Below are 72,089 nucleotides of genomic sequence, written 5' to 3'. Positions count from 1 at the left end.
CCTCCTTTTCCCAAATCAGGATACTCCAAGATTGAAGTTGGTGGGGTCTTCTATTTATTTATTTTTAGGTCAACCTTGAATATCCCATTCCATTGATATACAACTCATAAACTAGTACATTGTTCAAAGTGTATGCACGTTCATGAATACATGTTCGGTTCAACAATAAACTTAGATATAATAGAGCAAGAATAAGGCTCCATTCGATTTAAATTAATTATACAGTGATGGAATGACATACCTACAGTTTTGGGTACAATCTGCCCATATAATCCAATCACGATTCTACCTACAAAGAGAGAAAAAAGAAAGGATTTAGAAATAATAATCATGTCCACAGATATTCAAATACTGAAACAACGAGTGTTGAATTTTGAACAAACCCAAACTCAATCCTCATCAGAATGAAATAATTGAACCACTAAACGCAAGATAGCAAGATAACAACATAGCTGCAAATTAATGAAAGTCATGTCCACAGATACTCAAATACTGAAACAACTAGGGTTGAATTTTGAGATTGATGGGTGGTTTGCAATCTAAATTGAAGTCAAAAAACATTGCAGCTTAAACCCCAAATTAAAAAAATCGTGACCACTTGAAAGAAGATGGAAATTACCGTTGCTGTGAAGCTTCCACTGCCACCATCGGAGTTAGATGTTAGCGTCGAGTAGGGACACCGTCGCCGAATGCATTTATAGCTTGAATAGCACAATAAAGGCCCCAGCAACTGTGATTTCACCGGTGAGAATGTGAGAGGGAGACGCGGGCGATTTTGTTTAGAAGGTGGATGCAGAAACTGTGAATGTTAAACGTAGGAGTGGCATTAATAGTTTAGGGTGAGAATGCGAGAAGGAGATGCGGACGAGTTTGTTTAGAAGGAGGGAAATGCGGACTTATTTGTTTCGAAGGGCAGGCGAGGAGAACAACAATGGTGGCAGCAAGCAAATTGGTGGCGGCGAGCACAATGGTGGCGTCGATCACAATAGTGGCGACAAGCACAATGGTGGCAGCGATGGTTATTCGAAGAAAAAACTGGCATCGGAGAAGAAATGGACGGATTCCATTTGGAAAAGAAAGGGTTTGCAAGCCACGACTAAGGAGAAGATCGAAAGAGTAAAGTATAAGAGAGAGATTGTTATTTTTTTACAAAATAAAATTATTAAAATTAAAATTTAAATGGACCTTTAATGTCGGTTTAAAACCGACATTAAAGCTTGTCATTTTTTTACAAAATAAAATTATTAAGATTAAAATTAAAATGGACCTTTAATGTCGGTTTTCAAAAGGGCGGACCTTTAACGTCGGTTTAAAACCGACATTACAGCTTACTCTTTAATGTCGGTGGAAAACCGACATTAAACATCAGCCTTTTCGAAATCGACATTAAGGTTCATTTATCATTTTTCTCAACCAACATTAAAGTGTATATTTCTTCTAGTGGTATAATAGTTTATATACTAGACTGGCAAGTTTATCACATTAAAGATTTAAACAGAATCGACAGATACAAGTAAAGAAAAGCATGTCCGTCGGCTTCACGCCGTCTTTCGGTCTAAGCTAGCAGGTAGTTCGGGAGGGGGTGTGACATTGACTTTAGAAGTTCCTTCATAAGCAACTTTTAGTATATACCATGCTTCCTTAGCAGACGTACATGTGTTGATTAACTTAAACACATGTGGGTCTACTACATTGAATAGTGCATTTAAGGCTGGACAGTTTCTGACAGCAGCTTCATCAACAACTTTTGACCATTTTAGCTCAGTTTTTTGGGTAACAACTCTATCTTCACTGGTCTCTGTAGGTTGTTGCCATCCGACCATCACAACCCTCCAACAATTTTAGGTCCAATGATTTCAAGAAGGCCATCATCTGAGTCTTCTAGTATCTGTAGTTGGTTCCGTCAAGGAGTGAAGGTTTGTTCGTTGCACATCCTCCACATTGACTCTCCATTTACCGCTACAAAGAATCTTGAACCCACTTTGATACCAATTAAGAAAATGAATGTTTAGTTTTTAGTGTATAAGTTGCTGATGTAGAAGTTATAACAAACGATTCAACTACTGATACTAAATATACATAAGGAAACAACACAATCAACTTTGGTAACCCAGTTCAATGAAACACATCTACGTCTAGGGGGTCTCAAACCCATGAGAAGAGATTCTATTACTTTAGTAAAAATGTAATGATTACAATGTTATGACTTAAGTTGTGACACTCTACAAATCATCTTGTGTCAAACTTGAACTGATACAATACATTAGATAATGACTAAGCATAACATGAGAGCAAATACTACCCCTGAATCTCTGGTTTCGGACTCCAGTTGTATTCTCGAAGTCTGTGAATTTATCTTCTGATTTCAAACTGAGAGTAGCATATTGTTGATCATCATTACAAGCTTCTTACCTCTCTTTGAACTCGTTCGATTTCTTTCGCTGTAAGTGTCCACTTTTTCCGTATATTTCATTTCCTTAAATATAGCTTAATCATATATTTGTTATATCCAAACTGACCATAAACTGACTAATTTCTTTTTCAATAATTGATAACAAAATAAATAAAGGAAGTGGGGCCACATACTATTTTTTTAACAGGATCGTTTAACAAGTATTTCTATTATGTAAAACGTATAGAAGCATCATTTACATTTACTAGCATGATCGGGTAGGTTTAAAAACACAATCATTTACATTCGTTTATAGAACACCATTTAGATGACAATAAAGTCTAGATTGTGGCATGTTCTTAATCAATCGTTTACCGTTATCGTGCAGTTAGAGAAATTCATTTAACTTATAAGATTAAAGTCATGTGTAGACCATGTAAAGAGTTTGGTACTTTTTCGTGTTGTACCTAATTAATTCACATTTATTAGTCTTTATTTAAAATATTTCCCTATTTTCTACTTTTAAAATTTAATAGTTTTAGATTAACTACAAGATCGTTTACGTCTATCGTAGCGATGATATGAATTATAAATAGCACGATTGCTTAAAGCCACGTGGAGACCATGGGAAGAGTTTGCATGTTGTAAATAATCAATTAATTCTCATTTAAGATCCTTTGACATAACTACATGATCGTTTAATTGATCGCTTACCCTTATCGTGTAATTAATTAATGTGATTTCAGTTATAAAATTAAGGCATTAAGGCCAGGTGACAACCATGTGTAGAGTTTAGGGCTTGTGGTTGAAAATGGTCAATACCATTTATTAACATTTAGCATTTATTAGCTATTCACAGAAAAACTCTTCATTTTCGGATCTTTCATATTCTTTAATAAACTCGTGCTCTCAAACCATTAGGTTTAGGGTTTCCAATATTTTCCTCTCAACATTTCTCTTTCTTAAATTGTGCTTTAAGATGTTGCTATCTCAACCAAGAAGAACAAGATCAAAAAGAAGAAGAAAAAAGCATGCAAGATGCAGATGGAAAGGAATGGATGGTAGATTTGATAAAGCAAACTATGATGGTGATTCCGAAAATGTATATAAAAGACCATGGTAGGCTCTTACCTACTTCATCTTGAAACCACCAACTCCAAATTTCCATCTTAATCTAGAAGTTTGTAACCCATCGAAAAAGGTATACAATGATTTTAACCAAGACCACCGTTCTGGATTAACATGACTGTACAATTTTTTTTGTGGCCGGTACAGAAACAGAGGAAGCTTTAGTTGCTAAAGAAGTAAAGATGAAGAATAAGATTGAAAGCAAGAACAAAGAATATGAGTTTCTCCAAAATAAATACGAGTTTCTGAGGCTTCATAATCTTACTCATAATTCCATCAAGGAGTCGAAGGAGATGGAGAGTGAAATTCAACAACCCAAGGAATTGTACACGTTTGAATATTTTTTTTGTATTACACTTGTTAAACAGAAACATGTGGCAACATATTGTAAAACAATCGTTTAAAATAAAGAATATAAACATTCATTAAGAACGTTTGGATTTTATTATCAGATCGTTTACTTGCATAAACATTCATTTATAGAATACCACATAATTGTTTATGATTAACAGACCAATCATTCAAAAGTTATTGAATGGTCGTTTAAATTTAATGATAATATCATTTAGACCTACTCAATTATTGTTTTAACATTAATGCATGATTATAATCGTTTACATGTTGTAAATAATTGTTTACATGTAATCATTTAATTACAGCATCGTTTAATATATGTTAAACGACAAGTGTAAACGATGGTTTGTGGATGAAAAAGATCAATACCCGTGTTGTTTACATGTTATTTTGAAGATCGATTTCATTTTATTAACAAATCATTTACGTGGATAAACCATCATTTATACAACACTACATGGTCGTTTATGTCTAATAACCTAATCATTTATAGTTTATATGTAATGACTAGATCATTTACATGTACCCAAAAATCGTTTGACATAACTACACGATCGTTTAACATGTATTACCATGAAGTAAAACATAGAAAGAGTTAGAGTGAAGTAGGGACCATGTGTAGAGTCTAGGGTTTATGGGTGAAAAAGCTAAATACGCGTGTTGTAAATAATCAATTCACATTTATTAAGCTGTCAGCAAGTACAACGGAAAAATAAAAAAACTTTTCCATTTTCGTTCCATCATCTTCCTTTGGAACACTATCTGTAAAAAGAAGAGTTCATTTACATGTTGTTTGAAGATCATTTGGATTTTATTACCGAAATGATTTACTTACATAAAAAACGATCGTTTATGAGTTACACCCTAATGGTTTATAGTTCATATGCAATGACAAGATCGTTTAGACGTACCTAAACATCGTTTGACTTGACTACATGATTGTTTAACATATATTATTACTTAATCGTTTTGATTTACTAGCACGATCGTGTAGATTTAACAACACGATCATTTACATTTAACTCAGATATCGTTTGGATTACGGTTAAGTCTAGATTATTATATGAGGTTAAATGATCATTTACCCTTATCATGTAGTTAGTGAAAGTGATTTTAGTTATAAGATTTAAGGAATTAAGGCCACGTGGCGTATATGTGTAGAATTGAAAATTTCTGGGTGAAAAAGGTGAATACATATTTATTAACCTGTCAACAAGTATAACGCAAAAAAAATCTCTTCCTTTTTCGTCTCTTCATCTTCATTTAAAACCCCTTTTTACAAAGCATTATATTTTAGGGTTTCCAAACTTTTCCTCAAACTTTTCCTCACAAACTTTTTCTTTCAAACTTTTCATCGTTCCCACAAAATGAAGTTCAAAATGTTGAGATTCAAGGTGCTGCTATTTAGATAAAGAACGACAACGTCCAAAAGAAAAAGAAAAAGAAAAAGAGAAAACGTGCAAATTGCTTCAGAAAATCTCCATAAAAGACTATGGTATGATCTTATTAACTTCCCTCGTGAGAGAATTTGCTTCTCCTTTATCTTCAGTTGTCTAGAAACCGTGATGGTCATTCCAAAGATATTTTTATGAAAAATATAGCAAGCTCTTACATGTCAAGTAAGCTGACTCTGGAGCTTCCATACAAAGCAAATAACACTTACATGTAAAGCACGTGTAGTTTTACATGTTCCGTAACATTGACGTCCTCTTTTTCACCCAAACTGTGATAGTGATTCCGAAATTGTCTTGAAAAGACTATGGTAAACTCTTATATATTTCCTACATTCTGAAACTTCTAAATCCTGCCAAGAGAAATGGAAAGTTAGCTTCACAATAGATCTCGGCTTTGATCTGCAAGACTCATTTTAAAATTGGTAAACAAGAGCTCCATGAACTCCAGTGTTTTAAAACAAATTGGTTGGACCATTTTTGCATGGTCAAGATTCATTGCAAAATCGGTAGACAAGAGCTACAAAACTCTGGTGTTCTTTAATCAAATGGTTGTATGATTTTTGGATGGTGGAAATTCTAAACACATTTTGAATGAATATTTACATTTTATGAATGTCTATTTTACATGTTCTCTAACATTTACATACAATGGAAAGTTGGTTCGAGGAAGGCAAATAACATTTACATGTAATAACGTTTACAATCAATGTATAAGAACTTTTTAGAACTTCTCTGGTTTATACTTCTTAAACTTTTACATTTCATCATTTTAGATTAACTGTGACATCATTTAAATTGTATAATATCATCGCTAAGATGTTGTAAAACGGTCGTTTAATATAATTGACGTTATCGATTAGATATTATCAAACGATTGTTAGAAATAATTAACATTATCGTTTCAATTTTGGAAATGATCATTTAAAATAATTAACTTTATCGTTTTATATCATTAAATGACCATTTAGATTAAATTACCAGATTGTCCACCTGAATGAAGAACGATCGTTTACAATCACGTCATAATCGTTTACTGTTTAGACTTAAGTACACAATCATTTCATATTATATTAAACAATGATTGTAAACGGTAGTTTGGGTGAGAAAGGTCAATATGCGTATTGTAAATAATAAATTTGCATTTATTAACCTTTCTGGGAGTATATCGTAAAGAAAATTTTCTTTTTCCGTCCCATCATATTCCTTCAAAAAACATTCTATAAATAGAAACTTTCGTTTATACAGCACTACATGATCATTTATATCTAACAACCTCATCATTTATAGATTGAAGATCATTTAGGTTTATTATCAAATAGTTTAATCACATAAACGATCGTTTAGATAAACTAGCATGATTGTGTAGGTTTAACAAAACAATCGTTTACATTTAAATCAGATATCGTTTTCGTTACAGTATCCTTTAGATTATTGCATGATTTAAAATGATCGTTTACACTTATCGTGTAATTAATGAATGTGTAGAGTTTAGGGTTTGTGGGTGAAAATGGTCAATACGCGTGTTGTAACTAAAAAATCGCATTTATTAACCTCTCAGCAAGTATAAAGCAAGAAAATGCTTCCTTTTCCTTTATAACCTTCTCACAAACCATTAGATTTATCAACTTTTCGATTCAATCTTTTCCCCTAAAATTTTTCCTCATTCTACTAAAATAAGGGTGTAAATGCTGAGATTCAAGATACTGTTATTTAGATAAAAAAAATGATAGGATCAAGAAGAAAAAGGAAACGACGTGCAAGGTGCTTAAGAAAATACCTGTAAAAGATTGTGGTATGCTCTTAAATACTTCCTAGATTCTGAAGACTCTTCTGACCCGAGTTGGAAGAGTATGAGGTTCAAAAGGGAAGATGACGTTGGTGTTTGGTGCACCATTCTGACAAAGTTTTCCACAAGCTTGGTGAAGTGTATAACCCATGTAAGCTGTAGAAGCATTACCGGACATCGATTGTAACGACCCAACTCTTTATACTAAGCTGAGATCATTACTACTCAAAAGAAAAATAAAAAATTTTAAATTAAATTGAAAGGTAAAACAAATGTTCATGGTCAAAACTTCAAATACTCATTTAAAATCATGCATAAATAAATCAATAGAAATAAATCTCAAAATAACAAATTCCTAGTTCGGGCCCTATCTAGTTTTAAAGAGTAAAATAAATAAAAGTGCATAAATACTGAAATCAAAATATAATAACATTAGGCAGAAGCAAAGGTGGTCCCCTATGGCATGCCACGGTCACTTCTTGTCATTTGCCAGCTTTCCTCTGCTCTTACCTCTACCTCTACCTGAAAAATTAAACATAAGAGAGTGAGTATAAAAATATACTCAGTAAGGGACCTACTACTAGTTCCGCTAGGTGGCTGTTAACTTCCTATTAGAGTCCTGTAAAGTGGTACCCCTAACTGGTACATTCCAGAATACGTGCAATCTGTGATCCCGTAGGAACATCTCTAGTCTTAGGTGAACCCAAAGGAACACCTAGAACAAACTGGTCTTTAGTGAATCTTGAAAGAAACACTAAGATAATCGGGCTGTGAGTGACCCCGTCGAGCCACTCGTAAACATATGATCTCATATTGGACTAGTGATCCCGTCAAACTACACAATCATAAAGAGGTGGTGATTTCGAAGAACATCCATATGGGTAGGACTCTAATAAAAAAAAACTAACAGTACATCCTATCCATACCATGTAGCATAACATAACATCATAAGCATGGCATGAATATTAATCATAGCAGTTTTAATCATGAGATTAATAATTAATGCATAAACATCAACATCATCACACATGATTATCATCGCACTACAATGTCATAACTAATAGTCAACATAAACATAAACCATGTCCTGATTATCAGTCATCATTACATAAACTCATTATGCATCTTAGCTACATCAACGCAATACAAAAAATTACATACAAGCTCTTACTTCAATTTGAAGGTCTAGTAGGAGAATCTCTTACCTAGAGATTAACTTAATCCAATGAAATAAAATCCTAACAGCTAGGTCAAGTTTCCCAAGAAAGATCCTAAATATTAAGGCTAAAATACTAAGAAAATAAATTTACTGGTGGCTTAAAGACCCAAAAGTTCAATTATTTCAACTTACCCAAAGTTGAGGTTGAATCCGACTTATCCTTGGTTGGAAAACAAATCCACAGCTCAAACTTTCAGATAAAATCTAACTAAATAATTCAAAAATTAAATTATTTAGGGTCCAAAATTACTCTTTGTTAGGCATTAAACCAAACCCAAATAAAACTTATCAAAAATAGGTGAAAAAGGAGCAAAAATTAAGCTTGGCAGCTCAAATGGGTTGGAAGAAAAGGATCGTGTAGTGACCCGACTCCTTATACTAAGCCGAAGTCATTACTAATTTAAAAGATAAGTAAAATTTCTTAAATATAAAAATAGAAAATAAAACAAAACCTCAAATACTCATTAAAAATCATAAACAAATGTACGTAAAGATAAAATTAAATAAAATCCTAACTCGGGCCCTATCTAGTTTTAAGAAAAAATAAATAAAATAAAATAGAGTAAAAAAAATGCAACTGATCAATGTCATAAGGCAGAAGCAAACAGATCCCTATGGCTCGCCATGGTCACTGATTGTCATTTGCCAGCTTCCCTCTGCCCTTACCTCTACCTCTGCCTGAAAAATAAAACAAAAAATGGTGAGTATAAAAATATACTCAGTAAGGGACACATTACTAGTCCCACTAGGTGCCTATTAACTTCCTATTAGAATCCTGTAAAGTGGTACCCCTAAACTGGCACGTTCTCGAACAAGTTCAATCTGTGATCCCGTAGGAACATATTTGACCTTCGGTGAATCCAAAGGAACACCTAGGACAACTGGTATTTAGTGTGCCCGAAGGAAACACTAAAACAATCGGGCTGTGAATGACCTCATCGAGTCACTCATAATCATGTCTATGTCTGTGTCATATTGGACTGGTGATCCCGTCGGACTACACAGTCATAAAAGGTAGTGATCCGAAGGACACCCATGTGGGTACGACTCTAATAGCTAAACCTATAGCTAACAGCACAACCTAACCATAACATGTAACATAACATACATTATCATAAGCATGGCATAAGTATCGATCATGTCATTTTAATCAAATGTTGTCATCAAATACATAACAAATTCGTCATCAATCACTCAGCGTCATGACAGTCATTAAGTCATGCATCTTAGCTAACATTAACGCATAACCATAAAATACATGTGGTCTCTTAAATTCATTTTGAGGGTATAGTAGTAGAATCTCTTACCTTGAGATTAGCTCAAACCAAAATTATCCAAACAGTCACGGTCAAGCTTCCCAATAATCAAGTCCTAAACACAAGTGAACCCAATAACTATAAATTAATAAATTAATTAACAGTCACCGAGGGACCAAATTCCAATTATTTCCACTTACCAAAGTTGAAGATGAACCCAAATTTATCCTTGGTTTAAAGAAAACCCACAACTCAAGCTTCCGGATAAAGTCTAACTAAATCATCCAAAATTAATTCAATTAGGGTCCAAAAATTTATCTTTGATGGGTATGCCAAAAACCCAATCAAACTTACCAAGGCTTACCAAACATGGGTCAAATAGGGTTAAAAAGAAGTTTGGCAGCTCAAACGGCTCGGCAGGAGGGGAGAAACTGGCTAACGGCTCGGCTAAGGTGAGCGTGTAGCTCAGGAGTAGGGGTGGCTTGGTTGTGCGCGCGAGTGGGGGCTTACGCACGCGTGGCTCGACGACTGGAGGAGTTTGGGCTTCCATGGAACGTACAGCGTAGCTCGGGTTTGGGTTCGCAGCAACGAATCAGATAGAGGAGAGAGGCTTGGGTTGGGTAGGTCGAGCGATACAAAGAACGGCGGGCAGCTCCTCTTCTACAAGGATGTGGCTGCTCCAACGACATGCGCGATTCGGGCACATACGGACGGACGACAGCCGACGTGGCCGAAACAGCTAACTTGTGCTGGCTTCGAATGACCGGTGAGGGAGTGCGACGGGCACTTGGTCGACGATTTTCTCGATGGATGGCTTCAAGCGACAGGGCACGACCAAAAATAGGTGGCGGCGACGGGTTGATGGAAGAAAAATTTTAGGGTTTGTTTGAAGAAAATGATGAATGGTGATGTTCCCCAGGCTTTATTAATAATAATAAACTATTATTATTTTTTCCTTTTTTTCTTTTTCTTATTTTCCTAATTAAACCAACCAAATCTTCTCTCACTTCATTTAAAACTCATCAAATCTCCTTTTAAAACAAATATTCTCCCTCTCTCCAATATATTTTCCAAAAATAAATATTTCTCCTTACAAAAATATATCATCATTCCAACTCCAAAATCAACTAATTATATAATCATTTATATAAGTAATCAAATTTCTTCTAATTAACAAATCACTTAACACAACCAAGTAAATCATAAATTAAAACAGATAGATATTTTCCAATTATCTAATAAATTCAATCTTTATAAATCAAATAATTCAACCAATGAACCAAATAACACTCAAAAGTTAAAATTTAACTTAAGATAATTACAATTAAATTACCTTAAATTTGGTGCATTAAAAATCGACTCGACTAAGCCAGGAAAAATGGCTCGGCTAGGAGGCTCGCACGGTAAAGAGGGTTACAGCGAGTGGCTGCTCGGTGCAAGGATGTGGCTTACAGCTGGAGTTGCGTGCAGCTTGGGTTGGCTCAAGAAGGGATGGCTCGGGCGACAACTTAGCTGCGAACGACTTACTAGTTGACTTTGACGATGACGATCGCTGACGGTTCGTCGATGGTTGCTGCTCGACAAGACATCGCGACGAAAGGCGACTAGCTGTCAAACGGAGACGGAGACGGACGACTGACACGGTGGCTACAACGAAAAAGATGCAGCGGCCGATTGATGGTTTCGGTGGCTGTTGAACAGGAAAAAATGGCAGCGACGGCGGATTTGCTTGGTAGGGTTTCCTTGATGTGTGATTAGGGTTTCTTGAGGAAGATGATGAATAGTAACATCTCACGCTTTCCAAAGGGCTATTTAATGAAATAATAATAATGTAATTATTATTACTTTTCTTTTATCTTTTCCTTATTTTATTCCAAATAAAACAACTCCTTCTCTCTCTTCATTTAAACCCATCAAATATACTTTTTAGACTCAAAACTCCCTCCCTCTCCAATTCAATCTCCTTTATTTCTCCCAAAATAAATATCCTTGCATAATTATATTATCTACATAATATAATTATTTCAACTTCAAATTTAATTAATTACATAATCATATATAATTAATCAAATTTCTCCCAAATACAAATCTCTTTAAACAAATAACTTTAATCAAAAATTTCAAATTTAAACGATTAGATATTTTCAAAAATACCTAATAAATTCCAATCTCCACAAATCAAATATTTCAACAATTAAATCAATTAACACCCAAATTAATTCCAATACTAATCAAAAATTAAACTTAAGATAATTAAGGATAAGTTACCTAAATTTGGGACGTTACAATCGACGAAGACCTTCTTTTTGAAGCCTTTTAAATTTCTTGAGAAGGAAAACAATGTCACAATGATTGTACGATTTTTGGATGGTCAAAATTATAAAAACATTATGTGCATGAACATTTACATTTTACGAATGTTTATTTTACTTGTTATGTATCGTATACATACAATAATTGATTACGGGCAATAATCACTTCCTTTACACTTATTGTTGACAGAGACACGCTGACACATGAATGAAAGTGATTTACGATGTTAAAAGTTTAGGGTTTGTGAAAAGGTCAAATACGCATGTTTGTGGGTGAAAAGGCCACGTGGCAACTATGCGAAAAGTTTAGGGTTTGTGTGTGAAAAGGGTAAATACATGTGTTGTACGATTACGTAACTGCACGATCGTTTAACATCGATTACCATCATGTAAAGCGTATAACAGGATTGTTTACCATTATTAGCACAATCGTGTAGGTATTTCAACACGACCATTTATATTTAAATCAGATATCACGTAGATTTCAGTATCGTGTACATTATTGCATAATCTCCTCGTGTAATTAATGAAGAGATTAGTGCCACATGGCGAGCATCTTTGAGTTAAGGCTTTGTGGGTGATAATGGTCAATAAGCGTGTTGAAAACAATCAATTCGCATTTATTATCACAAAAAAAAACCCTTCCTTTTTCGTCCTTTCATCTTCCTTTAAAATTCTTCTCATATACCATTATATTTAGGGTTTCTGAACTTTTCGTCCCAAACATTTTTCTATCAAACTTTTCTTCATTCTGAGAAAAAAAATGTCTAAATGCTGCAATTCAAGATGCTGCTATTAGGACAAAGAATGATAAAATCAAGAAGAAAAAGGAAAAGATGTGCAAGGTACTTCCGAAAATGTCTACAAAAGACTATGGTATGCTCTTATCAACTTTCCTAGATTCCGAAGCATCATCCCACCCAAGTTGAAAGTGGACAGACTTCAAAAAGGAAGATATCGGCGATGTTTAGCTCAAGAAGGGTTAGGATATTCGAATCCTCGTATTCATTCTTCTACAATGCCTTTAGCAGATAATCCTTTATCTTCGGCTGTTAGAGACAATTAAGGTGAAGTCGTCCAACCATTAAGAAGAAGAAGAAGAAGAAGAAGAAGAAGCACCTATAAAAAGAAGAAAAAGAAGCAGTCATTGAGGCAGTGTGGTGTATGCTAGTGTGCCACAAGTGATAGCTTCGAGTAATCTTAGATATGGTGAATCAAATTTGCAAATATTTAATGTGAAAAGACTTGTTAAATGTGAAGACTTGTTAAGTGTAAAGACCTTCTTTTTTAACCCTTTCAATTTCTTGAGAAGGGAATGAAGGCCTAAATGTTTATTGCAATGAATGCAAGCTTATGAAGCTTTGTGAAAAAAATGTATAAGAGTTTTTCAGAATTTCTCCATTGTATACTTGTTTAACTTGTATAACATTATCGCTTACGTGTTGTAAAATGACCGTTTAAAAGAATTAACATTATCGCTTATATGTTTTAAATGATGAATTTACATTATCCCTTGGATGTTATTAAACGAACATTTACATCAAATTACTACATCGTGGCACCTTAATGAACAACAATCATTTACAGAAGGACAAGATCATTTATGGTTGAGGGTCTAATGTTAATCTTTTATACTTGTTTAACTTGTATAACATTATCGCTTACGTGTTGTAAAACGATCGTTTAAAAGAATTAACATTATCGCTTATATGTTTTAAACAATGGCTTAAAGTAATTAACATTATCCCTTGGATGTTATTTACCCAACCTTTACATCTACATCGTGCACCTTAATGAACAACAATCGTTTACGGAACAACAAGACCATTTAGGTTGAGAGTCTAATGTTAATCTTTTACACATATTCAAAGATCGTTTCGACATTTTAAAAAAGCACGCGAATTTACAATCTTGCCCCTTTTGGTAAAAACCAACAATGTACATATCGGCTTATTCATTTTCTGTCACTTCATTTCAAGCGCACTGTTTACTTAGCTTTTCGTCTGAAACATTTCCTATTCCCTTAATCCTTTTCTCTCAAATGTCCATTTTTCTCTTCAACATCAAAAGTTATGTTTCAGTATAACTCTAAATTTTTGTTGATGAACTATGTTATCATTGTCGTACTATAATGTTACATTTCATCTTCTTTATATTTCAAACGTTTCCACTTCTGTCTTGAACACAATCGTTCTGTTGTTAAACTCTTACTCTCAAACGTTTTCGATTCCATTAAACTTTTATTCTCAAGATTGTTAAACATTTCCATTTATCATTACTTGCCGATTAATTATATTACGATTATGTTTCTATTTCGATTAAACGATCTATTACATCAAGTAAACAATACTTTAACCCAGACTAAAGGATCGTGTATATTGGCATGAACAATATTGTACATAGTTTAAACGATGTTTAGCGCTTTACATATTAATTTTAGGATTTAGGATTTAGTGTTTTATAAACGATCGTGTGCATAACGAAAATATATTGGGATCATTTTTTTAGGATGGTTGTACCTGGAGACAAATACTTTCCTGCCACTGTCTTATACTAAGTCCACAAGATTAGCACTCTTAGTAAGGATAAACTGACCAAGGAACAGCTGCAGATGTTCCATAAAACAATTTTTGGTTTATTATTGAATGTCAACATGGTCTTCAACGGCCAGTTGATCCATCATTTCTTGCTGGGGCAGATACCTGAAGAAGTCAACGCAAATAAAATTTGTTTTTCTGTTTTGGGGAAAATGTATGTTTCACCCAAAACAAATTTAACATCATAACCGATTTGTGCCTAACCAAAGTAACATTAGATAAAAATTATGACAATAAACACCTATAAAGCCTCCTATTTGAATCACAAAACAAGAAGATAATAACGTGCTTGGAAGTTGAGGAAGTTTTCAAAAATTTTGACTTTACGAATGATGACGATGCTGTAAAGGTTGCCTTAGCCCTCTTTATTGAAACTATGATGGTGGGGAAGGATTAAAAAAAAAAGCAATTTGATATGGATGTTTTGGGAAGAGTAGATGATGAAGAAGCTTTTAAGAACTTTGGTTGGTCAACTTTCTTCTAAACTCGATTGCTCAACAGTTTGAAAGCAATTCTACAAGGGAAAAAAGAAGCATACGAGTTAAAAAAGGCAAGAAGTTCCAAAGCAGTGGCATACTACAACATCAAAGGCTAAGTACTTGCTTTTCAAGTGATTTTTATTTGTTTATATACTTTAGTTAAATACAAACTAAACATCAAAGATTAACATATTTGTTTGACTGTTTTAGATGTGGGCTTATGAAACACTCTCAACTGCAAGTGAGCACCTGGCCACAAAAAACAGTAAGCGATCAATCCCTAGAATCTTAAGATGGAATTGTACACAAGCTCCATCATACAAAATGTTGCAAAAAAAACATATTCAATAACAAAAAATGTAACTACAAGTTGTCAACGATCCTTTAAAACTATTGCACGATCGTTTACATTTGAAACGTGATCTTGTATCTTTTGATAGACGATCGTTTAGCTTAATGTAAGATCGTTTACATTAGGTACCATATTGTGTATCATATCACTCTCAACGATCATTTACCTTAGATTAAAACTAGCTTAGTTTGATATACAATGTATTAACTATTCTTTAATTATAAAATTGCAAACTATTGTTCAACCTAAACTGAAGCTATCACACAAAGAGAAAGCTTTCAAGGAGAGTCGGATTCAAGGGAATGATAACATGGATATTGAAGACAATGAATCCATGCCAGATATTAACAACAGTGATACCAATACTCCTACAGATACTATGAACAATCAATCATCGGATCAATGATTTTAATAACTTGCGATCAACCTTGTCTCCACTGCTTCAGTCCAATGAAAATGTTAGTGGGCTTAACTCTGTTGTGCAACCATCACCATGAAGAAAAGAAAGACAAACAGTGGTTGACCAGCTTGAAACCAATCCAATAACCAACAATAAATGTTCCAGATCCAATGACAAACCAGACTGAAGTCATTCGAAATCCTACAAAAAACTAAAATTTGACATCAACAAAGTTTGTAAGGATTTATCCACATCAAGTTCCATAGTCTGTAGGATAGATGACGCAATTAGAAAGCAGTCATTGGAGCTGTCTGCAATGAAGCACATGCTCGAGAGATTGGTCTAGGTAAACATTGATTTCAGAAAGTATTTCATTTATCAATTGTTTAAATAAACGATCATTTAACTGCAATATCTGATCGCCTATCACATTTGAATGATCGCTTATTGCATTTACACAATCGTTTAGATAGGATACACGATCGTTTGCTTTTGTATACATGATCACTTAGCAATCGATTTTTTTTATTATTATTATTTATTTATTTAATAGAATTAGAATAAGAATCAAGTGAATAATGATATCAATCACTTGCAAAATGATCTTCATGATGATTTTGATCATGACAATGTGGACAAAAATATGATCAGCACTGAGCAACCATATGCTGAAAAACAACATACTCAAGAACTTGCCGTGGAAACTCAAAAGTTAACATTTCATTCATTATTTACTGCTTTATATTGTTGAAAATTGCTTACATTCTAAATAAATAATAATTGTATTTTTTTCCTTTTTCTTATTCTTTTTTTTCTCATTTTGTTTCGGGAACAAAAAACATCACCTAAAAATCAAGAGGAATCAGATAATGATATTAGCATAGACGGCAGAGATGCAGACTTGCTATTAACTATAAGCAATATATTAGATAATATGAATACTCAAAGTCAAAAAGAAAAAGATCTGCCATAAATTATTACTACTCTTCCACTTATGAGCCAACCACTTCCACTTTGTGAGATACTACCATCAAGTAATCTTAGTACTCTCAAAGATCTTGCATTAGCTCCATTGGAACAAATTTTAAAAATTCACAAAGTGCTACATTCAATTTCAGATGTAAATAAAAAATGTCAACCAGTATGTATATACAACAACTGTGTAGTCCTTTGAATTAACAGTTTGTTTCTTATCTAATATTATGCATTGTAGGAAATCCAAAAAAATGACCAAACAGTTACTTTGGTTGAGATACAAAAAGAAAATGAACCAGTAACTGAGGAACAAAGTTTAATAATTGATAATGTGCAGCCATCTAATTCGACTGAAATAATAGAATCTCAATTGGTATGTATACAGAACAACTGTGTAGTCCTTTGAATTAACATTTTGTTTTTTATCTAATATTATGCATTGTAGGAAAGACAAGAAAATGATGAAGCAGTTACTTCAGTTCAGATACAAAAAGAAAATGAACCAATGACTTAGGAACAAAGTTTAAAAATTGACAACGTGCAGCCATCTACTTTGGCTAAAAAAAATAGAATCTCAAGTGGTATGTATACACAACAACTATGTAGTCCTTTAAATTAAGAGTTTGTTTCTTGTCTAATATTATACATTATAGGAAAGACCTAAACAACAGGTTGAGATTCAAAAAAAATGATGAAACAGTTATTTCGGTTGAAATACAAAAAGAAAATGAACCAGTAATTGAGAAACAAAATTCAACAATTGACTTAGAATCTCTATTGGTATGTATATATAAGAACTCTGTAGTCCTTTGCATCAATTGGAGTATTGGAGTATTGTGTAACGACCCAACTTTTCCGGACTAAGCTGAGGTCACTACCAAATATCAAAACTCGACCATTCAACATAAAATTTAAAACGGACCAGATACGATTCATTAAAACATTATAAACCTTACAAAAGACAGTTTCGGGCCCTATTTTTTAATAATTCAAAAAAATCACAAAATAAAATGTCAAGTCACCAGTCCAAAATCACAGTCAAAATATTCTGACAAAATACATAGCGGAAGCGAAAAGAAAACCAGACGCGTCCATATGGCCTTCACGCATCCTTCCTGCCTCTCGTCGGTCTGCCCCTCGCTGTGCCCCTACCTGAAAAGTTAAAGAAGAAAAAGGGTGAGTATAAACATACCCAGTAAGGGACCCACTACTGGGCCCGTTAGGGGACAACAGTTAACTTCCTATTCGGGGGTACCCTACATATCAGTCTAGTGCTCCCGAAGGATGCACATATCAGTCTAGTGCTCCCGAAGAATGCACATATCAGTCTAGTGCTCCCGAAGGATGCACATATCAGTCTAGTGCCCCCGAAGGATGCACATATCAGTCTAGTGCTCCCGAAGGACGCACATATCAGTCTAGTGCTCCCGAAGGACGCACATATCAGTCTAGTGCTCCCGAAGGACGCACATATCAGTCTAGTGCTCCCGAAGGATGCACATATCAGTCTTGTGCTCCCGAAGGATGCACATATCCGTAAGGCACACTACCCCATAGATGAAGCTAACCGTTACCCCTCAGTCCAAACTAAACTGTCTACATCAATCACATCCCAACGGCATTCATATCACAGTCCCGCCATAGGCTTTATCAGTCAGATAGTATAAGTTTAAACATCTACACCCTCAGTTGCTATATGCATTACCGATTCGCACACCAATAGGGAAAACCCTAGGTCCAATCGACTAACCAACCAAAACCGGACTCACGGTCCATCCCCGTCCAAATTCCATAAACCACATCCAGACCAGTGTCTTACTACATACTGAACCGTAACTTTAGGGTCCATCAACATAAATTCTCAATCCACAAATAGCAGTCACAGTATATTTTCATCAGACAAAATATAGTATCAGTACTTAACAGTCAACTTGCATACAGATATTCAGTACAGTCACTAACGTGTAATCCCCTGTGGATTACTACGGTTTTAGCCTGGACTCGGGGTCCAGTAGTAGGAAAACCCTTACCTGATACTCGGTTATGCCTCTCGATTGAATCCACGCTCAACAGATCAACCTAAACGAAAACACAACGGTTTTAGTTGATGACGTTAGTAGCAGTTGTTTTAAAAAGGTTATCCGTTGACTTACTCAAGGAAAGGAAGCTATCTCCAACCAGGTCTGCCGCGGAACCCGAGAACTTAAGCGTCAACTCTGTACTACCTTCAAGGGAGAAAAGTAGGGCCACATCTTAATCCAACCTTCAAACTCGAATCGGACGAGGTAACATTAGGGAATTCATCAGAACAAACCTTACCGAAGACTCACCGTGACCCGGAGCGGAGGAAGGAAGGCTTAGGTGGCTTGGTGAACAAGGAGTTCGGCTCGGCTCGGCTCGGCTCCACCTCGGCTCGGCTTGGCTTGGCCTCAGCTCGGCTCAACTCGGCTCGCGGCTCGGCTCAGTGCGGCTCGCGGCTCGGCTCACTCAGCTCGCGGCTCGGCTCAGTGCGGCTCGCGGCTCGGCTCGCGGCTCGGCTCAGTGCGGCTCGCGGCTCGGCTCACTCGGCTTACTCGGCTCGCTCGGCTCGCTCGGCTCCAGCACGCGGCTTGCTTGAATCGGATCCGTGGCTCGGGTCTGGTTTCACGACCACCTTGGCTGCGCGCGACGATGGACAACTTCAACACGGCGATGGCGGCGACGGCGCTCCCCTCTGTGTTCTGCCGGCGTCGGAAACAAGAGATGAGAACGGAGAGGCTGCCGGCGGTTGGAAGCGAGTCGGGATTGGATGGAGGCCGCGGCGGAATCCGCTTCGACGTTCGTGGACGGAGGCGGAGATGAAGACGGGAGAGAAAAACGGAGACGGAGAGGAAGAGATGGTGGCGTTGCGGTCGGAAGGAGAAGAGATGAAGAAGAAGGAGAAACGGATGGCTGCGGCGCGGTGGAGAAGAAAAACGAAAAATGGAGAGGGAAAAGGGTAGGCGGCGCGCGGTAGGGTTTTGGTTTAAAAAAAAGAAAATTTTATTTTATATATATATATATATATATATATATAATTCTTAATAAATTTATAATATTAATAATTTAAATTAAATAATAATATATATATTAAATATAAATAATAATGATAATAATAAAGTAATAATAATAATATATTAATAATATTAATATTAAATAAATAATAATTTATTTTATTGTTTTAGAAATAACAATATTTCTATAATATTAATTAATAATAATAATTATTATAATATTAATATTATAACAAATAAAATAGATATTAATAATAATAATATAATTAATATATTATTATTATTATATCAACTTGCACTTTACATAAAACGAGAAAAATTTTACCTAAATTTTTCGGAGCGTTACATATTGGAAGAATATTTGTATCTCCAACGAATTTAAGCTTTTAGGAGTGGTTCAGTTCTTCCCATTGAAAGAATTCTCTCTAGAGTAAAATTTTCTAACCTAGATTTCAAGAAATAATAAGGAATGTTGTATGCTTTTTAGGGGTCATTTTCAAATGGCAAAACAATTTTTCCTTTTGATTTTTAGTAAACAACATTCTTTTGCACATATATAATATTTTATAAAATACCAAAATATCCACATTTACGAACAATAATTATTTTGTCTTTAGTGTAATTAATCTATGTTATGAATTTATGAATCTTTAATTATTTTTCGACATGGTAAACATATTGCAACCCATATCATAACTTCTTCTAATATCACGGGACTCAACTAATTGATTTAACATTTTAACAACTTTATTCAATCTTACTAATTTCAAAATAACCAAATTATTAGTTTTCATTTCAGAGAATCTCCACAATAGATTTTATTTCAAAGTAACTTTAATTGAATTTCAAAATAACAAAATTAATATTTTTCAAAATTGGAGAATCTCAATAATATATTTTATATCAAAATAACATTAATTGGTTGAATCTCAAAATAACCAAACTATTATTTTGAATTTGGGAGACTCTCAACCATTGATTTTATTTCAAAATATCCTTACTTGAATTTCAAAATTACCAAATTATTATTTCTTTTATCAATTTTTTTTCATGCCATTTTTGTTTAAGTGAAAACTCGCCTATTTGTTTCTCAATATTTCTTATTAAATTCAAATTAACTTATTCTAAATATATATATATATATATATATATATAATTAGTTCAGTACCATTGATTCATACAATGGTGGATGTGAATTAAAATTAAAAAACTATTGCATTGATTGTGTTTAGAAAGACTTAAACCAAGACATGTTCATTTGACTGAATAACATTAACTAAATTATAATTTCTATCAATATTGGTTTGACGTCTATAATTGGATGTTCATATGATTGAAGAAATAACATACTAGCTAATATGATTTCGAAAGTCCCACACGTGCATGGTATTTTATACAATACCAAAATACCCACATTCGCGAATTGTAATTATTTCAATATAAGTGTTCTTATCAAAAGTCTCTCTAGTGTAATTAATTTATGATATGCACTTAAGAGTTTGTAATTAATTTCAACATGTTAATAACATATACAACCCTATCATAACCTCTTTCTAATATCTCGGGATTTAACAATTTTGTTAAAGATTTTAACAACTTTATTTATTTTTTTATGGAAAATTTTCATAAACATAACAAACTATTAAAATATTTACGACCCATGTAACAAAGTCCATAAAGTTAGCCATTTTTTAAATATTTCAGGTTTGCTCTCTCGTCTTTCTTCTCCTCTTCACTGCCATTTCTTTATATTGTTTTTCTTTCTTTCCTTTTTTTTTTCCTCCTCTTTTTTACATCATTTAGATTAAGGTAACCAAATCTAAAAGATTGTGTATAAAGAATCTTGAAAAAAATCGTTTAGATTGGAGTAGCTAAATTTAAACGATCGTGTACCAAAAGAATTAAAAAAAAAATCATTTAGCCAAATCTAAAGGACCGTGAACCAAAGAACCTTGAAAAATAAAAGATCATGTAAATAAATCTAAACGATTTTCTTGTGTATCGAAAAAATCTTGAAAAAATCGTTTAGATTGGAGTAGCCAGACCTAAACGATCGTGTACCAAAGAATCTTGAAAAAATAAACGATCATGTAAACAAATCTAAATGATCGTGTACCGAAAGAATCTTGAAAAAAATCATTTAGCCAAATCTAAACAGTTTACCAAATTTTGAAAAAAAATCGTTTAGATTTGAGGTAGCCAAATCTAAACGATCGTGTAGCCAAATCTAAACGACCAAATCTAAACGATTGTGTAACTAAATTAAACGATAGAATCGAAAAAATAAATCGTTTAGATTTGGAGCCAAATCTAAACAATCAAACCTAAATGATTGTAGTACCAAACAATAGCAAAATCTAAACGATCGTGTACCAAATATGTTACGCGTGTTGTTAACAGCATGGTTGATGGGACATTTTTTTTTTATTTTTCATTGTGGGCCTGTGGCCTTTTTTCATTTTGGAAATTATTCTATACAATGTAAATATTTTTTCATTTTGTTATATTTTTTAAAATACCCTTTTTTTACTTCAAAATAACCATATTATTAATTTTTATTGGCTAAATCTCAACTTTTTTTATTTCAAAATAATCTTGAATCTTTCGACCCTTAATAATTTGGAAATTAAAATTAGTTTTCGTATTAGATCTTAATTTATTTTTTAAATTTAAATTTTTAATTTTGAAATTAAAATTACTTTTCATATTGAGATCTTCATTTATTTTTTAAATTTTAATTTTTTCCAACAAAATATGCTAAGATATTGTGTTTTTTAGATAAAATCTCCCAAATTTCATCTACATTTTGTTAATTAAATAATATAAATAATTTTAAACAAAATCAGCTAAAATTTCCTTAAGAGACAAAGAAGATGCAACTTTTGTATCTTTGTTCTTCCGAGTGAAGGTTTTTGTTCTTCCACCCTATGCGTGATTGCGGTTGTAGACTTAAAAAATCAAAAATTGAAGATGGAAAGTGAAGATAGTATTTGCGTGTTTCAAAGGTTTATATTCTTCTTCTTGAAAATGCATGATGAAGTTGAAGTTGAAACTGAAAATTCAAATGTAATGGTAACTTGCAAAAGGGAGGGTGAAGATTGGGTTTACCTGCTTCAAGGTGGAAAGATTAGGGTTTGTCCGCTTGAAGAAGATGAGATCAAAAAAGAAAAATGGAAAATGAAGACGAAGGAAGATGGAGAAATGCAAAATGGAAGATGGAAAATCGAAAAACAAAATTGGAAAATGAAGATCATTGCAATGAGTCTGGAAAAGGGAGATGAAGGGTTCTAATTTTGATTGGACAAATATATAGCTGTAATTATATTTCAACATTTATTAAAGTGTATTTATTTTATTTTAGCTTAAGAAAATAGCTTACACTCTATTTGTATATGGGTATTTTAGGTTTTTTCAAATTCTTAATTATTGTATTTCTTTTTTATTTTTCCATTTTTGAAAAAAAAAAACGGTTTTACTATTTTTCAAAATGACAACTTTAAAATTGATATTCCCCTTATTGACCCATTTATATATTTGTAGAGTTCTCATTTGGGCTTGGTTATGCTTGTTCTGTCCATGGACCTGGCCCCTCTAAGCCGAACCATATAGATTTAGACATTATATGGACCTAGCCCCTCTAAGCCAGACCATATGGATTTAGACATTATTTGGCATTTAAGCTAAATTAAGCATATTTTTTGGATTAATTGAACTTTGGACAAAATAATAATATTTAATTGGATAATTAATTTTATACACGTGATGTCATCAAAATTCGTCAATTTTATATTTTAAATTTTAATTTGGGCAACTTTTAATTAGTTCCAAATTAATTATTTGGAATTTCATCGTTAATTTGAAAAATGACACGAAAATTTGTGATTGATCCAAAATTTATCATTCAACGTGAAGGTTAGGTGCTCTTTTCTTTGGCCAAAATTTAGTATCAACATTTCATAGTTTAAAAAACAATTTTTTAAAAAAAGTGAATTTGTTACCAAAAACTTTCGTTTTTGAAAAACTAAAAATGAAACACACATAAAATGAAATTGTTAGGAAAAGGGCTTGTTTTTATTAAGGGCATATTTGGGGTTAGAAGTGGAGTAGAGTGACATGGGCTATAATAGTCAAATCCTTGTTTAAGGCAATGTTTAGTTTTTTAATAGGGCTTAGAATTAGGATTTAAATTAGCTCACAGCCCTTTGTTTCTTAGAGAGGTGTAAACGGGTTTGGTTGGATCAGGTTGAAAGACATTCTTAACCCAACCCATATTTTTAGGTTGGTTGGATTAGCAACCCAAATAATCTAAATTAATTTTCCAAACCAACCCATATTTTACAGGTTGGGTTGGGTTATCAGGTTTTTTTTTTTTTTAATTTCTAATGTTTGTAAAGAAAAAGGGTGACAATAGCCATCACAAGATGAAAACACACCACAAAATCCCACTCAACAATGGATCTCTAAATCCACAACGACTTTTGTTTACTGGAAAAAAATATATGTACAGAAGCAACAAGTTAGGGTACCAAAGTTAGCAATTAAAGTTTAAGGTACCAACTGTTGGTCGTGAGGGATGGCCATCGGAGGGAGACTGAAATCTGAGAAGGATGGCCATCGGAGACTGAAGTGAAGTGAGATGAAGAGGGAGAGTCAGAGACGGTGCGATGAAGAAGACGACAATGAGATGAAGAGGGAAACCGCGGTAGCACGATGAAGAAGACAACTAGGGGTGTGAAGAGGGAGACGACGCTTGAAGGAGATTGAGTGTGTAAAGAGGGAGATGGCATGCGAAGGAGACTGAGAGTGTGAAGAAGGAGATGGTGCATGAAGTATGAAGAGTTTGAGAAGAGAGAATGACCTAACTTCCTAATATTTTATTAAATAAATAATGAAATACTATATATTATTAATTCGGGTTGAGTTGACCAAAATTTTTCAACACCCAATCCAAAAAAAATCAAAATTTTCAACCCAACCCATATAATATGGGTTGGGTAGTTCGGGTTGTTAGGTTTTTTGGGTTGTACTTACACCCTTAGTTTCTTTCTTAGGTTGGAAAATTCGTCGACCAACTTTCGAATACCACCACCAATGATTATCGCTAGTCAATCTCCGTACACCACCTTCGGTGACTCCATCGACGACCTTTCGACAACTATTGTGAACCAACCTTGGGTCGGCATCGATCAACAATAAAATTTTAATAAAATCATTTTTAGTATATATAACAAATCAAAGAAACTTGTATACACAAACACTTTTTTCAAAAAGTTATAGAACACATTTGTGTTTTTATTTTAAGAAGTTTTTATTAAATGTGTTCATAAATTTTTGAAACTACACTCTCATTCTTCTTGTTCCTTTTTCTTTTTTATGCTTTTTTTTCTCTAAATTATCGTTATCTTTTTAAAATTATCTCTCTTTCCTTCTTTATCTAAAATTAATGTTTCCTTCCTTTTAGAGGATAATGCAAGTATATATATATATATAGTGTTGTATGCATATCAAATAAACTTTCACATACATGTTTCTTTTTGTACAAATATACATATATATAATTAACTATATTTATTAGATTGTATGCGTAGAAAAAGAAATCTCTAATTTAGAATTAATGAACGTTTTTCTTTTCTTTTTTTCTTTTTTGGTTAATTTAATCGGTTCAAAAACCTAGAATAATCTTTTAAAGTTAAAAATTATAATGATAAAAAAAACTTAACGGCCAAATAAAAATAAAAATTCAAAACTTTTATGATTTTTTTTATTCCTTGAATATAATTTTATAAAAAAATAGAATTTTTCAATAATTGAATTTAAGATTGAGATACCAGTTTATTTCATTTTGAAGTTTGTGTATTATGATATAAAAAACCATGATCTTTTTCAAATTAGTAAAATGACAATAAAGTTTATACATTTTATTCCAAAATCTAGTAAAATCTAAATATCATATACATAGAAAATATGATTGATCAAAAGTTTATAACAACATCTGATTAGAAATGTTTATTTAACCTGTGGGATACGAGGTGGGGAATCTCCAAACACATGGGGAATGGAGGAGGGAGTGGGGAAGGGTTTTTCCCATTGACAACACGGGGTTGGGAACAGGGAATACATTCCCCGACCCTGCCCCAAACAAAAATATAATTTTATATATATATATATGTAACTAAATATAAATATACATATTTATTTATTTACTTATTTAACAATATGTTAAAGAGTAAACAAAAAACCTACTTAGATATTCTTCCTTTCCTTCTTTTCTCTATTCCATTTCTTTATTTTTTTTCACCCTAATTCCATTTCTTTATTTTTTTTCACCCTAATTCCATTTCCATGTTGTGAAACTTTTCTTAAAGAGTATATGTACATGTTGTGTCTTGACTTATGATTTGTAAATTTTTCTTAAAAAATATGTTGTGTCTTAAAAATATGATGTAATTGAAGGCTTTGTTAGAATACTTATGGATTGATTTTTTATTTTTTTTTATGGATTTCTAAATGTATCTTCTAACAATTGAATATTTATTTTTATAAATAATGAGAATTTGACATTTTGAATTGGTTTAATCAAAAATGTATATACATTTCAAGTAAATGTAGATTGGAAAATGAGATTAAAATTTTAAAAACAAGGAATATTTCCCCACGGGAAACCCGATCCAGTAGAATCCCGCGGGGAATCCCCACCCATTCTCGTGAGGAAATTGGTGGGAATAGGGAATGGGATAGGGAGGCGGGGACGGGAACGGGGAGTGGCATCCCCAGCCCTACCCTGCCTCGTGCACATCTCTACATCTGATGCAGTAATAAATTAATTTGTATAAATTTGTGAAATCTATAATCTATAATCTATAATCTATAATCTATATATAAAAGCCTCAATGTGGAGAAACTTTTTTCTCTCCATTATATCCTTGGGTTTAATTCTATGTCCAAATTACTTTTTGGTTTTATAGTAAATTCATTTTTAATTTTTTTTGTAATATATATAATTATAAAAGACACACCCTCTCCCACTATTTGTTGAATTAATTATACTTCAGTTTGTGGAATTAAAGAACGTAGGATATGAAGAGTTGGAATGCAAATGATTTTTCATTTATATTTTAGAAATTAGTTACAAATTAAATATCTTACTAATTCTAATTAACAATAGAAATTTGAAGACTTGAAAGTTGAAAAGTTTTTGTAACTTTTTTTTTACTATACAAAAGGCTTCCTTGATTTTTTTTCTACCAATATTGTTATTAAGAAATTTGGATTCATCGGATTGTGTAATTGGACAAGATTGGTATGTCGATCATTTAGTAAAAATATTATAATAGCAATGAGTGATAATGTAGGAAAACAAGTTTTTCTTCTACGAATACCATTAAGTCCACCAAATGACAATGGATATCCATTCAAGTTCAAGAGAAAACAATTTTTCATTCATTTATGCTTTGCAATGACAATTAACAAAGCACAAGAACAAACAATTCCTAACGTTAATATATCTTCCTGAAAAAACGTGTTTTCTAATGGACAACTTTATGTTGCACTATTTAGAGGAATTTCAATGAAGACAACAAAAGTTTGGATCAAGTTCATATGTGATAATAAGTTATCTTCAAATTGTACAAAAAAAAATATTGTTTATAAAGAAATCTTTTTTTGATATATGCAAGTCTTACTACGTTGAAATTTTTATATTTTAATTTAATTATTGTAACTTCTTCCTATGTATATCTAATTCTATTAGATTTTGAATTTCGTACCTTTAAATTTAGCACAACCTAAACATGTAACATATACATGTTTACTATAAAGCTACAAATACATGTCATGCACGTGTCTTTTACTGGTTTGAATTGAGTTTTCTAAAAATGATATTTTATATAATTAGGGCATAAAAATAGATAACGGTCTTTTCAAAAATATAACAAAGTGGCAAAATATTTACATTGTACAAAATAATTTCGAAAACAGGAAAAAACCCACAAGCTCATGTCAACAACCCACGCGAAATATATTTGGTACACAATCGTTGTTTGGTATATGATCATTTAGATTTGGTTACAATTTATTTTTTCAATTCTATCATTTATTTTTATTACACAATCGTTTAATTTGATCATTTACATTTAAACCCAAATCTAAACGATTTTTTTTTCAAATTTTGGTACACTTAGATTTGGCTAAACCATTTTTTTTTAATTCTTTTAGAACACGATTTGTCTAGGCAATGATTTTTTTTTAATTTTTTTTTTAACATTTTCATTTGGCTAGTCCAATTTGTCTACCCTGATTTTTTTCAAAATTCTTTATACACAATCAATAAGAGTTCGTTTAGATTTGATTACTTTGCTATTTTTTGTAACGGTAGTTCAGAACAAAGAACAGAAAAAGAAGAAAGACATGGAAATAAATTGCAGAAAAAAAAAGGAGGAAGACGATGAAAGAATTCGCAACTAGAGAAAGACGGAAGGGCAAATTTAAAATATTTAAAAATTTGATGAAAAGAAATTGGAGAATGAGAAAGACGAGGAAAGAATTTGCAGCGAAGAGGAAGAGGGATGAAAATTTTTGAAATATTTAAAAAATTGCCAACTTATGTAATGAGCATCCGTAGCCTATTTGGTGTTTTGTTACTTAAAGAAATTTATTTCAGCCCAAATCACCACTTAAAATTTTTATTTTCATATTTGTCCTTTCAAGCGCCTATATATCGATTATCGATTATTAAGCTAATAACAATGTTCATAGTGTAAACTCCCCGGTTTACCACTTCCGGAGGTTGAAGACAACCTTCCGGATTCTTCAACGTCCATCGTTGCTTCTCTTTACTTATTTTTCAACAACTACAAGGTTTCCTTTCAACTGGGTTTTTGTTAGTTTTTCATTCTTCTTTTACATATTCTACATGTTCTAGATTGCTTAATCTCATCTTCTCCTTTGGTTTCTAGTGTATTCGACATCCATTGTTTCCGGCCGATTGTTTCATCGGAAATATTTCCGGTCGCTGCCTTCAAGTACGATATGATTCTACTTGATTGAGTTTGCTGCTTATGTATCTTTTTTCTTTTATCTTGTTATTGTTTTTCTTTGAAAATCGTACTGTTTGTGTGTTTTAGTAAACTTCTATGCTCTGTTATTTTGGTCTGATTTGATTGGGGGAAGTAGTTTAGTGTTTAATGTTCTTGGTTTTCTAATCCTTGTTTTCTCTACGTGGGGTAATCCGAATCGATTTCATGGTTTTTTTTATTTTTGGTTGTTTCCTAGTGTTTTCTTGGAGTTGTCAACGATGATTTGGAGGGATGATGAGAGCTTAAACTTTGCTTTTTTTTTTTTTTTTGATTGATGCTGATTAGACTACTTATTGGAGATTTTGAATTTTTCTCATGTTTGGATGTTTGAATCTGAGAGTTTCCTTTCGTTTTTCTTCTTTCTTCTTTAGGGATGTTTTGATTTTTTTGTATTAATTCGTTTTGTTGGTTTTTTTTTTTTTTTCGAAGGGTAATATTATGGACACTGGAGGCAATTCTCTTCCTTCTGGGGCTGATGGGGTGAAGAGAAAAGTGTCGTATTTCTATGACCCAGAGATTGGCAATTACTATTACGGTCAGGGCCATCCAATGAAGCCACACCGTATTAGGATGACCCATGCTCTTCTTGCTCACTATGGATTGCTTCAGCATATGCAGGTCTTTAAACCCACCCTTGCCAAGGACAAGGATCTTTGTCGTTTCCATGCTGATGACTACGTTTCATTCTTGAGAAATATTACGCCTGAGACTCAGCAGGATCAGCTGAGGCAGCTCAAGCGTTTTAATGTTGGTGAAGATTGTCCTGTGTTTGATGGTCTTTACTCATTCTGCCAAACATATGCTGGTGGCTCAGTTGGTGGTGCTGTCAAATTAAACCACAACCAGTGTGACATTGCTGTTAATTGGGCTGGTGGCCTACACCATGCTAAGAAGTGTGAGGCTTCTGGATTTTGCTATGTCAATGATATTGTCTTGGCTATTTTAGAGCTTCTTAAACAGCATGAGGTTTGTTCAAACACGAGTTCAATACATCTTTTCTTTATTTGTATCTCCTATTGACCATTTATGATGTTGACGTTAATGATATATCCTGGGATTTGTGAGTACTTTATCAAGCATCTGCTCCTCCTACTGTGAAATAGTTTTGTAGTGCTTCATTTAATTTATCATATCATTCAAGCACTAGATTGAGTTGGATTCTACAGAATGTGAAGTTCAGATGTAGTTTGCTTATCAATAAATATCATTCAGCATTAGAGCATTAGCCTCTTTTCATTTCATCAATGAATGATGTTCAATTATTTCCTTTCATATCATTCAGCATTAGGAGGGAAGAAAAAATTTTAAAATGAGGTTGTGGAGTGGAGGTTGCAAGGTCAAATGTCAATATGTGTGCCATTGCTTTTGTGAATCCTTCATTTTCTTTTAAATTGATGTGCATAGTTTTCATGTATGAGTATTTATAGCAAGTCTTATGCTCACTGCTGTTGGAAGTTGTAATAGTTGTCCTTCCTCCTTTTTTTTTTTTCTTTTTGCAGCGTGTTTTGTATGTTGATATTGATATCCATCATGGAGATGGTGTAGAAGAGGCTTTTTATACCACTGACAGGGTCATGACAGTTTCGTTCCACAAATTTGGTGATTATTTTCCTGGTACTGGGGATATTCGTGATATCGGCTATGGGAAAGGGAAGTATTATTCCCTCAATGTTCCTTTGGATGATGGAATTGATGATGAAAGTTATCATTCTCTATTTAAACCTATAATGGGGAAGGTTATGGAAATCTTTAAGCCCGGTGCTGTAGTTCTTCAATGTGGTGCTGACTCTTTGTCTGGGGATAGGTTGGGATGTTTCAATCTTTCAATCAAAGGTCATGCTGAATGTGTTAAATATATGAGATCATTCAATGTACCCCTTTTACTGCTTGGTGGCGGAGGCTATACTATCCGAAATGTCGCTCGATGCTGGTGCTATGAGGTAATTTTTTTCTATTATGATTTTTTTAATCTGATGAATATGATTATAAATGTGGCACGAATGGGGTCATTGTGTGAATGTACCCAGTTTCACGAGTAAGTGGAGAACAGATTCGTTCTTGATGGAAACTCCTGTTTGGCCAGTTTAAAAGAATTGCTCTTAGAAACTTTTAAGTTACAAGCAATCACACATATACCACTACTTATGGAGGCACCAAATATAAATTGATGAAGAGTGACAGTATAATTGTCATAAATTGATCAAAAAAGGTTTTAGTTACTATACCAGGTTTTCAGTTAACAATGTCCTATCTTAAGTTTGTAATCAGTTTTAGAATATGGGCATCTACATAAGAATGTTCTAGCTGCTAGCCATTAGGATGTGAATCTGTATTATCTGGAATTTCTTTCAACCAAGTTTATGAAAGAAAGCATGCCAGTCCTTTTAGATCTTTCATCTTTCAACTTAGCTAAGAAATGCTAACTTATCGTTTTACATTTGTCATTCTAAATTTATTTTCAATGCTTATTTCGTCACATGCAAAGCAGACGGGAGTAGCTCTTGGAATGGAAGTCGACAACAAAATGCCACAGCACGAGTACTATGAGTATTTTGGACCTGATTATACTCTACACGTTGCACCTAGTAATATGGAAAACAAAAATTCCCGCAAAATATTGGAAGACATAAGAGCAAATCTTCTTGGTTATCTCTCAAAGCTTCAACATGCTCCCAGTGTTCAATTTCAAGAAAGGCCTCCTGATACTGAATTCCAAGAGGTAGTTTCTGTTTCTGGCGCTACCCATTGATTTTGATATTTTTTTCCCCTGTTTCAGCTTCTTATCGGTGGGGCTTGTTTTATTAGATTTGGGATTTGTTTTTAAGCTCTTTCATTATCTAATCAGTTGTTGAATAAAAATGAATCAGTTCATGTTTTAAGTAAATAAACTAGTCTGCGACTCTGCAGTGGCATGCCTGTCAATTAACACATATTTTCTCGTTTGCTTGTTTCTTCACTTAATTGCTATCCTGTTAGAAAAAGTGGATTCTCAACTTTTGCTTTTAGATACTCCCCCATGGTCTTCTTAATTGTCTTTGTGGTTGAATTTCACGAGGCAATTAGAAACTATCTTCTAATATTATCTAATTGCATATAATACTTAGGCGGACGAGGATGATGATAATGGAGATGAGAGATGGGATGAAGATTCTGCCATGGACATCGATTGTGAGAGGTATTTTGTTTTACCTGTCATATCTTTTGGAAGTGGTTTTTTAATAGTTTAACCTGTCATATCTTTTGGAAGTGATATTTTAATATCCATAATTTATATGTTGTTCTCTTTGCACAGAAAGCAATTGCCGAGCCGGGTGAAAACAGAAAGTTGTGACACTGAAATTAAAATAGTACGACTTTCCTTCGCTTGGACTCTATTATCATTTTTTTTCTTCATTGTGTTGTCAACTCTTTAAAGCTGAACAGAAAGAAATAAAAGTATGATCTGTTGAATGATTTTAATGTTTAGGATATGCATGTTACAGCATGATCATACCACTTTTTTCCTTATAAATTAAGGTTAACTGGCCTAAAGTTGCACATGATAGTAAAAGAATTTCTGAATTTCAGCTAAGAGATCTTGAGTTCAGATTCATTGGTGATCATTAGCTAGAGATCGGAAATCTTTCTGGTTTTCAGTTTGGACATTTTGATCTCTCAAGAGCCACTTCGTTTTGAAGTAGTTGGATAGAGCTAATCGACAGAATTTTAGATGGAAGAGAAACGGCATTATTCCCGGGAGTGGTGGCTTTTTTTCCCTTTTGTCTTTTTTCCAATTGATAGATTATAAAGGTTAATTACACGGAGTACCTTTTTTTTTCTAACAATACTTTTTAAATTATAGGGTTTGAAAATTTCAATTTCAACTCTGTTAAACTTTTAAATCGTTCCGAAAAGAAATTCTTGGTGAGGATTACCATTAAAATTCTGTGATAATGGTCTCAACTTCTATGCAGTTGAAGAGTTGTTAACGGTGTCATTTCATATATGCCCTTCAATTTTTTACGCATCAATTGTCATGTCAATTTATATTGTCATTTTGGTGGAAAAATCCTCAGTTTTTCTTTTGGAACAATTTCACAAAAATTTAGGGACCATATGGTGCCTTCTGACTTCTGTTGCATTTGCCTGGGATATTTGGAGATATCCTCCCAGATTCTAGTCAAAGGCTTCATTTCGACTAATACTTAACTACTTAAAATCTTTGTTGTCTCTTTGTTACCTCTTTGGAGATTAATGAGTTGGGTTGGGGTTATGAACATAATGTTAGAATCGAAGCCGTGAATCTGGGAGGATATTCATTTGCTCTAGGTATCCTAGTTATCAAGAGTAAAATTGTGGGGGTAGGATGTTTGCTATCGTGTCTGGATTATACTTTCTCATTTCATTGAACAAACTAATTTGATCTTCTATTCTGTCAACTTAACCCATGTAGTTCCTAAAACACTAGTCATATATTCATATTTTCTTTTGTCCATTTATCAGGAAGATGTTGCTGAGACCAAAGGTTTCAAAAGAGCAGCAACCGGAACGGTAAAATTTAAGCCTGTGTTTATCCATAGTTTCTTACAACATTTCCTACACGATACACGGAATCAAAATCATACGTTTGACGGTGATTGCTGCTGCAGGTTTTTGATCTTTTCGATCTTGAGAATCAGTCTGACGATTGAACGAGGAACAGTGAACAAGCCTGAGGATCAAATGTATACCTAGCAGCAAATGAACTAGATTCGTGCAGATGCGAATTAGTATTTTTGAGATGTGCCAGAACTTTAGACCTGTCACATGGATGAGCGTTAATGTATAGACTATAGATGATGATGAAGCTGTGGATATCATAGGCATGGGTAAATGCAAAGGATTTGTTGATAAGAAACAAATACATTGAAACTCAATCTTCCTTTCTGTGCAAACTACAAAGAATGCAAAAAGAAGAGAGAAACAGTGTTCGTGAAGTTATTCAAATACAGAAATAGTAATATTAAAACTAATGACAAGTAGATATAAGCTCTTCCTGTCAGTGAATAAGGAAAATTAAAGGCAATAGAAAAAGAAAAGAGAAAAAAATAAAAACAAACCTAAGTTACAAAAGAATCTACACAGGTTGAGTTGGGTTGAATTGATGTTTTCTAGACTGAGTTGGGTTGGATAGACTATCCAAAAGATTCAGACATGTTTCCAATACGACTATTAAAATTTAAGTTGGGGCATTGGATTGTTTCATTTTTTTATTAACTTAAATAATTAAATTTGTTTATTATACATGTTATAACTAAAATCTCTCAAACCCCAGAAGCTAAATATCAAATATTCATTTGTTGTAACAATCTAAAAGAAGAATATAATCTTTTTTATATAAATCTGTAATTCAAGTTGGGTTGGTCAACCTAAAATTCAACCAAATATGACAAAATAGAATAAATTTTAACCAATTCAAACCAAGAAAACAAAATTAACTTAACTCAACTCCTATAATTTGACAAAATAGAATAAATTTTAACCAATTCAAACCAAGAAAACAAAATTAACTTAACTCAACTCCTGTAATTTGAGTTGAATAGTCTAGTTTGTCGGCTGGATACCCAACTATATCTCTAACGTGATGTCAAAATAAAATTTGATTGGCAAAGGAATTTACACACTTCCATACTTTAAGCTAAAATGCTCACACAAAAAATTTTAAGACTCAACCCGTTTATGTAAACATAATACTAGAATTAAGCTCATTCATAAATTTTCAACCCATTATTATAACAAAAAAAAACCCATATTTTTGTAGGTCAGTGCTCTAATACCAAATCTGCCTTCACTTTGAGCATTTGGAGTTAAATTTCATCTTAAAAAATTACAAACACTTTAGTTTGACTAATTTGTTCATGTGTTAGAACGTATCAGACCATTGGATAAATACACTTTTCAGTATAAAATATATGTTAGACACGAGTTGTATACAATCAATGTAAAATCAACACTCGTTCAGCATGTATCAAATACTTGTTAAAGCAAACATTAAGATAAAATAATATGTTTGGAGAGCCAACAACATGAAGCTAATTTTGTAAGCATATCAACGCATAAACCCATTGACTTTTTAGTATTTTTTTGGTTCAAAATTTCATCGTCTTCTCCACATAAAGTCCTTGCTAAACGCTTTAAATTCACGAAGACCGATGCACGCAAAACGCCGATCGCAAGTGTAGTTTCATGTTCTACTATAAACCATAGCAAGTTATGCTTTACCAAAATAAGAACCTGTAAATTTTAATTAAAGATCTAAGGCTTGATTGCATTCAATAGAGAAGAAAATGTTTTTTTTTTAAGATCGTTTTTGTTTACTCTTCTGAAAAAGAAAGAAAACTGTTTGAAATAAATTTTAAAAAATTTTCAAAAATTATTTGTGAATGGTTGTTGCATACTTTTTCAAAATAACTTTAATTAAGCATTTCAAAAGAAGTTAAATCAAAAGGGCGACGATTTTCAACACAATGCTCTTTCTTAAACTTCCTACTTCACTTCATGATCAATAAAACCATTCTTTGATGACAACTTTCAATTTCTTTAGTTTAGAGATGATAACCTAACTAATCCTCCCAAAGGATTTATCTTGTAATAAAGTTTTTTTTTTTTTTTTTTTTTTTGAGGTATTGTATTTGAGATTTCTCATAAAGTAGAAATTACTGTGATAATTATTGAAGTCAGTCATCACATTTTTATTTATTGTGCAGTGTGAAAAATGATAATTCAAACTAGTGGCGGTTCAATTTGGTTTTGAAATTCTTGAAAAGTTTGCACTCATGAGAAAGGGTGTGATGGAAACACTTTTAATAAGTGTTAAAAATAAATCAATTTGAAAAGAATTGAAGAGTAGCTTCTATCAAAAGAGTTTTAAAGGACATTTTTTTTAGAGTAAATCCAAATAGATCCAAAGACTATATATAAAAAATTTTACAAATCAAGATACTAAAAAGTAACTTTTAAGATCATTGGGATACCAAAGTTTTAGTTCAACCTAAATTCTATGTTTCGAGAACTTTTGTAAGTTCTATCAAGTTTAAGGAGTCCTTGGTTGTCAAGACGTTGTTCTTAACTTCTTGTAAACTTTGAAAACATCGCAGGGAGATAAATAATAAAATAAAGAAACTCATAGATTACATTATAAGTTTAATTTCCTAGATTGTACCCAAAAAATATTGCCACCAAGAGCTTTTATATATAAGAGAACCGTTATGAATAACAAAAAATAAAAAATATTACCTTTTATAAAATATGGCAAAAAAAAACTTATAAGTGATGTATGTTTAAACAGTAACTTAAAAAGGCATTTACGAATCCGTAAAGAAAAGTCAGTATAAACGTAATAAAATTTTATTGATAAATTACTCATAATGAACCAAAATTACAAACATATTTGGATTAGGTTTGGTCACGTTTAAATGTATAAATTTATCACATGTACTGTTACTACTGATACGATTTACCACTACAGCTACATAATCCGTCATATTTATTATAACTGTTATTATTACTATTACAACTTGGCCAATAATCGAAACAGGTAAAGATAACAATAACCGTAACAATAAATATAATACATTCATAATTCAAATACTACAACAGTAACATATGTAACACAGTGACAATGATGAAGGCCAGTAGATCCCATGTAAATTCCAAGCATAACATAGTGACAATGACAAAGGCTAGTAGGTCCCATGTAAATTCCAAGTGTAATCAAATTGAGCACCCTCAGATTCCTTTTATTTACAGAGTAAAAGCAAACAACGAAAGAAACTAAATGGGTTCACTTTTCATATTACCGTAGACTTATTACATCTATGAGTGGGTAAAGCAGCCTTATTTGCTAGGAACTGGCCTGGGTATAAGCAGTAGTTCATATCTCTAGTGTTTCTAAATCTCTTTCCAAGAGAACTGGCATTCTCAAAAAAAAAAAAAAAAAAAAAAGAAAGAGAGAACTTTTCTTATCATGAATTATAACGCAAACAAACCATGTAGTTAAAAAAGGAGAAACCAAATGTACAAATAGGGTACTATACCTGACTGTAATCAAGTTGAAACTACAATATTATTGTGACAAACCAATGGACAACAAAAGAAGGCAACACCGGTCCTAACGATATACTTGCACTAAATGAAAATAAATTTGTTCTTACATGTCACAAGGCACTGCGCACAAGAAGATACAGTAACTTGGGCATAAATATCACCGAATTTTTATAGTTTACAGGAAAGCATCCTTTTCAAGCAACTTCAGCACCTCATTCTGGTTGTTTAGCTTGGCAACATCGATGGGAGTCTTTCCATCCATGTTTGTGAGAGTACTGCACAAAGACAAACAGATTAGTGCATTGAATAATAGAAAATGGAACGTTGCTGAACAATAAAGAGTTGGCAAAGCTTACACAGCAGCGCCGTTTTCCAGGAGAAGGGCAACACAGTCCTTTCGACCATAACCAGCTGCATAGTGAAGGGCAGTGTTCTTATTCTTGTCCAAAGCATCCACTTTCGCTCCAGCTTCAAGGAGGACTTGAGCACATTCAACCTTGGGGTGAAAGTTTTTGAGCTGACATTAGTTTTACAAGGCCAACCAAATACTACCCCTGTTTGTCAAGGAATATCCAACAACTAGACATTCTTCAGACACGAACTTGTGTACTACTTTATCTGTCAAGATGAGACTAGACCCTACACCCTAGTTATGCTCACTTAAAGTTTTGAACTAAAGTGCGACAGCAGCTGCCCACAAGATAGCGGTGAGCATGATAGATTGAAAAACCGAGCCAACTGACCAACCCGAAGTCGGTCGGTCGAAAAAAACAAAAGGGGTTGATCGGGGCTAGTTTAGGAAAGTTTCAAATCAAAAAATTCCAAAAAGCTTTTTTAAGTGTTAAACTGACCCGACAAAAACCGATCGACCCTTATTCATTGATGTCGAGGTCGGTATGACACTTTACTAAACCGACTATGCCGGTTCAAGGTCAGTTTTGTCTAAAAACCGACTCCGAACGACCGATGATCACCCCAACCACAAGATATGTTAATAGAAATCTGGTCTAGCAACAGGCATCCTTAACCTTAATTTTGTACACATACAAACATATGATATTTTGTATTAAATCACCCAGCTTATTACTCCTTAAATCTATGAGGTTATACAGCAGCCTAAGTATCCTCTATAGCACACAGCTCATATTCTCATTCTAACTATAGAGAACAAGAAGACGGAAAAGTATTCCAGACACCAAATCTGTGATGCAAACAACCTTTGCATGCATCTCTATGGATGGAAATAATTTAATTTTGCAGCCTTTACCAGAAAGTAGAGATCTCATCCGTAGGATTCCACTTTAGTAATGCATGGAAGAAATGGCCCGTGATTTTTTATATAACTCAACAATTGACCAAAAAGGTGAGATTGTAGCAGACGAGAATAGAGTATGCAGAGTAGGTAAAAGCCAAGATACATCATTTGTTTCATACCTCACCATACCCACTAGCAAAATGCAATGCCGTCCTGCCTTCTGAATCAACTTCATCCTTGTCAGCACCAGATGCAAGCGCCTTTTTTAATCCCTAATTAACCAAGGGGATAAGGATTAGGTTCCTCAAACTACCGAGTACCTTTACATGAGAGTACAAGAATGCGATGGGGATGTGAGCTTTCCCAATCATAAGATGCAGATTAACAATAATTTCTCCTACACATTTTTTTTCAAGATGAATAATGCTTCAGTATCATAAGTGCAATTAGCCGATGCCAGATCATACAACTCAATTTGATAGAAACAAAAATGAACATGAGATGAATAAGCAAACCTAGGATGATCACAACCAGGTCCAGCATACATCCCAATACAATTGAAGATATAGGTATGAAATAAACAAATGGTAACTACAGGACTCCAACTACTATGGAAAGTCACCCCATGTTATTCACCAAAAAAACAGACAATTTGAGTATACGGCATAGCACCATCACATCAATGTCCTCTCATGCACCTCCATGAAAATTATAAAATATACATCACAACCACAAGAATGAGCTATCACGGCCATGGAGCAAGTGAAAGAAACAAAAAAAACCACTGCTTCACACCTCAACATCACCAGTACTAGCAGTATGATGAACAGCAGATTCATCCTCATTCTCCGGTTCTTCAGAATCATCAACCGCAGCATTGTCAGTAGACGTAGCTGCCTCAGCTGGAATTGGAAGGCCCATTGCTTTCCCCAACTTCTGTAAAACTTCTTTATCATTCCAGTACCTAAGGACAAGGAATTTTTAAAAAAAAATTTGACAACATAATTTGGCAAATTGAATGAGATACAGAAAAATCAATGGCTCAGAGTTCATATTTAAATGTTCCCAACTTCATCATAGAAGGTAGACCGCCAGTCTCTATCTCTTCCAATATAGGCTTCAATGAAGGATCCTCTTTAATCTGTGCCATTCTCTCCTCAAGTTGATCACCATCTGGTGGACTAGCAAAACTCTCAAACATGCGAGACATAGATGGATCCTGGGAACAAATTGAGCAGAAGTTTCACCCCAAGTACAAAAGTATACTCTATGAAAATTCAATCAATCAACAAGCAAGAAATTAAATACCTGCATTAATGTGCTACCAAGACGCTCTGCCATAGACATAAAATGAGGATTCTGCATGACTTGTTGCATGGTGGAAAAGTATTGTTGAGGATCAAACTGGATTCCTTCTTGAGCTGGTGGACTCTGAAATTGTTGAAGCTGCTCAGCCATCTGGTTGAACGAAGGATCTTTTGCTATCTGTTCCGCTAATGCTTTGATGCTAGGATCCTGAGTGTATAATAATTAATAAATTAGACTTCAGGGTTCAACGAGCAAGGTTTACTAATATAATAGAAGTTCAAGCTAAAGATTTAGCTCAAACAAGAAAGTGACAGACGGAGCAAAACTACAGCTTTTAAAAGAAAAAGTATATATAAACGAAGACAAGTTCAAGAGAAAGATCTACATTAAGAATGTCAGACATGGATGAGAAATCAAAAGGATTGTCCTGAGGCAGGTCATCAAATATAGAATTAGTTCTTTGGGGTGCTGGCTGAGGTGGAGAATTAGTTCTTTGGGATGCTGCCTGTGGAGGAGGATTGTCTGAAGAGGATGTTTCAGATTTAGCGTTTTTGTTGTCTGAAGAACCTGTTTAATTCATTTAAAAATAAAGAGTTAGAAAGAAAAAGGACGAAGTTACATGAGAGAAAGTAAGGCATCTTAAAAAACTACAAACAATTCATAAAAAGCGAGGAAGCGAACAAAGAAAATGGTAATGGGGATATTATCTACCAAAAAAAAAAAACCCATATCTAGAATTTTGCTCTTACATCACCATATTTCATTACCCCCCAATCTTCTCCCTTTCACTAACCCCATATCCACAAAGTACTGAAAAACGTAAAAGCAACGATTTATGAATCAAATTGAAGCCGTAGCAATAGAGTAGACAACCACAACCCCATTAAACTTCAACATTTACTCATGAATTGTACTGAAGACACGACCCAATTTCATATCCAATACTGCTTTAATTGCACACTACTACAAATACATAATTTAGCTGCTTACCAGACAGAAGTTCTTTGCCACTATTCGAGGCCATGAGAATAACTGCATGAAAATCAGGAAAAACGAAATCAAATCGAATATTAAATCCACACTCCACAATGTAATACAAACCGATCAACGCAGTATCCACATCCGATTGTCAATATTCCACCATAGAAAAGAATTGTCAACCCCTCCACCCATAGACAATAAAAAAAAAAGTACAAAAAAACAATAAACTACAAAATAAGAAGTCGAGATTCAGACCTGATCCTGGCGCGAGAAGATTCAAGGGAAGAAGGAGAGCAAGAGATCAAGCTTCTGTATAACCTGATTCCCTAACGAGACTTATATAATTTGGTTCTATGTTAATTCATTTCTTTGAGAACCCTAATTTCTTGTTTGTTTGTTTTTCTTCTCTTTTTTGTACTTTGTGAGCTGCGGCCACCGCGGCACCGCCGTTGGAGAAGGGCACAATTGAAATTTAGTAAAATGTGGACAAAATTTAAATGAGTTTTTGTTGTTTAGTAATAAAATTTTATTATATTTTAAAATATTTTTATATGATATTACTATATTATATATAATTGTATTTAGTAGTATTCGATGCATTAAATATTAAAATGATTATTGTATATTAGCGCAAAAGATAAAAAGAAAATTTGAATGAGATTTAATATAAATAAATATATAGAATTTTGGAAGATTTAAATGAGATTCAAATATACCTTTTTTAAAAGGATTCGAATGTATTAAACACATATTTCAAAGGGAAATTACTTATTGCTAAAATTAAAAAATAAAAAGAAAAAACAACGTTCCTAAAATTTGTAATTTTGATTAGAAATACCTTTAAATTTTCAAAAGTTTAAAAAACCAATCTTTAACTATCAAAAGGATTTTAAAATATTTTCATAAATACTATTAAGTTAAAAAATATTCTATTGATTCAAATCTTACATCAATTTTTTCATGAACCAAAATCAAAATCAAATTTTCAAGTTGGAACCATAGTGTTGAACTTATTTTATTATTAACACACAATCATAAATCACAAATACAACAAATCTTAATAGTTATTGTTGTAATTAATATTTAGTTAATTGTTAAAATAAAAAAGGAATTTGACGATTAACATGATAGGTTGGTATGAGATTTTTTTTTTTTCAAATTTTGAAACTACATGAAATTTTATGTTTTAATCAAAGTTTAAAATATTGATGTTTATGGATATTTCTGAAAAAAATATGAAAACTAAAAACTAAATTTAAATCAGTAAATAAATATTTATTATCTTCAAATAAGTAAACGTGACTATTATTTATATTATATTTATATTAGTGTCATTTCGATGTTTATTTTGGTGTGATTTGTAATTTTTTCTGCGATGTAATTGAAATATCAATTCACTCATTCTATCGATATTGAACCCACAAAAATGTGAAAATATTGATAGAAATATATGCTAATTGATGAAATTTTAAAATTATAGTTTTAACTTAAATTTTTTGTTTTTTATATTAGATGTTAAGAAATTTGGTATAAAAATTATATTAATTAGAGTATTTTTTTAACCAGAGTTTAAAAGCATTTTATAAAACTTTGTAAAGTTCATAAGAATTTTTTACACAAACTACAAAGTTGAGAGACATTTTTTATAATTTAGCTCTGCTTTTTTAGTCTCAAGTTTTGATGAATGTGTGTGTTTGGTCTTGAGTTTCAGATGTGTAGTTTTTTAGCTTTCGTATTTATAAGAATAGACTTATTTAGTCTTCGTATTTTCAAAATATACCTTTTAGTCTCGAAGTTTTTAGAAAATGGATATAAAAAATCGATCAAATAACTTTTATATAAATAATTATATGACATTTTAAATTATAAAAATCATATCTATAAATCACCTCATCCATATAACTAAATTTTAATTTTAAATATCAAATAATTATTTTAAAAAAGCAAACAAGAAAAAATTCTAAAAAAAGAAAAAATTATGTGGCCTTCTAAATCTATTTTTAAAAATGTATGGACTAAAATGATACATTTTGAAAACTCGAGCACCAAATAGATTTATATATTCTTATAAACCTGTCAACTAAAAAGATACATTTTTTAAATCATGAAACTAATTACACGTTCTTCTATTATTTAATTACGACAAAATATCACCCCTCTCGGTTGTGCCACCCACCCTTGAAAAATTGGAGATTTTTTTCTAAATTTAAACGACCGTCAAACATTTGGTTGTATTGTAACTCATTCACTAGAAAAATTGGAGATTTCTAGTTCTCGTATTTTCGATAAATCTAAAGTTTAATATGTGAATAGTAATAATAATTTTTGAGCTAAGAAAATAAACATGTGAATACGTTTATCAAATCTATAGTAATATGCATCGTGGATAACATAAATATAGACTAAATTTAAGATTTATTGAAAATACACAAATTAAAATTGGATGTTATAAAAAAACTTAAATTAAACAAATTTTGAAGTTTTGAGACTAAAAGATCTTTTTTGAAAATCTCAAAGTTCTTTAATATTTGAATATCATATATAGAATATAAAGATTTTAAATACGAGCCAATGTCAACTAATATCAAATTAGGCTACTTTTACATATATTCTTGTGTTATTCAATGTCACATCCTTTTGTTCCATATTATTTGATATCAAGAACATTAAATTATGTAGACAATAAATCGATGAATCTATCTTTTATGTAAAAAATACCACATACTTAAAAAGTTGTAATATTATTCTTAAAGTGTCAAAAGTATCGATATTTTAGAATTTTGAAAGAACATTGATACATGAAATTGTATGAGAGTGACTTAAAACAAAATTTAGATCGCTTCATCATTTTATATCATTGTTACACAATTTTAAATCTCGATTTTGGTACGAAATTCTAAATCAATTTTGAAACATTTGTGAACGTGAAGTGATGATATTATAAATTTTAAGAATATAAGAGTCTTTTTTAAATAAGTGACAAAGTTTTAAGAGTATTGGTAATAATTTGATAGGTTAAAATCCTATTTTGGTATCTAAAATTTACATCTTTTTATATTGGTGCTTGAACTTCTAAAAATATATGTTTTGGTTTTCAAACTTTTGAACACAATTTACTTTGGCCCCTATCATTAAAGTTCCATTAGCTATATATCGTAACAATGACGTCACTTTTTATATATTTTGATGATTAAGTAAGCTCAAATTGACAAATAGCCAATAAATTTTATTAATTTATTTTATAAAACTTTTATACGCACTAGAAATATATTAACACGCTTTAATTAAATAATCCCTCGCATCTTCCCTTGACTTTCCACTATTTATTTATTAATTTATTTTTCAAATCGAAATCTTGAAGCAAATTATTTTTCATGATGATCTCTTACGAAAATCTCTTTTTCTTCCTTGCTTCAAAAAATGGCATAACTTCTCACACAAGATTTTACGAATAAATCCTAACAATCTGTGAGAACGTCCTTGAAAAGAAAATCTTAACAAATTCTTTACCAATTTCATAACCAATTAATTAATTAATTTGATAACTAATTAATTAATTAATTTACTAATTAATTAATTAATTTGCTCGTGATAAAATAGAGTAGATGGGACCATTAACTAACAGAAATATACTAACACACCTTAATTAAATAATCCCTCACATCTTCCCTGACTTTCCACTCTTTATTTATTAATTTATTTTTCAAATTGAAATCTTGAAGCAAATGAAAAAAACTACCTAGAGCATAATAAAAAGAAAAAAGAGAACTTACACAACCCAGAAAATGAATAATAAATAATTGAGAAGAATAGATAAAAATTACATCAATCAACCACAATATCTCAAACTTGAAGCACTAGAAGATTTATAGGTGTTAAATAAAGTGTGTGAATTAAAAAAGTGACTAAAATGATGATAATTAAAATCTATAAACCAATAATTAAGTTTTATGATAAAAGATCAATTCATCCGTTTTAGCTACAAATTAAAACCCTAAAATTATTAAAAAGAAAAATGATTTATCTCATAGACATTCTAATTATCTAAATACAAAAATACCTCATCTATAAGTTTACAAATCAAAATAAAAGAAAATAATAAGAGATTGCTACCTTTGAGGCTTTTGACATAGGGGAGTTATTTGGTGGGACCCTACATTGTTATTGGGATGTGGATTAGCCCTCCACCTCATACCATATTATTGTTTGGTTTATTTTTTTTTTCTCAAAATCGAAATACAACAAAAGGGTTAATTTTGAAGCAAAACGTTAATTGTTTTATTATTTAAGTTAGTGTTATTATTATTTGAAGAGGCAAATTTATTGTTTTTGAATTTTGCTACAGCCCTTATTCTTTCATTTTTCATCCTAAGTTTGATTGGCATATCTACGTAGTGACTAGCAAGACATCTGACTTCAAATTATTAGATTTTGTATTTTAATTTTAAAATATTATTTTACAATATATATATATATATATATATATATTATATAATGTGTTATTATAATCAAAGTTAGGTGGTAGCATAGTGGTTGTGTTGTTGTAGGTTCAAATCCCAAATTCTTGGTAAAATATTTAAATCTTATTACCATTTGTAGTGGACTCGAAGACACGTGGGGGCAAGATTTTTCTACCATATATACAATTGTTGTTCGGGTATATTAGTTTACCCTCTTGGTTAAGTTTATATTTCAAATTGACGGTGATTGTTGAGCAATAAATTTTGGCCAATCAAATTCTGCCACGTCATCACAGTAAATTGTGATAATTATAGCTCAAAGCTTAAGTTCACAACATCACATATCAATCTATATACAAAGTTCAATTCCACGAATTAAATTTTTCCTGAAATATTGTGTGAACGGTGATTAATATAAAAACGTAAATTAACAAGCCTATTTAAAATTAATATTTAAATTAATGACAATAAAAATATTTGGTTAAAATTGTCAGGATACTACAAGTTTGCCGTTTAAATTTTGTGAACAAAGACAAGTTATATCGATTTTAACTTTGACTTTTAAGTGTGAATTTCAAAATGCTATACTCAATTATTTTTAATATCATTAACTATAAATATTTTAACTCTCAATTTAAATTGGATACCAATAAGAATCTCATTCAGTCTTAAATTTTGTTTCAAAGTTAATTCTACAATAATAATTTTCTTACGAGATAAAATAAGTTGGGCAAATCACACTAATAAAAATATTTTTAGAAATTTAAAGATCCATTGAAACAAAGAATTAATTTGAAAATTTGGTTCGTAGTGTATAATTATCTCAATGGCATTTTGAGCAAAATGTGTGTGTGTGTGTGTGTTTTTTTCTTTCTTTTGAATCGAAATCATCACCTTCTGTTTCTATGAATTTTCGAGGGAAAACAGAATTTGTTCATCATCTCGAATGGAGAAACAAAGATATGTTCGTTCTCTAATTTTATGTTGATTGAGCTGAAAAATTAGGGTTCATACTTTGCGCCGGAAGAAGATGAGGATCAAGAATCGCCGCGGCGGAAGGTGCAAGCCTTCCCGGCCTTCCGCTACTTCTACTACTCCGTCGCCTATGGCGTCTCCCCCTCTCCCTGACCAGGTAGGTTCCTATTCACTTCTTTTTCCTTACACCAATCGAACCATTTTCTTTTCCTTCTCGCGCTAAACTTAGTTGTCTCATTGTGCTATTGCTTTTCGTGACTTAAACTGTGATTCGCGTTGACGCTATCTGTTATTTTCTTGGACTTTTTTTCTAAGGAAAATGTCGAGAAACCTAATTATTAGTCTCAACCATAATTTTTCTGAATCGAATGTTTGTCGAAACTTTGTTTGCTGAAAAATTCATGGGTTTGTATCTGGTCAGGATGTGCCTAATGTAGAAGACAATGCTTTGCAGGAGGCATCAAATAAGGAAACTAACGATGTGTTGGATAAGGTAGACTGCTTTCAAAAAGATAGTTGTACTAGATGTGATCAGAGTGGGGACTTATTGGTTTGTACTGAACCTGGGTGTCCAATTGCTCTTCATGAATTATGTATGTCCTGCGAGCCGTCGTTTGATGAAGATGGACGATTCTATTGTCCTTATTGTTCATACAAAAGAGCGTTGATTCGTGTGAATGAGTTGAGGAGGAAGACTATGGTAGCAAAGAGAGCGTTATCTGATTTTATTGATACCAGGATGGTTGGTGGTGGCAATTCACCGCGTGTGGGAGAGGCTGGTAAAAAGAAATCAGATGACATTTCAACTTGTGGAGTGGATGTGGACCTGCCTAATTATGGGAGTCATTTGTGCAATGAGAGTTCACGAGATCAAGATATCCAGGTTGAGCAAAATCAAAGTAATGAAGGGGAGAACTTTGCGAGAGCAGAAGGAGATGTTCAACCAACATCAATGGTGGGCGTTAACAGCGAAATTCATGATGGTCCTATTGTGTCTAATGTTAGTAACGACAGCCATTCAGCTCCTGTAGTTCAGCCATGTGAGGATAAGATGGATGAAGAAACTCATGAGGCTGAGACATCAGGTACACATCAGGTCAAAAGTTTAGAAGATAAAGACGATGGGAAAACAATGGACGAAGAAATCTTAAGGCCTATAGATGACATTCAGGATGACAGGATTGCAGAGGATCAAGGACAGTTGGAGATTCCAGGTGCATATCAAGATGGAGAAGAAACTGCTCAAGACAAAGATGATGGTCGAGAACAAATCCAACCCGACAACGAAAGGATGCTTGAAAATATCATTCCTGCATCCGTAGATAATGATTTGAAGAATGAAACAACGGCGAAGAAAAGGCGCTTTAAAACTAAAGCTAATAGGAGAACAGACTTACAGAATGTCAATTCTCCTAGAAAGTCATTGCGTCTACAAACTCCAGAGGTAAAAAAGTCACCTCATATACGAACTCCAGAACCTAGGAAAAATTCACCTCATATACAAACTCCAAAACCTCAGAAAGATCATGCAATCAAAATTGAGAAAGTTTCTGTATCCAGGAATTTAAAGCCGCAATCCGCATCTCATAATCATTTGTAAGTTCTTTCTAGGCTATCATTCAATTTCTATATAAATGAACTGCAGTACATTGGCAGGTGTCTTTCAGCGGTTCCTGATCATCAAAATTAATTACAACTAACCCTCATTTCCTAATTTGCAGAAAAAGCTTGGATTTTCACGGTGGGAAGCGTAAGAGAATGCGTTGGTCTGTTGAAGAGGAGGAAATGTTGAGGGTACCTTGTTGAATAATTGATCAATTAAGATGTTTTGGGCTTAGCATCTTTTTTAATTATTCCAGTATTTTCCTTCTTCTTTTACCCCCCAAATATTGGTTCTGCAGAAGGGAAGAAAAAGATAATAAAATGAAATTAAGGAAGAAGCATTACAGTCTTTTGTAACTATCACTATTTGCTTAATATTAAAATCACAATAAAACATACTAGTCTTGCAGTGATAGTGTGAAATATTACAAAAGGGGGAGAAAAATCACACGCCTATAAAGGATATGCTTATATAATTGAACGCCCTGGCATGATTCTTAGGATGGAAAGCTAACTTTTTATCTTAGTGTTAGCAAAGCTGGTTGAAATGTCTATTATGTTGAAAAGTTCTCTTATGATTTCTCTTACATTCTTTTAAACTGAAAAATCCAGGTAATGGTGCACAACAATTATAGTCTTTCTTCTCTAAGACCTAGTTAGAGATCTTCCAATGTAATTCACCTTTTTGGTGTCTAGGAGTCTATTAGCTCCTTCATTTCATTCATCAACAAAGTTATTTCTCATCTCAAAAATGGAATATATGTTGTGTGTAGCCCGTTTGTCTTCTTTGAAGGAGCTAAAAACTAACTGATATTGTTCATGAGAAGAAATGGCCCTATACTACATTTTTTGTCATATCATTATTTGCTTCTCCCAGTGCTTACTGAAATTACTTTTTCAGGAAGGAGTTCAAAAATTCTCTTCTACAGCCAATAAAAATCTTCCTTGGAGGAAGATTTTGGAATTCGGTCGTCACATATTTGATGACACACGTACTCCAGTTGACCTGAAAGATAAATGGAGAAACCTTCTTGGCAGATAGTCTCAGCTTAATGGATAACTACTCCGAATGATCGCAAAGGTAACTTCTATAGTATCATCATTAGCAAGTTTTAGTTAATTCCCTAAACCTTAACCTTAAACCTTATTAACAAGTTAATGAAAACTTTGGAGTCCAGTTGTCACATATATTTGATGACACCTGTACTCCAGTTGGCTTGAAAGATATGGAGAAACGTTCTAGCCAAATAGTCTTGCTTAATACTTAATTGAGAAATAGTTTTGATTATAAAACTGACAACTCTACATACTTTCAACCCAATATTTCAGAGGTTTGTATTCCCACCCCAAATATTGTTGAACTCAAGACAAAAAAAAAAAAAAAAAAAAAGAAAAAAAAAGAGGAGTTTATGAAAGTATGATTATGTTTAAATTTTTCTTCATGTTCATGTCTTATTTGTGATTGGTGGATTACTGACTATCCTTATATGTGCTCAAAGTTCAGTATGAACATGTTACTCCATGTTTCGCAATTGCACCCCTCCCCTAAGAAAATGAATAGGGTTAATTTGGTTATCATACTTTCAAATAGTTTGGTATGTTTTTGTTATTTTGGTCTGTGCACTTACAAAACATCTATCCTGTTTATATATTTTGAAGTGAACACTTTGGTCCTTGTTCGTAAAATTTAAACAAATATTGTGTACCGAGTAAAATAAAACCTCTGCCAATATATTGAGGAATTTTCTTAGGGTAGTAGTGTTGTGTTGAATTTGTGATAGAGAAAATGAGATGAGAAAACAAATGGACCAATAACAATCATTTTATAGGGGTCAATGGACGTTCCAAAACTATGGGACTTAAATGAACAAAAGCTTATCAAGGTTAGATGTTTTGAAAGTACATGGCATAGAGTAAGATTTGAACTGAATTCATGTGCCCTTTGGGTCTATTTGAAATTTGTTTTCAAGTGCTTAAAACAGATTTTTTTTTTCTGCCTAGAACCACTTTTTTAAATACGTAAAAAGTCATTTCAAACAAGCTCTTCCTCTTGTTTGAGAAATCCTTAAAACCACAATTTCCTGCAGGCACGTTCTTTATGCGTAGCAATTGTAGCGTTGGAACCTTTCAATTTGGATATTGAAGAGACCTACATGTTAAATGAGTGAAAAGGAATGCACAAACGGGTTGTCTTGAAGACTTTGATTTGTGATGGAAGGTATAGAAGCTGTTGAGGAAGAACACTATATAGATTGACCAAAATTCTCTCTATGTTCCGTTCGAATCCTTTTAAGTAGGTTATAGATAAGGTTCTCCAATTTTGGTTCCTTGGTGTAGGATGGTCCTGTTTTAGTATGAGTTTTCGTTTCGACTTTTGCTTGTAAGTTATGTTGTAACAAATTACATTTTATGTAAATATCGGTTTGTTAGTTACTGTTAAGAAATTGTTCTAGCAATTGATGGAACTGTTATTGTGTAACATTGCAGATTGTGGAATAATTCTTTTTCATGGTAAAACTATAACCTAAAAGTTGTGAGAGTGTGTAATACATTTTTAAGTGTGTTTTAGAGATTTTCTTTCGAATAAATTGCAAATCTGATTATTGTTCTGGGAAAGTTCATCGATTTTTTTTAAGTAAATTTGTTTTTCAATGGAGTTTATAACTGAGATAATACTATCAAATCACACCGACTCTGAAATTTAACTTTGAATGGAACACTAAACGTATGACTATTTATTTATATTTAATTTTTTTCTAAAATACTTCAACCTTATTGGATATAGAAATAAAGTTATTTAGTGTGTGTATATATTATAATATGCATAGAAAGGGATTTGAACTTTCTACATGTGTCGATTGTTTATTGAATTATGTTTGTTTTGGCATGTTCATTTGCTCGTTAAATGCGATAAAATTACAGCAACAGTCAGCTGTTTTTCACTGTTCATAACATTCTTAAGAGAGTACTTTTCAATCATGCGCGGTATACAATACCTCTACTTGGGCCTTTACAACAGTCTCCTTATCTTCATTTTAAAAAACGAAAAACTTGCAAAGCATAAAATAACAAATTCTATAATTATATAAGTTTGAGAGTCCAACCATAACACTAACAAATATATGATATGAGAGCTCAATATTTCAAACAGAAAATTTGAGACTAATTGCAATTACCACTCTAGCGTAAGGATAGCTTTTTGCAATTTGCCAAAAAAAAGAAGTAGATGGAAAATGGGACTTATATTCATAATACCACTTTTGCCCCAGGAAATTGAATTTATTTATGGGTTAAAAGAAAAGGAAATGAAACTATTCAAAGCAGAGGACGGGAGGGGAGGGGAGGGGAGGGGGGGAGACATTTACATAATCATCATCATAAGTTAAAAGTAACAGTGGGTATAGTGTGGACTGTGGAGTGAGGGATTCTCTTCCTAAGCTTTGCCATTTACTACCAAAAGGGAATGTATGTGGACATAATGGGTGGGATTGAACAAGGCAGACACAAAATTGAGAGAGAGAGAGAGAGAGAGAGAGAGAGAGAGAGAGAGAGAGAGAGAGAGAGTGGCACCAGTTGAGTGAAGTGTGATGTGTTCTGGTTTAGATGATAGTGCCGCTGGGAATCAAAGCATCCTTGATAACTGTCACAATCCCACTCTTTATGAAGTAACCATCTGTCTCTCTTGCTGCTTCTTGCACGTTGTCTCCATTCACTATCTGTTAGTGTGAGATTAGTATTAGTATTATTATTATTATTATCAACCGCCGACTCACAACATACATTATCACACGCCACAAAACAGTTCATATGATTACATTATCACACCCAACAAAACAATTCGTATGATTACAGGATCGTGTTCATTTATTTACTTTACCTACTTAACTTCTCTTTTTTGTTTTTTACTTCAACTGGCTTTTTTTTTTTTTTTTTTTTTTTTTTTTTTTTTTTTTATAAACTAAGTCGAATTTTAAAAACTAAAAAAAATTGTTTTTTAAGAATATGTATACTTGTTTTTTAATTTGGGATAAGAATTGAACTCTTTTACTTGGTAAAAATGAAATCTATGATAAGAATTGAGAGAAAATAAGTAAAATTTTTAAAAATAAAAAAGTAGATGGTTACTATTTTAAAACTCGGCTTAGGTTTTTGAAAAACATTAGTAGAATACATAATAAAAAAAGAAATTGAGAGGTGTAATAAATGTCTAAAAAAATCTCAAATTGGCAATTACTTACTTTCTTTCTAGACAATATATAATCCTTGTAATTAAAAGATTTCATATGTTAATGTCTTTAAATCTATTAAACACTCGTCCGGTTATGGTGTATATATAATTTAACCGGGTGAAATGTTTGGTGTTGCAAGTATTTAAACAAAACTCGTAGCAAGTAACGAACCTGTTAGACACGTTATTAAAAATTGACACTTTAATCCAATACTCCCAAAAAATCGAAACAAGAAATGAAAAGGGCAGAAGGCAAGTGAGTGGCCATGTGGAGCTGATTTAAAATAGATTTATTTCCACCGTCAAAAATTACTTTAAGAGAAAAAGGAAGCTCTAATGAACTCAGGTTCTTGTCTACTTGTGTTTGTTCTTTCCCAATGAAGCAAGGGATTTGATTGATAATTAAACAGATGATAGGAACCAACACCCAAATGAGACCCCACCCCGAAAAAGCATGATAAGATATAATAAAGACTACTTGAAGTTAGCATTACAAAGTAAATATTTTTATGAAATATAAAGGAAAGAGCAAGTTGACAAGACAAACCTTAACATTTTCACCGATGCGAGCATTTTTGTCAATGATAGCTCTCTTGATGTGAGAGTTTCTACCAATTCCAATTGGTACACTTCCCTTTGCCGCCAATAACCTACGGTCCGCATCCGTCTGAAGAACACCACAAGAAAAACAAACCAGTTTATGCTCACAACCCATCAATTTTTCGTCTCGACAAACTGAGTGCAAAACAAACAGGATCCAATATGCTCTCCATTTCAAGATAGAGATACTTGGATGCACCCATCATTACACATCTGATTAAAGGATAGGCGTAGTGTAGCCTAGAATGCACTTAAAGCAATTTTTGCTTTAGGTGAGTTTCAAATGGTAACTTTACTGATTAAAAGTGATTTCCAACATGTTCATGTTGTTTAACTACATAATCGAACAATTTTGAGAATCTATCTCAAACTCGTGATAAAGAAGGTTATCGAACCTCATAATAATCTGCACCCATCAGTAACGTATCTTCTATGATTGCACCTTCGGATATGCAAGTTCGAATGCCAACGACAGAGTGGTGAATCTTGCAGTTCTGAGGAGAGAATAAAAAGGGCGTTTATTCCAAACTGAAGGAAAGGGGAAGATATAATACAGTGGAGACAAAGTAACAATAATGTAACAATAGTACAATACTACCATCTTAGCAAAGCAAAGATCTACTTTACTAGTAAAGAAGTTACCTTAATGACACATCCCTCACCAATAACACTGTCCGTGATATCGGCATCAAGCATTTTTGATGGCGGCAGATAACGAGGTTGGGTGTAGATCGGAGACGAACGATCATAGAAGCTGCAATTGGTTGTTTCGTGTATCAAATAAACAAACAATTTGACAATTTTATAGGAAAAAAAGTGAGGAAACCGAATCAAACTTAACAAAATTACCTAAAATCTGGTACTGGCTTCTTTGTGATCCCCAGATTTGCATTGTAAAAAGCTTCAATGGTACCAATATCTTCCCAGTAACCATCATACAAGTAAGCTTGCACCTATAAAGTTAAAGCAACATCTTTATCGTAGAGATCGTAGCTCCAATAAAAGCTCTGAAGCCATTTTTCTCCAGCAAACCAACAATAATCAAAAAGTGACACGAGTTCAAGATCAGCACTCTCATTCATCTAGTACTTTTCCTTTTTTCTTTTATTTACTTCTCATTTTTTAATCATGGTATAAAGATACACGTAATGAGTAAAGTTTGCATCAGACAACTAGATAGTTAAGGCCACCATTATTTGGTACTTACCCTCATTCCAATGGAAGTTGCACCAGGAATAACTTCACTCCCAAAATCATTTGCTCCGGGAAATTTATCTCTAAGAAGATTGAGCATCACATCCTTGCTGATAACGTATATACCCATGCTAGCTATGTACGGCATCTCTTTCGCTCTCTCATCGTCAAGACCCAAAATAGTAGTATCAACCTGTATGAAATAAAAGGTGATTGTTAAGCTTTGAACTAATCATCCAAATAATTATTATAGTTCACTCCATGTTTGGGGATCTAAAAATAATAATGATGTCTAAAACCATTTATAACCGACAATTAAGTGTAGTCAATATTGTTTACTATTTTCTATTAAAACTAAAATAATTTGCACCTCAAACATAGGATATGATAACCCACAAACTCGAATAATCACCGACTATAATAACCAACTCAACATCTGTAAAGCATTTGAGTTTGGATTCACCTTCATCGCTTTCAATTGCTCTCCTTTCGGTTTCTCTGCAAACTCAATTATGCGTCCCTCTTCATCAATCTTCATCAAACCAAATGCAGTTGCACGCTTTTCATCCATTGGTAGAGCAGCTACAGTGATATCTGCATCAGTCTCCCTGTGTGCTTGAATAAATCTCTCGTAATCCATTCGATACAAATGATCGCCAGCAAGAACAAGATACTCCAACACATTCTGCTCTTCAAATAACCACAAGTACTGTCTAACTGCATCAGCTGTGCCCTGCAGAATATGAAGCCAAACTTAAAGAAAATGCATACTGAAATCGACAGTATTAATGTTCACAGAAACAATAATCTAAACAAAATGGTAGGTTTCAGCACACTTCTAATCAAGAAAGAATAAATCTAAGCTTGATTTTATCACCTGGAACCAATTGGGATTCTCTGGACTCTGCTGAGCGGCTAGAACCTCAACAAATCCTTCATTCTTGTAACCACCCATATTACTCGCATAAGCTCGGGAAAGATGACGATTAAGAGAAGCAGAATTGAATTGCGTGAGAACATAAATCTTGGAAATATTGCTGTTGAGACAGTTGCTAACAGGAATATCAATCAACCTATAGTTCGCTCCAAGAGGAACAGCAGGCTTCGCTCGTTTCTTAGTAAGCGGATAGAGCCGAGTTCCAGCACCACCGCCCAGAATAATCCCAAGCACACTCTAACCACAACAAAAACAGACAAAATAAGCCATTTAATCACCATCAATTTCACACACAAATTCACGTCAGCTCAAAAACAGAAAATCAAAGGAAATAAATTCAACGAACGCATCAAGAACAATAGACAACAAAACTACATAATTCCGAAAAATTAAACGCATTCAGATAATATAACAAAGAAACAAGAATACCAACCCGGCTAGCATCGGGATCGAGGCAAGTCTGAGAGTTCTTGGAATCAGAAACCGCTTTAGGAGAAACGATCGAGGGAGCCACTCTACCACCAGAAACACGTCGTGATCCCAAACCAAAACCTCTAAAGTCAATCTTATCACCAGAAATTTGAGACGCACCAAATGAGAGACTTCGAAGGCTAGTTCTCCTAGCACGGTTGGAACCACCATTGGACGATGAAGACGACGACGACGACGACGTCGGGAGTCTGAGAACTCCAACTGCAGCCATAGAAGACGCCATTAGACGATCAATTCAAATCCAAAACAACGATATCCGGTAATCTTCTCCGATTAGCAAGTCGCCGGAAAAAAATGAAAAGAAGCAGAGATCAGCTCTGCAGCTCTACTCCCGAACGAGAGAAATGCTTCGCCACTGATATTTGATGTGGTTTGACGGACGATTAAATCCTTGCAATTTCCACTTTATTACGTGGTTTAGTCATGGAAACGTGGGGGGTGGTAGGGGTAATATAGGAAAAGGAAAAGTTTGAGCGTATCCCCAATAAAAAATGAAAAGGAAATTAAACAAAATTGTAAAGTTGATGAGATTGAGTGGAGGTGGATTCACGGATCTATCCATGGGTCAGTCACGTGGACTCTCCCTTTTAGATTTTTTGGGAACGGTTTCATTAAAAACAATAATAATAATAATAATAATAATAATAATAATAATAATAATAATAATAATAAATGTGTTATTTAAGGAAAAAAAATAGTATTCCACGTGTCATCTTGAACATACATCATGGCTCAATCTTATAAACTCTCAACAAATAATTAATGTATACTTTTTTAGTACTTTAGGGTAGAAAGATTTGAATCAATTTTTTGTTATTAACAGGTATGCATTTCTTAATTGATTTCTGCTCGTTTTAGAAAAAAGTATTTGAAAAATATAGCTATGTAAAAAAATAAAATAAAGAAATGAGAGGATGTTTTCTACCAGAACTATGTAAGATTATGATAATCACGTTTAAATAGTATTTAAGAATAGATATCGTTGTCATTATTTCAAAATATTCTATTTGTTGCAATACTTACTATTTGCTATATTTTATAATATTTGACATTTATTATCTTTTTATCAAACTAAAATAGTTTACATATTAAATACATATTATTATAACTCAAACTAAACTAATATACATTCAAAATGCAAACTATTATTTTAACCAAACTATAATAACCTATGGTTATGATAGCTTATTCATTGCTTAAACGCTCGTGTAAAGTAAATTTAAAGCTTACATGTGAAAATCATTATAGAATAGGAAGTCTAGTAGTAATTGGGGATAGATATTAAATCTTTTCAAAAGTCAATTTATTCTTAAATATTGAAAATGTGGCTTGCTTTAAATTATATATTCGAATCTATTTTATTTTATTTTTAATACAATTATCATAGCATGAGATCAAATCTTCAATCTCGAAAAAGAAATTCATTTAAGCTCCTATTGAATTAAATTTTAACTTAAAATCAAATTTATCGAACATTGCTAAAAAGTTTAGGTTCTAGTAACATCAATTTTAACAAGTTGTAATTAAGGGACCATGTTTGAATCTTCAACTTTACGTATCATTAAACTAACAAAAAGTAAAATTATGTTGTTGAACTTTGTCATTTATTTTTAAAATATTTTTAACCGTTTAGAAAGTTACAATGTTATCATTTTAATATCTCGTAATTGCTTTTGTTTTTTGTAATCATCCTTTCATTTTTGCAGTGTCCATACAACATGATTTAAACAAAAAAAAAAAAAAATCACACTATCTATATCGACCAAGACTTAGAAATACTTAATTTTGAAGTTCATATGATGAGCTACCGAAAAAGATAGTATAGTTGTATAAGTATTAACTTTCAATTATTTTAATTTTTTCTTAACCATGTTTTCATTCTTAGAATGTTTGTCGTTTGGATATGGTCTTGATTCATCATGTCCCTCTCTTAAACTTAGGTCATTACACTAATCATAATACTTACATTGTTTAATACTAATTTTATAGAGTTAACGTATCAATATAGAGAGATATTTTAAAGGAAAAACAACAATAGAAACTATATAGTCATCATTCTAAAAAAAGATACATATTCCTGATTCTGATAAATTTTATATAGAAACCAATCAAAAAAGATACATATTTCTATCTTGGTAGATCTCAACATGGGTTAAGTATTGCTAGTTTGCGAGGACAAGGATATGATGGAGCAAGTAATATGCAAGGTGAGTTCCATGGCTTAAAAGCACTTATTTTGAAATAAAATGAATGTGCCTTTTTACATTAATTGTTTTGCTCACCAAATTCAATTAGCTCTTATAAATACTGCGAAAATTCATGTGGAAATTGTTGGTCTTTTCTTTATTGCTACAAATATACTAAATGTTATTAGAGTATCAACGAAATATTGAGATATTCTAGGAGAGAAACATAACATGAAAATTTTTAAGCTTTAAATAATTGTGAAATATCAAATGGACGAGGATTAAATCAAGAGATAATGATTAAAAGACCAAGAGATACTCGATGGGGACAGATTACAACACTTTAACGAGTTTAGTTACAATGTTCTCTTTAGTAGTTGATTTGCTTGAGACAATTGTGGACAATGGATCAAATTCAGAACAAAATATGAAGCACGGATTCTAATGAATTCAATCTTGTCATTTGACTTTGTTTTCAATATGCATCTCATGGAAAATATATTGAGAATCACAAATGACTTGTCTCAGGTCTTACAAAGAAAAGATCAAGATATTGTGAATGCAATGAATTTAGTCAACGTTTGTAAAGGTAAACTGCAAGCAATGAGAGAGTCTAGTTGGGATTTATTATTGGAAAGAGTTTCTAATTTTTGCAATAATCATGATATTGAAGTTCTTAAAATGGATGCTAGGTTTTTAGTTTGAGGATGAAAAAGTCAAAAATCTCAACTAATTACAAATTTGCATCATTATCGTGTTGAAGTCTTCTATGCTGTTATTAATATGCAACTTCAAGAGTTGAATAATCGTTTTACTGAATCAATTATTGAATTGCTTCTCTGTATGACTTTTTGAATCTGAGTAATTCATTTGCTGTTTTTGATAGACAAAATCTTAGTCGACTTGCTCAGTTTTATCCAAGAGACTTTTCAGCTATTGAACTCTCTATGCTTGAGGATCAACTTCAAAATTACATTATTGATTTGCGTTCAAAGTTTGTTGAACTAAAAAGCATTGGTGATCTTATAGTGAAAATGGTTGTTACAAAAAGAGATAAGGTCTACCATTAGTTTATGGGCTGCTCACATTGACATTTATTTTACCGGTTGCAACAGCTACTGTAGAGAGAAAAATTTCTGCTATAAATATCGTGAATACTCGACTGCGCAATCGAATGTGAGATCAATGTATGAAAGATTGTCTTATAGCTTATATTGAGAAAGACTTATTGGATAAGTTAGATAATAAACTTATCATGAATCAATTTCAAAACATGAAAACTCGTAGAGGACAATTGTAATTCGTATTAAATTAATTAATCTTTCAAGCTATTAATATATTTTTGCCATTTTTTAGCGTGTTTATTACATAGTACCCTTATACAAAATTTTTTGATCCACCACGGTGTAAAAGGGCCATATTCTAATTATAAATCCTAAAATTTAAATTCTAACCTTCTATAAAACTAAACTATAACGTAAACTTAACAATTTAGCTATAAAATAGCCAAATAAGGTTCACAACAAATTCAAAATCCAAATCATTCAAAGAAATTACTTAGTAATTAATTGAGATATTGTTTTTTACAAAATTGAAAAGTAAATGGTTAATATTTAAAATAATAACAATTAAGTTGAAAAATAAAGCCTAATAAATTATAGGAAAAATTATATTTTTAGTCCCCACATTTATAACAACAGACGTATTTGATTCTCAAGTTTTTAAAGTATAAAGTCCCTAAATTTTAAAAAATAGGTTTACGAGGTTCTAAAAATATTTTATGTTTGATTTTTTTAAAATTAATCATGTGATATTTAAAATTAAAAAAGAATAGTTTAGAGAATATACGATTTTTAAAAGTTATTTTTTTAATTTAAAATGTCATATAATTATTTAAAATAAAAGTATAAAGTTATTTTTTTTGTAAACCTATCTTCAAAGACAATTAAAAAAATACATTTGAAAAACTTAAAGACCCGTAGATTTGAGAACTAAAAAGGCCTATTTCTAAAACTCATAGACCAAATACACATTATCCATCAATTTTTCCTAAATTATAAATTCCAAACACATTTCTTAACGTGGAATGCACCTTAAAAGGAAGAAGAAAAAAAAGGAGAAATAAACTTTAGATTAAAATATGGGTTAAATTAGGACCGTCCATTACCTTTTGTTTGCATTTATTAATTAATAAAAGAAATTATACTTTCCATTTAAAATAAAATAAAAAATAAAAAGGATAAAACATAGATCAGATATTGGACTTCAGGGTGGGGCCAGGAATTAGGAGAGCCGTTGAATTTGAAGTTCAGTACCATGTGGTTTCGGTACACTATTTTTCTCACTAGTCTCCAAATATTTGGTTCCTTCCTTTTCCATCTTCAACCAGACTTTATCTATCTATCTCTATATATATATATATATTACTATTATTATTATTTAACATTCTTCCAAAAACTTTATACAATGCATTTATTTATTTATATTATGTAGTCAATTCTTTTAATTAATTATAACTTAGATTACACTTTTCCTTCTTCTAATTATTTATTTTACTTCAATAATTTATTAACTTTTGAATGTGTTATCGTTGAGTTGGTCATGTGTTTTTGTTTATGTGATAGAGACCCTTATTTTTAAAATTAGGCAATGTACATAGATTTTAATAAGTTGGATTGGATTAGATTGAAGTCCTTTTAAGATTCAATGCAATTGTTCGTTCAATTGTAAGTTTTTTTAACCTAAATAATCCTTATTGTATAATAAACTTGAAACAATCACATCCTAAAACATTTGGGTTAGATTGGTTTAGGTTATTTGATTATTTATTTAGATTTATGTGTTAAAAATCGAGTAAAATGTTAATATATAAGAACTTAATTTATTTAAGTATCTTTAAGAAATAAATTAAGATTAACTATTAAGATTCGGTTTATAATATGATATTTTTTTCCAAAATACTAAAAAGAAGACAAAACCTTTTTAGAAAAATAAACTATTCATAAAATATTGAAATTAAATTAAATATATATTTGAATACTCTAACAGATTATTCGGAACTGATCAAGAATGTCTCGAGTTCATATATCTAGAAAGTTCATATTCCTGTGTTGGGAGTGCAGACTTGTTTTGTCTGAATTTATATATTTGTATTTGGAGTAGAGCGTTGAGATCCTATTTTAGGAGTATATGGTGCAATTTTTTAAAAAAAAATTTAAATAATATGTTTCTTATACCTATTTGTTTTTAAATTTTTTTTATTTAATAATTCAACCTATTTTTTCTGGAATAAAATAGGTAATATATTTTATTTGGTTTTTATAAATTTTTCTTTTGTTCTTTTGTGTTTGGTAATCAACAACAATTAACCCAGTATAATTTTTTCACTAACATACATAAATAAAAGAGAAATCAGAACTCTTAGATTCTTAATTTTTGTCCATAAATTTCATCATTTATTTTTATTTTTCTTGTTATGGTTGTTCTATATTTTGAATTTTCCTCTCTCATGATTTCTTTTATTGAACCTCTCCCGTCGCTGTAGAAGACAATGAAATGGTACCATATTCTTCAACAATTCCATTCAATTTCTCCAAATTTAAAAGAATCATCAAATAACAAATCTCCATTTTCACTAATTCTTGCGAGAAAATGTTAAAAGAAACGAATCACCAATTTATGACTATTTTTTTTGTTATTTGTTATTTTGTTTGTTTTTGCTTTGTTTTTGTTTCACCATTTAACTATGTACGTACTTTTTCAAATTCTTAACATACATTGATATGTAAATTATATATATATAAAATCAACATGTTAAGAAGCAATCAGTCTTCTATATAAGAATGATCTGACCATCTTAGACAACTTCTCATATCAACTTACTATAAAAGATAAGTATTAAGCATTATATAAACTAGTAATTTCATTTTTGTACTTAGCACTTTTATCAACCAAGTTATTTTTCTAGTACTCAAAAGCACTTGTCATTGTAGTTGATTATCAAAGGTGTTTTTCATTATTGAAATTTGTCGTAGAGAGGTAATTATTGAACTCCGAAGTTGAAGGTAATTGTGGAAGTTGATTACTAAATGTGATTTTCACCAAAGTTTGTAGTCGTAGGTGGTAGTCGGAGATAAAAGTTGGTTGCACAAAATTGATCTTGGAAATGGTCGCTAGAGTTTGTTGCCAGAGCCTGAAATTCATCGCGCGGAGGTGGTCAACGAAGTTAATTTTCATCGGAGTTTGTTATTGGAGCCGAAATTGATTGTTGAAGTCGGTTATGAACAAGTGGTGTTTAAAGATGGTCACCGGAGTTTGTCATCGAAGGTGGTTGCTGGAACTGTAAATCGATTGTCAAAGGTAGTTTTCGGAGCCAAAAATCGATCATGGGAGGTGGTTGCCAAAGCTAAAAGTTGTTTGTCGAAGTTAGATGTGTGAAAATGGTAATTGCCATTTGCAATGGTGATTGATGGGTGAACCCATTAGAAACATTGAGAATAAGAGAGAGTTGAGTTCAATTGGTATTTGGTATCATATACCAACTCAACTCCATCAACATTTAAAGTTGGCGTGTTGGTGGGCCAAACAATGAATTGATATATTATTACCGACTCAACTCATCTCATGTTGGTGTGTCAAACATCCTCAACGGCACATGGCCAATTAAAGTTAAACTTTATCAAACCAAATTATTCTCCCTTAAGGAATGTTAACTAATTAATATATAAATGTGTTAAAAAAAAGTGTATTTTGTTCAAAAATTTCTATTCTTATTATACTTTCAGAAAGAAGGTTGTCATTTTATTCATTTTTTATCTAAGAAAGTATTACTGAGTATTGAATAGACAATAAGTATTCGGAATATGTTTGAGAATAATTTTAAAATTGCTATAATCATTTTCTAACATACCATTAATCATTTTGAAATAGTTTTCTTGTTTTATCCATGATTTTCATACCATTTGCTTAGTTTATTCTTAAAATACTAATAGAAAGTATATAACTAAACAAGAAACTTAGAGATGAAATAGGTTTGATCTTCAAAAACAATAAAATCAAAAGATAATATCAAAGGATTGTAAATAAGATGAATCCAGAGACTATGCAAACCACACAATCAAACCATATTAGATACCGGTAAGAAACAAATTATAAAAAATTATTGCCTTTATGCTTTTCAAGTCATCTCAAAAAGAAAAACACTATGTACATTTAGCGTCAACAAAGCCACGGGACTCTTGAAACTTTGTTCACAACTAATACGTCATAAAGATGGAAAATATAAAATTTTGGATCTAAATTTCCAAAAGGATCAGAAGCACAAAAATGCCAATGAAACCATTACCAATTGTTGTTATTGTTTTCCCTCACTTTCTCAATCATTATTCCAAAGTCTTGGATTGAAAGTGAGCCAGACAACCTTAAACGTGCACGAGAGGACTCAAACAAGAGTCGACCCTCATCTACAAGTCAAGGTGTTAAACTTCTATGTAAAAACTAGATCAACCAACCGAACTAAATTGCACTACGGTCTTGATTGATTTTCTATGTGCTTAAAAACACTATGTTTTGAATGTTTTCAAACACTTAGAAAGTCAAATCTAAATCAACCGTTTTTTTTAACTTTTTGCTAGACTACTTTTACCACAATAGGGCTTCTTACATGGTGCTTACCATCTGACCATATCAAATCACCATATACATAATTCTTCTTGGCTACTTTATGTCCCTTGACTTTCATAAAAACTTTGAAGCTCAGCTCTTCTCCTAATTTTGTGAAGTTCAACTTCTTTGGCTTAACCCAAACCGATATCCCAGCCGGTTTCCTTATCTTGGCTTCGTATGTTCCAGGAGAACCGACATTCTTTAGTCTTCGAGTAATCGTGATCGATCTTGAGAGTTTAGGGACAGTTATTGAAGGATAGTTGAGATTTGTAAGACTAATAGGTTCCGAGCAATTGAAGGGACCATCGGAGAATTGTGATATTTGAGCTTTGTCATATCCTAATGCACATAGAAATGACAGATATTCATTTACATCTATGTCATAGACCAAGCCAGGATCTGTAGCACCATTTGGATGAACATGTCCAGCTCCATAGTTGAATGGTGTGGCCACAAAGTAGGACGCGTTGAGGAGCGGCTCAAAGTTGTTGTCTAAAGTGCTTGCTGTGAAAAATAAAAGAAAATTAGCGACTAAAATGGGATTATGATAGGCATGGTATTAGAGAGATATTAAGGGTGTATCAGTAATTGGTTAGTAGTTTGTTAGGGAAGTTTGGTTATAAATAAAGTGAGTATGGAAGAAGGAAGATACCCAATGTTTCAGCGAGTGAATTAAAGTTTGAGAGTGATCGTAAGGTTAGTTTATCTTGTATCTCCATTACCTTTATAGTCCAATATATTCAGGTTCTATCAGATTTTTGCACAACCAAATTAAAAAATCCACTTATTTTGTGCAAAAAAACTAGAAGTCCGCTAATGTCCCATTTGTCAATAGCTAGATGCAATCCGGGAAGGGTAAGAAAATTAGCTCATCATTTTAACTCTTGAGGTGTGAATTTAGTTTCCTTTTGATCTTAAATTCTAAAGTTCTACACTTCTAGTCGTGAGTTCTCACTAATACTTACTTTTATTCATAATTATTTATTAATACAGAAAGTTAGCACCAATGGCTGTAGTAATATTAGTAGAAACTTAGAGGTATAAGTGTATATTCTAGAAATTTAAGAACCAAATGGAAATTAAACTTAAAACTCAAGGGTGAAAACGTAACATTTGGAAACCCAGGAACTAATGAAAACTAAACTGAAAACCCCAAAGGTTAAAATGTAATGTTTGGAGACTTAAGGACCGAATGAAACTTATACTCAAGAGGGGGTGTTGAATTCATTTACCCGTGGTCATGATGGCAGATTTGATAGCTGCAGGACTCCAATGAGGGTAAAGAGTCCTGAGAAGACCAGCAATGCCAGAAACATGAGGGCATGACATGGAAGTTCCTGATACTGAGTTAAAAGGAACCCGACGATTATCAAATTCTTGGTTTGTAGGTCCTTCTGCTTCAGTATAAGCAGCTATAACACTCAGCCCAGGAGCTGTAATATCAGGCTGCACACTCGAAGTTTATCCAACAATCAATTCAGACCACACAAACTGCCAAACTAATAGGAGTAGCTAAGGCCCATTAAATAAGTTCGATTTTTTGTTTTTGATTTTCGAAAATAAAGTTTATAAACATTCCCTTTTTTGAGTATTTACTAGAATCCAAGTAAAGTTTTCAAAACTACTTTTTTAAAAAATTAGTTTTAATTTTATTTTTTAATAAATGTTTAGCTATGAATTTAAATGTTGTTTTAAGAACAATGAAAACTATTGTAAGCAATTGTCAAAAAGCAGGCAAAAAAACAAAAAACGAAGTAGGATCTCGTTTGGTAACCACTTGGTTCTTAGTTTTCAAAAACTAAGTCTATAAAACACTTGTTCCACCTCTAATTTGCTTGCTTTTTATCTAATTTTTACCATTGTTTTCAAAAGCCAAGCCAAAACTGGAAAATTAATAAAAGTAGGTTTTCAAAAACTTATTTTTGTATTTTAAATTCGGTTAATAATATAACTTTTGTACTTGAGCAAGATGTATTCATGGTAAGAGATTGAGAGAAAATATGCTTAATTTTCAAAAACAAAAAACGACATGGTTACCAAATAAGCCAAAATAGTTATCACAGAAGGACTAAAAGACAACCTTCAGGATCTCTGGAGTAACAGTGTTTGGTCCCACCGATGAAAATGCTGCCATGAATGGAGCTGGCCTTATACCTAATTGAGTTGTAGCTGGTGTGATGTAAGCCTCTGGGAACCTATCCGCAATTTAAAGGTTTCAATAACTGCATGGCTTAAAAACACTTGAGCCCACAGAAAGTCAATCTAAACGAGCCTTAACTCAATTCTGTTATAGAAGCAACTTACTTAGTTGAATTGATGTATGCAAAGACTGCACTGCCATCGGTGTAGTTTATGTGCAAGGCTGGAAGGACATGTGGGTCAGCAAGGATTTCATTCCCACTAAGCTCATTATTAGCAAGAATCATGCCCGCAGCACCAGCCAACAATGCTTGTTCGCCTTTGTCAACTCTTGCATTATCGCCTCGAAGGCAGACAAGGATCTTTCCCTTAGCTTTCATAGGGTCAAGTGTACCAGCTTTACACAATTGACTGAATGGGGTCCAAGAAGTCAGAGTCAAATATTGATAGTTCAAATAATACACAGTGTATTCAATAGCTAACAGAGAGTAGAAAATGATTGTTCCAGTTTCCTTACGCTTCATGAGCTGATGCATTGGCTAATCTAACATCTGCAGCATTCATGAGTGGATAGAGCTTCTTGCTTGGTAAAGCTTCCTGGGACAGGCTTTCACCCTGCAAACGATTATACTCTTTGTGAGGCACTTACATCATCAATATTCTTTACCAAACCTCAAATCTAGTATATATTCAGTTGCTGTTAATTCATATAAACTGCTTCAAGAATCTTGCTTGAACAATGAGAGTCGCATCATCAATGGGAAATACACGCAAGGTTAAATTATAAGTTGAAGTCCCTGAATTTTTAAGTTTGTGTCAAACAAGTTTCTAACAAGTCCCTTTAACTTTCGATTGTGTGTTTCATAAGTCCCTATACCTATTAGACAGTTATTAAAATTCACAAATTTATTAGACATGATACCAAAGGTTAATTGATCTATGAGGTATACAATTCAATTTTATGTATAATACAAATGTTAATTTCTCTTTTCTTAAAAAAATATATTGAATATCTGTGAGAGTACTAGTCAGGAGTATAAGGGTAAGATTAATATAATATTCCCGATGGCATAGTAGTAATTAGCAACGGGTATCTTGGTTATAAATAAAGGGTATAGGGACCTTAAAAGGGTGTAGATCATTTTAGTAAGAGTATCCATAGTGGGACTTCAGGACAAGGATGGCCCTCAGGCTATTGAATAACTTCACTTGATAATGCATGTTCTTTGTGTTTCTCGGAGTATTCTGGTTTGGTGGTATCCTAACAACATACTAACTGTCGAGTAAACACAAAATTAAAAGTTGAGGGACCTATTGTCATCTTTTAAGTTTAGAAATCTATTACACATCTTCGTTCAAAGACCAAACTTATGATTTAACCTACACTCAAAGTCATGACTCCCAACTTTCAATTAAAGTATTTTGAATAGAACAAGTTGCCCTAACTAACCTGTTAATATTCAAGGAAATACAACAAACATGTGATGTGCAATATATAACATAGTGCAACAAAATTCAAGAACAAGTTGCCCTAACCTCAATCTGCTTCTTGTTCCCAAGAACAACAAGACTAGGGAACTTCCTGTCCATGGTGCTGGCTCCGACGGTGATCTGCCAGGGCGCAACATTGGTCACCGTACCGGCTGCCGGTCCCGAATTTCCGGCAGAGCAAATCACGACAATCCCATGCTTGATGGCGTGGAATGAGCCAATGGCTACACTATCGTTAAACAACGGATTCGGATCTCCTCCAAGGGACACCGACAACACATCGACACCGTCGTGAATCGCCAAATCAAACGCGGCCAATATATCGGCATCGAAGCACTCATTTCCGGCTTTCGGAGGCCAGCAGACCTTGTAAGCGGCCACCCGAGCCCTAGGTGATCCGCCCTTGGCGGTGCCCTTTCCTAAGCCGAAAACGCTAGCTCCGGCGACGAAGTTACCGCCGGCGGTGGACAGGGTATGAGAGCCATGGCCTTCTTTATCCCTCGGCGAATGGAATGAGGAATTGAGAGGGCCGACAACAGATGCATAGCCTTTGTTGAAGTATCTTGCTCCGATTAGTTTCCTTGAGATTGAATTACCGATGAAACAAATTACAGAAAGTTCATCCTGGACTCACTAAATCAAAGGAATGGCAAGAACACAATTTTTTTAAAAAAAAAAAACCTTCTTTTTAACTGGGGGAAAGAGTTTAGTTCGCATTATTGAAGTAAAATCTTTCTTAAATTTAATTATTCCACACTAAGTACGAGTTTTTAATAAACAAATAAAAAGAAGAAGAAGTAAACATTACACAACATTTTTCAAATTAAGAGTTTGATTCAAACGAACTCAAAATTTATTAACAAACAAATTTAGGAATAAAAATGTTTTTCTTTTTCTAATTTTGCATTATCCAAGAATCAATCTTTTACCTATTTCATACATACATATATATGCATACGATTTATTTTTAATTTTAGAATCACGTCTCTCTTTACTCGAATGAACATTGTTCGGATATAAAATGAATATAAAATTTATACTAATCAACCTAAATATTCGAGTGTTAAATAATTTTCGTGTCAGATTGAATCCAAAAAACAAACAAACTTTTATTTGACTGAAATCACATTTAACTTGAGGTTTGAGTTCATCATTTCATATCAACTGTAAGATATTGGTATTTGTCTTAGAAAAAGAAAAACTTTAGGTATATGTTATGTGTTGTGAAATCTTGACTTATTTTTATTTTGTCCAATCCCTTTTAAAAACAAACATTACTTCATAGCATGCGGTAGTTCATTAAATAACTCTCAAACAATATCTAAAATATACTTCAAACAAAACATTATATGATAAGCTAAATAAACAATTAATTTAACAAGTAAAACGAGGAGTATGCGAAGAAAAATTATAAAAAATATAACATTTTACAAAATATTTACACTTCATAGAAAAATTAAATATAATAAATTTTATCTTTTAGTGATTTTGTCATATGACGTGTAAATAGCTTGTCAATTTTTTTCTATTTTTGAAAAAAGAAATCCAAAGTATAAATAAATATTGAATGACAAATTAAGAGACTAAAAAATTGTTTTTAAATAAAAATTAAATTATAAAGAGACATTTTTTAAAATAGCAACATATTGAAACTATTTACAAACTATAGTAAAACCGATCAAACTCTCCCCAGCTAATTTAAGTTTTTTTTTTCTTTTGTTATATTTTGTCAAATAGTCTTTTTTTTTTTTTTTTTTTTTTTTTACTATCATAACAATTTGAAATATTTTAATTCAATTATTTAATATTTAAAATTGACATAAAAAAAGGGTAATATATTTAAAATTATAAAATGAAAAGATGTAGTAGTTGGTTATAAACCTAGTATCTTTTTATAGATAAAAAGGTGAAAAAGGGGTAGAAGGAATAAATGGTTGTACTTTTTAGCACTTAAAAGAAGATCCAAATGGGAAAAAGTAGTTTGTGGATCCCGTTGCTTCTATCTATATCTATATTTGGCTATATCTTTTCAACACCATTTCAATATTCTTACCCTTTATTTCTCTCAACATTCATTCCATAACATATACTCTTAGTGTACCTTTAGATATTGGTAGGGTCATATACCTTTTCCTTTTAAGCATAACATAAACTTTTGCCTTTCTACAAAATGGGTAGATGTCTCATTTCATAAAACTTTCTTCTCTATTAAAACGAGTATAATTTAACTTCCATATAAATGTATTAGTGGTTAAGAGGTTTGTGGTTCAAATCTTCTAACTTTATCTACTGTACTAAAAAAATCTTGTTTAATAATCATCTGATTTTCGTTTTTTAGTTTTTGAATGTATATTCATCGAGAGAGATCAACTTTTTTACTTAAAAAATATGCAAACCACGGTAAGAGAGGAAAGTGGATATACTTTTTAAAAAAATTTAAAATCAAAATCCAAATAGTTACCAAATGTGGTATAAATTATGTTCATGCTAGCATGTTGTCAGTTTAATACATTTGCTTTGTGCACGTGTTACATCTAAATCCTAAATAATGAGTTATATTTGATTCTATAACCTGTTTGATGAAATTAGATAATACGAGAAAATAAAAATTTTCATCTAAAATAGAACGAGTAGAATCTAAAACCTTAAATAAAAACAAAAACAAAAGCAAAGAATGTGCTATAAAAAAAAAAAAAAGTGTTGAAGTGTAGGGGGGAAAATGAGAGAGAGAGTATACATACCTATTGCAATGGAAAGAAGGATCATTTTGGTTTTGGCAGATTCCTTTCCACCTATGAGGAATTGGTCCCATTTCATCATCACTAAAGCTCTTTGATTCTGCCCACACCCCTATTTTTCCATTTTTCCCAAACCAAAATTTCCCCTAATTAATTAATTAATTAATTAGTTTATCCAAATACATCTCATTAGTTTTCTTTTAATAAACACTATTTATTTATTAATTAATTAATTAATTAATAAGATATTTAGCTTTAAATTTTGGAAAATATTAGAGCAAATGGCAAAAATCACTTTTAAAGTCTCATAGTAGTTGTAATTATACCCTTAAACTTTTAAAGTTAAAACTAAGTACTCAACTTTATTCAAATTTTAAATTTGGAATCTCAAACTTACATATTTGTATAAATTATTCTGATTATATCAGCTTGAGGATTTAATTTTGCAAGTCCAATTTTTATAATTACTGAAGGTCCAATTTTAACACCTTTAGAAGTTTAGGAACAAAATTGTTATTATTAAAAGTTCAAGAGTGTAATTGCAATTGCTATTAGACTTTATGGGTGGTTTTTGCAAATTTTTCAAAATATTGTTTTGTTTTAGTCACTCTGCTTTTTACAAATTCAAATTCGATACTTATATTTTTACTAAATCTTAAAATCAACCTCTACTTCCGTCCTTCTTATAATTTGTGTTTTAGTATATTTTTGTTTAATCGATCTCAAACCGTATAATCGTAATCATTTAACTTTTAATAAATCTGACACTAATTGTATATACATGCATTTATAAATTACCCCCTCCCCAGAAAAAAAATGTTATTTAGACAAAATTCAAAATGTTATTTAGACAAAATTCACCATATTCGATTTTGTTATAAAAGTAAATATTTTTGTTCATATTTTATTTTATTTTATTCTTCTCTCAAAAATCATATATTTTTTATTTAGACATTTATAAATTAATTAAAATTTCTTTAAAGAAAATCAACCATTGGGGTTGGAGATAAGAGTCAAACACAGATCTATTAAAACATATTTTTAGTTCTTCAAGAAAAAGGGAGGAAAATCATTAAACTAATCAAATCCTTCTGTCATTTTGATTGGTCTGAAACCCTTCTTCTTCAACTTCTCTCTCAATAAAAATCAGATCTTGTTTGTATTCACAAAATCAAAAGTCAATGCCTTTCCTTCAAAAATTATTATTCTAACTCTTCAAAATAATAATAATGACCAATAAATAATTAAATAAAATTAGGAAGAATAAAAAAAAAAAAAAAGAAAGAAACTGACCAGTATCAAGGTTTCCAATAATGGTGTCTTCTCCAAATCTTGCTTTCTTCCATATTGATTCTGATTCGATAACTCCATTCTCGTTCTCCAATCCCATGAACTCCCACGATCTTGTTGTGTGTAATTTTCTTCCTCTATTTAGAAAAACCGATACCACTCTCGGATGCTCTAATTTTTTTAGGACGTAAAATATCATATCATCACTAAACTTGAAACTTAACTTTGATTGACTTTATTAAAATTTGAAAAATTATCGAATCGATACTAATTGGAAAAACTAATTTGAATGCAAAGCTTTCTATCCTAATGCTATATCATAAGTAAATCGAAAAGATAATTTAAAAGAAAAGTTGTTTTTTGCTTTTGTTTTTATTTATTAGACTAAAAATTCAAAATTGTGTTTGAAAATGTTATCTACACGGAAAAATATAAATTATTTCGAAAATAAAATCGTTATCGAACTATAAATTAATTATTACTTTTTTCTCCTACTTGTCCTACTAATTTTTTTTTTTTAAAATTAAGATATTGTTTAATAGGAAGAGAGTAAAATATTGTCTCTTTGAAAGAAAAAAAATGATGATGATAATAATAAAAGAGAGAATCAAATTTACTAGCTAATTGAGCAGCTACTTCATCTTCCAACATTGCTGCAAATCCATTGATGTGTCTTGTATATGAGTAAAATATCACATCTTTTGTAAACTCTTCTCCACTAAACACAAAAAAGAAAAAAAGAACAATCAATAATTCGAACATAAGATTTACTACTCTCATATATTAAACTATATATCTATATATATATATACACACTGCTTATGTACAAGCCTAGATCCAACTTTACGTGGGATAGGTTGGTAAAATGATCATATAAAGTCAATTATTATCATTTTAGTAATTTGAAACGAAGCGTATACCTCTTGAGAAATGGTTGGAGGAATTGGTGGTGAGAATCGGCGACGACATCGGCCGGTTTTCGACCACCGTGGGAGTGAGCTCCCATGTAGACAACATAGGACTGTAAAAATATAATGGATGTGTGTTAGTTTGGGAGAGGTAAGAAAATTATGAGAGAGATCAAAAGAAAAGATATTGGTTGAACTAATTAATTAATTAATTTACCCTTTTAATGGCGGACGTAGGAGTGAATAGCGAAGAAGAAAGGAGAAGAAATAATGAAAGAAGAAAAATGGAAGAAGAAAGTGTTGAGAGTTTCATGGATTTTTCTTCTCCTTTTTCCCTTTCTTTCTAAATCTCTCTCTTCTTTCACATTTGCTTCATATTCCCCTATTCTCTTGGCCTTTATTTATATCTATATATTTCTCCATCCAATGGAATATAAAAATTAGATTCTCCCACACTAGATTCAATTTGCCAAAACAAATACACTACATTTAATTTGCCCCTTGTATATGTGTGTGTATATATTTATATAAACGTTTTCAAATATGATATAATTAACTAAAATATTTACAAAATACGGTAAAATTTCATATTTTATCCATTATTAACATCGATAGAAGAAATAATTTATCATTAACATAATCTAAAGTTTTAGTACATTTTGTAAATATTTTCGGTTGTTTTATTATTTACAAGATTATTTAATTTTAGCCTTTAGGTTAAAATATTATTTATGATCTCTATATTTTAAAGTTATTATTCTATTTAA

At 32.2% G+C, this 72,089-nt stretch overlaps 5 protein-coding genes across 8 annotated transcripts; 2 read left to right on the top strand and 3 right to left on the bottom strand.

The window, feature by feature from the left end:
• Positions 1 to 28,411: 28,411 nt before the first annotated feature.
• LOC103500485 (histone deacetylase 19-like) lies at positions 28,412 to 33,801 on the top strand. 2 transcript variants are annotated; one of them, XM_008463791.3, is made up of 9 exons: positions 28,412 to 28,592; positions 28,691 to 28,756; positions 29,240 to 29,776; positions 30,310 to 30,750; positions 31,299 to 31,529; positions 31,915 to 31,985; positions 32,103 to 32,157; positions 33,293 to 33,340; positions 33,439 to 33,801. In XM_008463791.3, the coding sequence occupies exons 3-9, from the start codon at positions 29,249 to 29,251 to the stop codon at positions 33,478 to 33,480; spliced, it is 1,416 nt and encodes a 471-aa protein (XP_008462013.1). In that variant the 5' UTR covers positions 28,412 to 28,592; positions 28,691 to 28,756; positions 29,240 to 29,248; the 3' UTR covers positions 33,481 to 33,801. The 2 variants fall into 2 exon arrangements, with proteins under 2 accessions (XP_008462013.1, XP_008462014.1); XM_008463792.2 differs by lacking the exon at positions 28,691 to 28,756 and having other exon boundaries at positions 28,425 to 28,592.
• Positions 33,802 to 36,843: 3,042 nt separating this feature from the next.
• LOC103500487 (ankyrin repeat domain-containing protein 2B-like) lies at positions 36,844 to 40,908 on the bottom strand. Its single transcript, XM_008463793.3, has 9 exons — positions 40,674 to 40,908; positions 40,428 to 40,469; positions 39,823 to 40,004; positions 39,438 to 39,644; positions 39,200 to 39,348; positions 38,925 to 39,093; positions 38,309 to 38,401; positions 37,231 to 37,370; positions 36,844 to 37,149 (listed from the first exon to the last, which is right to left on the bottom strand). The coding sequence occupies exons 2-9, from the start codon at positions 40,459 to 40,461 to the stop codon at positions 37,050 to 37,052; spliced, it is 1,074 nt and encodes a 357-aa protein (XP_008462015.1). The 5' UTR covers positions 40,462 to 40,469; positions 40,674 to 40,908; the 3' UTR covers positions 36,844 to 37,049.
• Positions 40,909 to 45,559: 4,651 nt separating this feature from the next.
• LOC103500488 (protein CHROMATIN REMODELING 4-like) lies at positions 45,560 to 49,934 on the top strand. Of its 3 annotated transcripts, XR_007821454.1 has the most exons (6): positions 45,678 to 46,010; positions 46,275 to 47,449; positions 47,575 to 47,647; positions 48,357 to 48,536; positions 49,285 to 49,338; positions 49,543 to 49,934. XR_007821454.1 is itself a non-coding variant. In XM_008463795.3 (5 exons), the coding sequence occupies exons 1-4, from the start codon at positions 45,909 to 45,911 to the stop codon at positions 48,495 to 48,497; spliced, it is 1,458 nt and encodes a 485-aa protein (XP_008462017.2). In that variant the 5' UTR covers positions 45,560 to 45,908; the 3' UTR covers positions 48,498 to 48,536; positions 49,543 to 49,934. The 3 variants fall into 3 exon arrangements, 2 of the variants coding, with proteins under 2 accessions (XP_008462017.2, XP_008462016.2); XM_008463795.3 differs by lacking the exon at positions 49,285 to 49,338 and having other exon boundaries at positions 45,560 to 46,010; positions 46,308 to 47,449; XM_008463794.3 differs by lacking the exon at positions 49,285 to 49,338 and having other exon boundaries at positions 45,668 to 46,010.
• A 765-nt stretch (positions 49,935 to 50,699) lies between these two features.
• On the bottom strand, positions 50,700 to 55,224 carry LOC103500489 (glucose-1-phosphate adenylyltransferase small subunit 2, chloroplastic). Its single transcript, NM_001297533.1, is given in 12 exon segments — positions 50,700 to 51,171; positions 52,231 to 52,350; positions 52,679 to 52,777; positions 52,926 to 53,037; positions 53,133 to 53,236; positions 53,491 to 53,670; positions 53,941 to 54,210; positions 54,355 to 54,418; positions 54,420 to 54,427; positions 54,429 to 54,438; positions 54,440 to 54,651; positions 54,848 to 55,224. Coding segments are annotated over 12 exon segments (1,578 nt in total). The 5' UTR covers positions 55,130 to 55,224; the 3' UTR covers positions 50,700 to 51,054.
• Positions 55,225 to 62,366: 7,142 nt separating this feature from the next.
• Positions 62,367 to 71,714, bottom strand: LOC103500491 (subtilisin-like protease SBT5.3). The gene is made up of 11 exons (XM_008463797.3): positions 71,540 to 71,714; positions 71,335 to 71,435; positions 71,032 to 71,132; positions 70,418 to 70,585; positions 69,128 to 69,236; positions 66,432 to 66,966; positions 65,413 to 65,510; positions 65,061 to 65,306; positions 64,837 to 64,951; positions 63,989 to 64,202; positions 62,367 to 63,260 (listed from the first exon to the last, which is right to left on the bottom strand). The coding sequence occupies exons 1-11, from the start codon at positions 71,633 to 71,635 to the stop codon at positions 62,722 to 62,724; spliced, it is 2,322 nt and encodes a 773-aa protein (XP_008462019.2). The 5' UTR covers positions 71,636 to 71,714; the 3' UTR covers positions 62,367 to 62,721.
• Positions 71,715 to 72,089: the final 375 nt, after the last annotated feature.

The sequence above is a fragment of the Cucumis melo genome, chromosome 1, assembly GCF_025177605.1.
Source record: "Cucumis melo cultivar AY chromosome 1, USDA_Cmelo_AY_1.0, whole genome shotgun sequence".
Classification (NCBI taxonomy): Eukaryota; Viridiplantae; Streptophyta; class Magnoliopsida; order Cucurbitales; family Cucurbitaceae; genus Cucumis; species Cucumis melo.
Note: the sequence above shows the minus strand (reverse complement) of the source record. Positions and strands in the feature narration are given on the sequence as shown.

Excerpts from the sequence above, each read along its gene's own strand:
- LOC103500487 (XM_008463793.3), bottom strand. The coding sequence starts at position 40,461 with ATGGCCTCGAATAGTGGCAAAGAACTTCTGTCTG. Across the intron at positions 38,402-38,924 it reads CTAGTACTGGTGATGTTGAG|GGATTAAAAAAGGCGCTTGC; the intron begins GTGTGAAGCAGT and ends TTGGTTAATTAG. Across the intron at positions 37,371-38,308 it reads TTGCTAGTGGGTATGGTGAG|GTTGAATGTGCTCAAGTCCT; the intron begins GTATGAAACAAA and ends TTTCACCCCAAG.
- LOC103500488 (XM_008463794.3), top strand. The coding sequence starts at position 45,909 with ATGAGGATCAAGAATCGCCGCGGCGGAAGGTGCAAGCCTTCCCGGCCT. Across the intron at positions 46,011-46,274 it reads CTCCCCCTCTCCCTGACCAG|GATGTGCCTAATGTAGAAGA; the intron begins GTAGGTTCCTAT and ends GTATCTGGTCAG. Across the intron at positions 47,648-48,356 it reads AAGAGGAGGAAATGTTGAGG|GAAGGAGTTCAAAAATTCTC; the intron begins GTACCTTGTTGA and ends TTACTTTTTCAG.
- LOC103500485 (XM_008463791.3), top strand. The coding sequence starts at position 29,249 with ATGGACACTGGAGGCAATTCTCTTCCTTCTGGGGCTGATGGGGTGAAG. Across the intron at positions 31,530-31,914 it reads CTGATACTGAATTCCAAGAG|GCGGACGAGGATGATGATAA; the intron begins GTAGTTTCTGTT and ends TATAATACTTAG. Across the intron at positions 31,986-32,102 it reads ATGGACATCGATTGTGAGAG|AAAGCAATTGCCGAGCCGGG; the intron begins GTATTTTGTTTT and ends CTCTTTGCACAG.
- LOC103500491 (XM_008463797.3), bottom strand. The coding sequence starts at position 71,635 with ATGAAACTCTCAACACTTTCTTCTTCCATTTTTCTTCTTTCATTATTT. Across the intron at positions 70,586-71,031 it reads AGTAGCTGCTCAATTAGCTA|AGCATCCGAGAGTGGTATCG; the intron begins GTAAATTTGATT and ends TAAAAAAATTAG. Across the intron at positions 65,307-65,412 it reads AATGCATCAGCTCATGAAGC|TCAATTGTGTAAAGCTGGTA; the intron begins GTAAGGAAACTG and ends GACCCCATTCAG.